Genomic DNA, 72,089 nt, shown 5'->3' with positions numbered 1-72,089 from the left:
ATAATGACATTAGTTAATATGTGATAAGGTTTTGGTATTAATTTCTAATAATTTCCTAGTAAAGAACGGGTGATCCATTCTGTCAGATGCAACTAAAAGAAATATCTGTTTTCATCTATTCTCCTCTTGCCATTTCTTTTATTATCTTGCCCTTTCCATGTCCTAAAGCCATTTTTTAGAGTAGGTCTTATCTTAAATAAAGGGCTTTCATTTTAAAAAATTATTACATATAGCAAAATTACATGACAACATATAGACTTATCAAATATAACATTTTATCATATTTGCTTTAGATTAATAAATACAGATTCAATAAATCCAGCCATTCAATCATTTTAATTTTTTTAGCTTCTACTATATGCCAAGTGCTGTTCTTGCCACAAGAGGTACAAGAGAACAATGAAGCAATGTCCCTACTCCTGGGAATTTACATTCTAATGAGCATGAGGTAAACCGAAACACCAATAGAAAATATTCATATTATATACAAATCACATGGTATGTCAGTAGTTGAGACATACTGTGGAGAAATTTATGCAGGGATAGGAAGGAAGATAAGAGAAAAGGCAGTTTTAGATAAAGGTGGTCAAGGAAAGCGACTCTGATCTGGTGGCTTGAAACAGTTCTCCGTGAGGCACGAGGACAACCCTTGTGGAAAGGTGTGCCTAGAAGATTGAAGGGGAAGCCTCCAGGACTGCAGAAATGGAAATGCTTTTATTATTACTATGTGACTATACATCAAAAAAATATATATATATAGTATATTTTTAAGCTCTATATCATGTATATCATACTAGATAGATTATGTTGCATTTTCTCAACATTACATTATATAAGATTTATCCAGGTTATATACATTATTTCACTTATTTAAACTATGGTATATTATGCAATTGAACTAATAATACATTATATTAATAATATTAATAATAATATCAATACATTATGGTAGATGCTTATGCAGTCTCCTTTATAATAAAATGCATTTGTTCTATTTTAATTTTTTAAAAAGATCTTATTTATTTATTCATGAGATATACACAGAGAGAGCCAGAGACATAGGCAGAGGGAGAAGCAGGTTCCCTGCAGGGGAGCCTGATGCGGGACTTGATTTCAGGATCCCGGGATCACAACTTGAACTAAAGGCAGATGCTCAACCACTAAGCCACACAGGTGCCCAAAAATGCTTTTAGATATTAATGTATACATATTCCTGTGCACAGCTTCTGAAGTTTCCGTAGGCATTGTATCTGAAAAATAAACTATTGGTTTGAAGGATAGACATCTTTAGCCAGACACGATTGAATCGCTTTTGTATGTGTTCTATCAATTTACTCTTCCATTAGCCTCCATGAAAATTCATAACTATCCATATCACCATCAATGTGATTTTAATTTAGTCAGATATTTCTTTTGACGAATTGGAAATCATACTCATTGTGTTTCACTCTAAATTCTTCTGATTTCTATTGAGTTGGTCATTCTTTCATATGTTCATGAATATTCTATTGTCCTCTTGTGTAAATTCCCTGTTCATATCCTTCGCTGTTTTTTTTATTTGATTATTTATAGTTTTATTATTAATTTAGAAGAGCTTTTTCTCTTTCTTTCTCACTGGATATTAATTCTTGATTGGTTAGGTGTATTAACAAATGAATCCCTGAGTCCGGTTTCTCTTGTTTGTTACGTGGCTTAAACAATAAGGAAAACTTATTTTTCTATGAAGCACAAATTACAGAGTAGGTGTCTTAAGGGTTGGTCGGTTCAATGCCTTCAGTAATCATCAAGAATACAGCTTCTTTCTATCTTCAGGTCAGCCATGCTTAACATTTCTCTTTCACCCTTTTTTTTTTTTTTTTTGGTTCCTGTCCTTGTCGCTGGGTGGCTGCCATATAGGCATCACATCAAGGCATGGAAAAAGCTACTAGAAAAAGTGCCTGTGTGATCTTTTAAAAGTAAGCAAATCTTTCTGAGGAACACCCATCACATTCATGCAGCATTGGTTAAGGAGTTACCCCAAACCAATCATAAGCAAAGAGAATGCTAAAAATCAATAACTGACTTAGCCCTTTCACACTCCTGAACTGGGAATGGTGTCCCCTTCTTTGAGAGATAAGCCTCTGAATCCCATCAGACTTCTTTTAGCAGGGAAGATCAGAATAGATGTCTAGTTTGTCTACAATGCAAAGTGAATGCTATGGTTATGATAGTAGTTTGTAGCTATTGTAAATAGAATCTCTGGCTACCTGCATTTTCTTTTTTTCTTTTTATTTTTTTTTTAAGATTTTATTTATTTATTTATTCATGAGAGAAAGAGAGAGAGAGAGAGAGAGAGAGAGAGAGAGGCAGAGACACAGGCGTGAGGGAGGAGCAGGCCCCATGCGGGGAGCCTGATGTGGGACTCCATCTTGGGTCCCCAGGATCACGCCCTGGGCCGAAGGCGGCGCTAAACTGCTGAGCCACCCGGGCTGCCCTGGCTACCTGCATTTTCTAAATGTTTATTACTGATTTACAGTCAGTGATGCCAATAATTATATGATTTTTTTTTGTTAGCAACCTTGCTGAATTCCCTTAATAGCTCAAATAACATAACAGTAGGTTTGCTTGGAATTTTAATGAATATTGTCATATATTAAGGACAATTGTATTTTCTTTTTCATTGCTTATTCCTTCTTATTTCTCTTCCTTCTTGTATTGGCTAGGACTTCTGATATAATGGTAAATAATAGTAGAGATAGAATCTTTGTCTTGATTCTAATTTTAACAGTAACTAATTTTCTGAATAGCCTCATATACTAGAACTATCTGTGCATTTGGATATTTCTAAGGGAGGTATCCAGCCCCAAAGATATCAAATTTGTAACAGTTATGCATGATAGAAATGAATTATGTTGTGAGGGCTTGAGATTCCCATTGAAAGAAGTTTCCAAGTAATGGCTTGCCAACTTCTTGTTAAGTATAGTAACAATAAATCAACATTATCTAAAAAATAGGACCCTGGATTATAGCCAAACCATTAGATATTCCCTTGACACCCTTCCCCCCCATATGAGTAAGCAGGGATCCATTTCTTGACACATTCATCCATTTTCTTCACACAACAAACTTAAAAAAAAAAAAAAGACTAACTCTGGGATAGGCTTAGGGAACTCATACTATAAACAAATTTAGAACTTGTCTCTGCCCTCTTAAAAACTAGATTTATGTCAAAGAAAAATATATACATATATTAATTAGTTCCAGAATTACATAGTAAGAGCTACAAAGAGCCATACAAAATGCTAGGAAATGAATGCTGAAAAATTCACCTACATGTAAAATTTAAGAAAAAAGAGGATGCGATTCTATAGATGGATACCTTATAGAGAGTATGCAGTGGAAGTGCACAATAGCAGCAGAGTCAAATGTCACAAAATTGGGCAGACATGGAAAATGACATTCGTGTTCTTTAGTGAAAGCTCAGGTTCTCTTAGTCCATTCAGGTTCTGAGGAAGGCTTCTGTTTGTCTTGTTAAATCCAACAGCTATTGCTGTATTTTACTGTTGTTTGGTTACTGTGGTCGCTTTGCCACGTTCAAGTTCCCAAGTTGGTTGATGCTTCCGGGACAATGTCTGGGGAAAAGGAAACAAGACTGGTAGGTGGGGGAAGACCGGGGCGGAGGGATGTGTATGCGTGAGAAGAGATATTATATTCTTCTTCCTTTTGGATCCTGGTACATGGGAGTTTGTCACAAACTGCTAATAGCCTTGAGACCTAATGCTTCAGTGGTAGAGTGTGTCTTTGCCAGTGTCAACTAAGGAAAGTGGTGGAGCTGAAATAAAGCAAAAGTATTAACTTGGGATCTCAGAATTGTAACTTGGGGAGCACAGATTTGAGTAGAACCCCAAATTGTGTCCTCTAGGGAACAAAAGTCAAGGATTTTAAAAAACAAAAAAAGAATGCTTGTGTGTGTTGTTTACAAAGAATTTTAGATGTTGGTGGCAGAAAACTAAACTTGGCTGAATATAACTGGCTACTTAGGCTATCACCAAGCAGTTTCTTAATGCAGCAAAGTTGCAGGTGTTCAGGGAGAGTCTTTGGAATAGTTGCAGTGTGGCCCAGTTCAAAGTTCATGGTTCCATCTGGTTAGGACGTGACCCCCGACCCCGTTCCATTTTTAAACTCTTGACCATAAGTGACTCCTTTCCATTTCACCTTTCATACTAAGTAACTGGTAAAGAAGTCCCCTTACTAGTCTACTCTAGCCTAAAACATTAACTCCAATTTAAAATTATTTCATTCTGACAGAAAAAAAAAAAATCAGCTTTGAATCCTGATGAAGTGTAATGCAACCACCAGTGATCCAGTCTCTTACAAAATACACAGTATTCACAATGTGCCCCCATTCACAATTCCCCACAAAGAGGAGAAGAGATCAACCTTGTATTTATAATTGAAACCCAGCAAGGGCTGGGTTTTTCATCTTGTGAATCCAAGTCTATCTGGACCCAAAGATAAAACTTTACATAGATCATACGAATGGCACACACAGATTACATTCCAGAATTGTCATTAAAAGGCTTTTACCAAGTTGGAGATCCTCAGTGTCATCCAAAGGTTGACGCTACCCTGTGACTTCTTCAAGAATTAAATTACAGTCTGAGAATTTCAATAAACCAACATTCAATTAGTACCATTGTTTGTTTTTCCTTAGTCTTGTCAAAAGGAAGATTAATGTGAAGGTTTTTTCCTGTGCTCAATATAGCTTCCCATATAGAAATGTGGTAGCTGGATCAAAATTCCATTTAGATGTGGAGAAACTCACTAGTGTGTGATGAACTTTCACCTTTCCTCCAGTTTCCCTTGCCTTTAATTCCACCACCCCCCCCCCCCCCCCCGAGCAGGTAACCACTTACAGTGTTTAACCCTCCCCATTCACCCTCCCCTCTCCTGTGATGCTGAATACTATAATCCTGGGTCTCACTGCATAGGTGGAAACAAAAAGAGTTTGCAAAGGTGCAAGTTAAGAGAAAACACCTGTAGGGTCATTTTATAAATGGAATCACTAAGAAGCAGTGCTTCTTGCTGGGAAATAGCACAGAACCTTTAAATCACAGAAATTAGAGACAGGAGACCCGTCAGGTCACCTTGTCCACCTCCTATAGCAGCTTTATGTGTTTTGTGTGAAATGACATGAACAGTGAAGCATTTCTAGCAGCCCTGGGGAGACCCCACTCTTCGGTAATGTATCTTCCTGTTGAGAAAATGTCACTGAGAGCAGTTCAGCTTTTCTTTTGCCTAATATCACATTGTTCTGGTTTGCTATAGCCTTTAAAAATGCAATCGCACTTACTTTTGCTCCTGCATCTTTAAAACCTACAGCCTTGTAATACTACATTATTACTGTCTTCCTTTGTAATTATTTCAGCCAAGCTATACAAATTTGCCTCTTAAATACTAACTTATAAATCAGTCCCCATTGCTAAATCTGTTGCTTTTCTGAAGGATTATTCATTGCACTCCTATTCACTCGGATTCAGGAACTGTTTCTCATAGTTTCGTGGTAAATGTGTGTTTATAGAATCCAGAAGTTTTGCTCAATTTTTATTGAAATGAAGATGATGTTCAAGCCAGTGACTGGACCTCACATTTCAATTAAGATTCAGAGAAATTTGCTGCCAGCAACTAAAGTCATGATTTATTTTTCTCCAAGACATCATCAAATTTAGTATCCCACAGATTTTAAATACTTCTTAGTTTATCAGGCTATCCAGGCATGTATCTGAATAAACATTGTCATTTAATACCTCTTGCTCTGGGCAAGACCCAAGGATAGCTATGTGACTGACACTTTCTTGAACGAATTATTCCTTCTATAAGTATTTTTAAATGTCATATATTACACTACCTTCTATGAGATAAAACTTCACATTCTGCAGTTACAAAGCCCCCACTTCTTCTAGTTTAGAAAATGGAGACATAATCTCCACTCAAGGTGTTTGGGTGGATAAAAAGTCAGTTGACCTTCATTCTTAGATACCCCATCATGGAAGGGGTAGAGGCTTTTGTAAATTATTTCTGCTTTTTCCACCAGCACCAACACCAATACCATCATGTTGGCCTCAAGTGGTACTTAGTTCACTGGGGAATAGCCTGACCCAAGCTTGGATGTGCAGTCTTTCTCACAATGCTCCAGGGCAAGGCTACAACATTTAAACAAGATGGTACTAAAGAATTTGGAGGCAACTATAGAGGCATAGATACAGAGAATCCAGCATGCAGATTATAACTTGAGTTCTTGGAACTGTAGATCTCATTGCATGTTAGTTTTCAGCTGATCTCCATTTGGAGATTAATTGAGGTGCCCAAAATGTGGGCATTATGATGGCTCAAACTTAAAACTCTTCCAATCCTGAGAAGGATGATGTTGAGAGAAAGAGTTACTTATCTGGAGTTAACTTCTGGAGACTTGACTGGCAGCAGGAGCTGGATTCTTGCCCATATGTGACAGTTGAGTAGTGATAACAAACATATGACTTCTTTCAGAGGGGATCCGAATACTTTTGGACCAATGAAACAAAGACTCCAATGAACTGGTCTCAAGTTGCTACAAAAGGAAAGAGGGAGAGGGGAGGGATTGCCAGAACAGGGGAAGGGAGAGAAGATCAAGAGAGAGAGGGCTGGTAGATCTAGAGAGATACGGAAGGAGACAAAGAATTAGTGTGTTGGATTCTTACTATGCAAATACATGCTTGATATACATTATCTTATTTACTCATACTGAAACAATTTCGAGGTAGGTAAGTAGAAAACAGGTCTGTCTAACTCTCTGGCTCATACCCTTCCAACTTCCCAGTGCTGCACTATTTTTCAATGACGTGAGATTAATGAGACAATAATGTTGGTAAAGTGTTCCAATTTCCTTTGAGAAAAAAAGCCATAAAATTTTATTGTTATTGTTACTCTTATTATTGAAGTCAGTGAATGCTTTACTAGTGCCATTGATGTAACTAAAATTACTCTCATTTATTTCATTTAGAGGAATAAAGTCTAAAAATAAGAACAAGCATATTTATTGGGATTTAGATTCAGCCAGTTATCTAGTTCAACTGAAACTTTTGCCAATCAGGATCCTAAGGACTAAATCTGTGACTATGATCATAGAGGATCTTAGGGGAAGTTGAAAACTATAACCCAGTAGATGCTCTTTCTAATGCTGCCTCTCCCAAGAAGTAAGAAAGGAGGTGAAGGCTGAGTAATATTCCATTGTGTATATATATCCCATCTTCTCTATCCATTCATCTGTTGAAGGACATTGTGGCTCCTTCCACAGTTTGGCTATTGTGGACAGTGCTGCTATGAACATGGGGGTGCAGGTGTCCTGGTGTTTCACTACATCAGTATCTTTGGGGCAAATTTCCAGTAGTGCAATCGCTGGGTCATAGGGTAGCTCTATTTTTAACTTCTTGAGGAACCTCCATACTGTTTTCCAGAGTGGCTGTACCAGTTCACATTCCCACCAACAGTGCAAAAGGGTTCCCCTTTCTCCACATCCTCTCCAACGTTTGTTATTTCCTATCATGTTAGTTTTCGCCATTTTCACTGGTGGGCTTTTGATCTGTATTTTCCTGATGGCAAGTAATGTGGAGCATTTTTTCATGTGCTTGTTGGCCATGTGTATGTCTTCTTTGGAGACAAATACCTACCATTTGCTTCAATGTGGGTGGAACTGGAGGGTATTATGCTGAGTGAAATAAGTCAATCAGAGAAGGACAATCACATGGTTTCACTCATACATGGAATATAAGAAATAGTGAAAGGGACTATAAGGGAAAGGAGAGGAATTGAGTGGGAAAAATTAGAGAGGGAGACAAACCATGAGAGACTCCTAACTCTGGGAAACAAACAAAGGGTTGCGGAAGGGGAGGTGGGTGGGGGAATGGGGTATCTGGGTGACAGGAACTGAGGAGGGCACTTGATGGGATGAGCACTGGGTGTTATAATATATGTTGGCAAATTGAATTAAATTTTAAAAATAAAAAAAATACCCCAGTAGGGACAATAAAAACAAGAAAGAAAGAGGGTGAATTCAGGTGAAAGTCCCCAAAACATTCAGTCTTCTAACTCTAATTGTTAAAGAATGAATGCAGTAATACATCCTCTCCGTGTTTGTAGAAATAACAATGGGCTCAATTCAGATAATTGACTTTGCCAAGAGGGCATTTTTCCCCTTTTCTATGAAAAAGAGTTAATTGTACTAGTTATGAAAAACAAAATTATGTAAAGGACAGGAAGGCATTGTAAAGGGACGTGGTGTTAGGCACACATTCAATTGCGCACTAGAACACTGGCAAGGCTATTTTACTTTTGCCATTTTTAAAAGTCTCTATCCTAGGAAATAATTCAGTTTTCTTCCAAAAAGTTGCATATCTGCTCAATAATCACCAGCTAGAACTGTAATTTAAGACTGGACTAATGAGAATTTGATCTGAGTTTTTAGTGTGGCTCTTATGTATAGTCATCATTTGCCTAGCTTGGGGTTTATTATGTTCAGATTTTTTCAACATTCTCTCTCTCTCCCTCTCTCCCTCTCTCCCTCTCATTTATTTGTATTTGTATTTTTTTTTTAAGATTTCATTTAGTTATTCATGAGAGACACACACAGAGAGAAAGGCAGAGACACAGGCAGAGGGAGAAGCAGGCTCCATGCAAGGAGCCCAACGCAGGACTCGATCCCAGAACCCCAGGATCACACCCTGGGCTGAAGACAGGTGCTAAACCACTGAGCCACCCAGGGATCCCCTGTTTTTTTATTTTTTAAAGGTTTTATTTATTTATTCATGAGAGACACAGAGAGAGAGGCAGAGACTTAGGCAGAGGGAGAAGCAGGCTCCTTGCAGGGAGTCCAGAATCACGCCTTGAGCCAAAGGCAGACTCTCAACCACTGAGCCACCCAGGCGTCCCTCTCTCTGGTTTAATTAGAAGAACTCTGTACTTTGATCCTGGGTCCTGACTGGACCTTAAGCCACAAGGAATGGCCATGTGATCACCCTCTTGTTTTCAGAAAAGTGAGGTCTGGAGAAAACAAGTCCTTCCCTCACCCCTGCCCACCAAAAAGTCCCATAATTACTTAGCAGTACTTGAGATTTAATCTAGGTCCCCTTCCACTGTGCCATCCCTTCATTTCATTGATGATAAGTTTAGATAAACAAACCTTCTATTTTGCCTTGAATTGATCTCATCTTTTCCCTAAAAGAACAATATAAAAAGGAGATAGGAAATTCTCTGCTGGCTGTGGCTAAGGCTAGGGAAGGTGGAAAGCACCATAGCCTCACCTATTCCTTTCTGAGTCCTTGAACGTGCTACAACTGTTGCGTTGCAAAACTAAGCCTATGCATTGCATTGAGGCCAGCAACTATTATGTAGCCATACATATATTCGGGAATGAAAAACTCATCGGTTAATATAGATTCCACCATAGCGTATTATTCTTCATTGTAATCTTTAAGGCATTTCTCTATCAGCATCTTCCAAAATTCTCTTTTCCTTTCTCAATCTTGCTACAGAAAGTGCCCAGCTCTGAGAACTGGGGGAAAAGGAAGAGGGGACATAGAGGTAATGGCAAGGAAGAGAGGAAGAGAGATTCCAGCCAAGGAGTTGTCAGCATGTGTGGAAAGCCTACATCGGTAGGGTTTCTTTGGGCTAAAAATTAGTTTATTGGACTCACAATACCTACCTGTTATTTTTTGGTACTTCCTCACACAAAAAAATTTGTCCCCATCATTACCTCCTTCTTCTCCATACTCCACCTTCCCAGGAATCTTGTTTTCTTTAACCAACTCCTTTCCAAATTGAAAGAAAGAGAAAGGAAATCTTTTTGTTTTATATTTTGAGCAGCTTATTACTTTTACATAGGGGAGCATTTTAATTTTCCAGGCTAAAACTAGTACAACATTTAAGAAAGAGTAGATGCTAAAAATATCCATTGAGTGGATTGATTGGATTTGGTGATGAGTTTAATAGTCATTTTTTTTTAGTATCTACAACTGATCAGGCTTTGTGGAAGGGGGTGACAACCCCTGTGATTAAAAAACTGACTGTAGTCTAATAGAAGAGATGAAGAGGTAAATAGACTTGGATGTCAGAAGCACTTGGCCTATTTATCAAACATTTATTTCAGGATGGCAGGAGCATTGAGGGAGGTGGCAGGAGACAGTACAGGGAGGGACCAGAGTGTGAAAAGTCTTGTATGTTATACTAGGGAGTTTGGGTTTTATTCTCTGGGTACTAGGTAACAAGTGGAGAGGCCTTCAACTGAGAAGTAACATGATCCTTCTTTTTCTTTTGAAGAAAGGAAACCTAAAAATGATATGTAAGGGTCATGGCAGACAGTCTATTTAGTGAGCCTTTTCAATAGCCCAAGTGAGATATGATGAGGGCTCCCGGAGGCAGTGGAGATGGGGGACAGAGGTTCTTTATGCACTAGACTTTGATGACTGGGAGGGGAGGTGTATAGGACTGAGGTTGCTCTGGTGGTAAGTCACTAAATTATTGTGAGAACACAGGATGCAGGTGGGATTTATATTCAACGTGCCTTTCATGGATTGTCTTTCATGTAGCAGGAGCTGCCTAGGAACCTGATATAAGATGACTGAGAAATAGTTCCTACCATAAGGGATCTCAGTGTTTAGTGGGCAGGGACATAGGATTAAAAAGTGAATTATGTTGTGGTAAATGTAATAATGACTAGTAATGGCCAAACTTTAGAGTGACTACTATGTGCTAGACATTTGTGTTAGTCCCTTCAGGTTATTATAATAAAATACCATAGACCTGGGTAGGTCTAACAACAGAAATTTATTTCACACAGTTCTGGAGGCTAGCAAGTCCAAGATAAAAACACTGGTAGATTCCATATTTGGTGAGGTCATGCTTTCTGGTTTGCAGATAGTTGTCTTCTCATTGTATCTTCACATGGTGGAGAGGAGAGAGAGAGAGAGAGAGAGAGAGAGAGAGAGAGAAAATATGCTCTCTAATGTCTTCTTAAAAAGGCATTAATTCCATTCATGAAGTATCCACCCTCATGATCTAATTATCTCCCAGATGCCCATATCCTAATACTATCACTTTGGGGATTTTAGATTTCAACATGTGAATGTTGAAGAATACAAACATTCAATCCATCACAATAGTCTTCTAAATATTTTATATGAACAACTTCTTACACCTTTATAACAATCTTAAAAAGATTAAACAATCTTAAAAAGGTGCCCTAATTATCCCCAAGTGAAGCACAGAGAGGTTAGACAACTTGTCCAAAGTCATAAACTGGTAATGTTAGAGCCAATATGTAATCCTAAGAAGTGTGGCCCCAGACTCCATGTTATTGAACATAAAATATACTTCCTCTCTGATGGAGGTACATGCAGGAGACTGTGTGTGAATACAGGTGTGTTAAGAATTTTGTTTTGGTTGTGCAATATTAAAGGTTTTTTTTTCCCCAGGAGACAATTGAAAATTTAAATTTGAAGCTGGAAAAGAGACAAAAGCTGAAGACATAATTAAAATTTGCATAAAATTAAAGCAGTGGGAGTGTTTCTCCAGGAGAGAATATTTAGTGCAAGATTAGAAGGCCCTGTTCTGGAAGCCCTAACACACAGGAATGTACAAAGGATAGGCCAACAAATGAAAGAGTAGATAGAAATGGCCACAGAATTATTAGATGTTGGGAAAATGCAATACAAATATCAGGATAGAGTTTCTAGAAAGACAGAGTAAGGGTGAACAATGTCAAGTGCTATGGGCAAGTTATGTAGGACTGAAATTTAACAATTGGTTGGATGTAGCAATTGGAAGATTAGTGATGGTTTTGGTAAGAACAACTGTCTGATAGTGAAAATAGCTATACTATAAGAGGTTGAAAACAAAGGTCATGCAAAGAGTGATTGATAATTTATTTAAGAAGGTAGTTTTTTTTATTTTTTTAAATATATTTTTAATTTTTTTATTTATTTATGATAGTCAGAGAGAGAGAGAGAGAGGCAGAGACACAGGCAGAGGGAGAAGCAGGCTCCATGCACCGGGAGCCCGATGTGGGATTCGATCCCGGGTCTCCAGGATCGCGCCCTGGGCCAAAGGCAGGCGCCAAACCGCTGCGCCACCCAGGGATCCCCTTAAGAAGGTAGTTTATCAAAAAAAGAAATTTCTAGTCTAGTAATGCATTCAATCATCAGACATAATTTGAGAAATAGTTTTAAGAAGGGGCAGAACAGAACAGAGCATTGCGGCTACTTTCTTCCAGAGGAACAAATTAGCTTGTGGATTGAGGGTGTTCAATCACAGTGGCCATTATTTGTACTTCACCTGTGTCAGATGGGAACTTAGCAATGTATCTATCCGTACTACACTTTTATTCATTAACTCATTCATTTACTTATTCAAGAAACATTAGAAAACGCTTGCTAAGTGTCTCACACGCAGACTACATGGAAATGTAAGTGCTGGTATGGGGGATGAAAGAGGAAAAGAGTGTCATGAGGGAAGGCTGACATGGGAAACCAGCCAGGCATAGGGATCAACATTATAAGGCCAGAGAGAGCAAAAGGACATTGCCTATTCATTAAATTGTGTCAAGAGCAGTGAGGATAGAATTTATGAGGGTTGGGGAGACACAGTGTTATTATTGGCAGAAGGTAGGAAAGGCAAAATCATGGCTTGACAAAAAGGAGCTAGACTGGATCAGATTTTATTTTAAAAACCTTTAAAACTGTCTATCCACATGATGACATTTTAAGATCAGTACTTGTGATACTAAGATTGCGTCTTATGTTTCTCTCTCTAAAAATATTTATAACCATCATATTTATGAATATGGGATATCTTTTTCATACAAAGTCATTTTATTAGCAAGTTTTAGTGTTTTCAAGTTGGTATTTCAATATTTTATATCATGTATTATTTTTTTTGTAACAGTTGCCCATTGTGTATGAAGAAGCATTGTTTCCCGTACAAAGATGCTGATAGAGATGATTCAAGGAATAACGGATTTTTCCTTGGATCTTGATCCAGGTTGTGTGATAGAACCACCTGTGAAACAAATGTACTAATGCATTGGAGAAACAGCTTAAACTAGTGTGAATATGGCCAGGGAGGAGAGTTTTAAAAAATGGAGGAAAAAAAATGCCATAAAGAGGAAAAGTGGAATGAATGGATGTCAGGGAAAGGCTAGAAAAAGAAGAGGGAGAAGAGGCCAACAGGAAGTTCTGGAAGATGAAATGCAGAATGAGAACCTCTGTTATAATTGGCTTCAAAAATGGGAAAAATTAGAGAGGGTGACAAAACATGAGAAACTCCGAACTCTGGGAAACGAACAGGGGTAGTAGAAGGGGAGGTGGGCGGGGAGATGGGGTGACTGAGTGATGGCCACCAAGGGGGGCACTTTACAGGATGAGCACTGGGTGTTATACTATATGTTGGCAAATCGAACTCCATATATATATGTATATATAAACAAAAACAAAAAATGACATATTTGAATAAACATGAAGTACTTATCTTGTTTCTGGTTTTCCTATTGTGGCAAATGGTATGTGAAGTGTTAATTTGTTGTAGATTAAAACTTGAGACACCAAACAACATTGTTTTATTTGCCTGTAATAACCCTTGCCCCCTAAAGACCGACTGGTGTTCATCATCTGCTCTTGGACAAATAGCGTAAAGCAGCATAAAACCAACAGAATTTTCAGCTTCTAATGTAAAGTGTATGTATTTATGTGATTGAGATATGACAGTTCCCTGCTAAATACAGAGGACAAGAGAGACAGATATGTTGTTTAATGGGGGGGGGGCTCATCTTAGAAGCTGCCTACCACAGCACCCAACTCCATTCGAAGATGAGAAGGAAGGTGTTTCAAAGTGTAATCCAAGCTTCGTGAGAACCCCTCACACAGCATGTGCCCTAGTGATTTGGGAGACATGGAGGATGGGTACTTGACTTTTGGGCTGGTTAGCTTATTAGTAACTAAGAAAAGAGGCCACATTGGGGCCAGCCTCAACTGTACCAATGGTGGAATAATGTAAGGGGAAGACACCTTGAGAGGACCCCCAATTCAAGAGGGCTTTCCACCAGCAATAAGGGGAACACCCCAGAAAGAGCTTATGGGTGGATTTCCAGATGTAGAAGCCAAAGGGGAAGGTGCTTCACCTTGTAAGCTGCCAGTCAGTGGAAAAAAGCATTTCAACTCCATGAAATTGTAACCAGAGGTACCCACTGAGGATAGGTATTTCTGAGAAATCCATGAAAACACCTAGGAGAGAAAAGCCGGAAGACCAAATTAAAATTTTACCAGTCTCTTAGGATGTTTTCTGATCCCTAACCTCTCTGCCCAACCCCAATTTACACATTCTGAAGAGGCCAGAAACTAGAGGCAATAGGAGAGAAATAGTAAACCAGTGCATTCCACCTAAGACAGACTCAAGCTAGAAAGTTAAGGTGTTTTTAATTGGAAGAAAGTGGAGAGTTTTAATACTGGATGTTGCTGGTAGTGTTAATATTTATGTATTATTCAATTGCCAGTATTAAAGGGAATAATTAGAGAAAACAAAATTGCTTTGCTTGGTATCCTAACACATTTACCTCATCTAAGAAGTCAGCATTGTCTTATTATAAATCATTCTCTTTTTAGATCTATTATTATGTCTGAAGGCTAAAAAGAGTGGTACAATGATAAGATTCTTCAAATTATAAAAACAGAGATTGGAATTTGATATCAGATCTTTTTATTAGATACAATGCCTCTCTGAGCCTTAATTTCCTTATATATGTAAACAAATCAATTTCCCAGTTTATTTCACTGAACTTTAAAAATTCCTAGTCTTTAGATTATGTTTTATTTTAATATACCAAAACCTGTTAGAAAAAAAAATACTCTCCGTGATGCTATTTTAGACCATAAGAATCTACAGTGTAGTTATCAGGTCTCATTTTCTATGCTCACCCTCTGGTTCTTGAATATATGCGCTTCATCCATGAATCTACTGTATTTGTCTTTTGTGAGATTGGACCATATTTCTTCAATGTGCCCTGTTTCTGCAATCTGCATCTTTTATTTCTTTGAGCTTGTTCCTAATTTTTTAAAATCCATAGCAACCTAGCCATTTACCAGGGACAACAATTTTATATGTATAATCTGACTGATCTCTAATTCCTGGCATCCATTTCTTCTCTACCCCCATCTCTCCTTCTCTCTCTATCCTTCCTGACTCTTGACCCATTCAATATTCAACATTACCTCAAAAGGAAAATGAAAGTATCACTTGAAAAGATTCATTTCTAAAAAAATGAAAATAAAAAATAAAAAAATTTCTTCAATTTCCCTCAATCTCTTCCTTTTTTCCCCCCTCAATCTCTTCCTTTTTTTTTTTAAGATTTTATTTATTTATGCATGAGAGACACACAGAGAGAGAGAGAGAGAGAGAGAGAGAGAGAGAGAGAGGCAGAGACACAGGCAGAGGGAGGAGCAGGCTCCATGCAGGGAGTCTGATGTGGGATTCGAGGATCATTGAGCCAAAGGCAGATGCTCAACCACTAAGCCACCCAGACAATCCCTTCAATCTCCTCCTTACCTACTTCTCTTCACCAAATTGTCCTCATTCTCCTTCAAAGTGATTTTGCAATCTACTTTTTCACCTAACCGTGCTAGTTCTTTATATCTTAACTAAATTATTACCATAAATTGGAATGTACATTCTCATCTCTAGGTTTTCACACTCAGATGTGTATAGCTCTGACATTTCTGAAATATGTGTCCAGTCCTGTCATTTTCTGTTTTAAAACTTTCATATTTCTCCACATTATATATAGGATAGTCTCTAACTTCTTACTTAGCATGACATTTGAGGCTGTTTGCAACATGACCACAACTTGCCTTAGCAATTTCATCTCTTATATTTTTCTACACCCTGGTCAGACATGCCATGCCATGCATCTCCACATCTGTTGGCTTCTACATATGCTATTCCTTCCACCCAGATCTCAGATTGCCTTTTCTTTTCTTATCCAGTTATCAAATTCCTCTTCCTCACCTTCTGCGCAAATATCAAATATCAAATACCCTCCTCTGTGAAGCTTTTCATATAATGTTAAGTAAAGTTAATCACCCACCTCTGTGCTTCAGTATACCTTCCAACTCCCCAATTCCCTTTGGTTGGTAGTCTTTGTGTTTTGTCAGACATCATCAGGGACTGAGGACTTTTAAAGTAAGTTTGCTTGTCCTTTTAGACACCTATGGGTAAAGAAAATGCTCTGGTTTAATTAAAATAGCTAATGTATTTTTAGGGTTTACTATGCATGAGGCACTGAAGACATTACTTACATTTTTCTTATTTAATTCCAACAACCGTACACTGTGATTTCCTGAAGGAAGACACTTGGTTTATACATTGTAGGCTCCCTGGTGTCTGGAACAGTGAATGGTCCCTACAGATACTGAAGAGTTCTACTGACTGATGGAATGTTCGAGTGAATCTAATTAATTCAGCCCGGGTTGCTCAGTGGTTTAGCGCTGCCTTTGGCCCAGGGCCTGATCCTGGAGACCCAGGATCGAATCCCATGTCCGGCTCCCGGCACGGAGCCGGCTTCTCCCTCTGCCTGTGTCTCTGCCTCTCTCTGCATCTTTCTGTGTCTCTCATGAATAAACAAATAAAATCTTTAAATAAAGATAGAGCCCACCTCACATTATTAAAGATATTTAAAGTTTTCAGAGTTGAGTGCCACAGAAAGCAATTTCTTTTTGATTAATGGTAAAGTGGATCTCGGTGAAAAGTTATGATAATCAAGAGATAAAATTGCTTCGATACTGAAACTGCCAACAATTTTTTAGAGGGGCCAGTTTTGTCATTCTTCTTTAGCTCATGTGTGCCCCAATAGCATAGTGGAATAATTGAGAACACATCTCCAGAAGACCCAGAGCTGCATTATTAGTTCAAATAACAGCTCAGTCACTCAATAGCTATAATATCTAGGGCAAGTTACTTAACCTCCTTGTACCTCAGCTTACTCATTTGTGTAAGGGTAATGGAACCTCATAGGGTTGTTGTGAGGATTCAATAAATTAGAATGCTAAGGACTCAGAACCCTCTCTGTCATATGAAACCAGTTAATAAGTTTCGCTGTTGTTGTGAAGGGAGGAAATTCAAACAGGAAAAAAAGAGCAAATTGCTCTCATGACAATCCAAATCTCAGGGCCTGCTTTTACTTATTCAGATTTGTTTAAGTATTAATAAGTGAGAAAATCTACAAGGAGATACCATGAAAGGCAGGCGCATGCAGAACAGAATACAAAATGGGCCTTGTCTTCAAATGACAAACTATATAGATTCAACAACCTCTAATAACGTCAATGCTCAAAGCCAATGGATTTGGAATTGTTTATAAAACTTCCATGCAATTCTATCTGCTGACATGAAAATAGCATGCCATTAATTTTGATAGTATTCTAATCTCTTTCCTCTCCAATTCATAGCAGTTAATACAATGGAAAGTACATACACTCACTACCTGCTATGCATTGTTCCTTATTTAATTCATGTCTCCAGATTGAGGGCATTCAGCCAGGCCTCTGAATAATGACTCCAAAGGTATCTACAAAATATTTTTATACTAAAGTCAGAAGTTCTTTTACTTCAGAGCTAAAGATAGTTGTTGCTGCAAACTTCTAGCAAAGCAAGCTGGTAAGCAGACCATGTAGTCTATGCAGTGCCACCAATCTTGCAATTTAAACTTGGAAAGATCAATGTGTATCATGCATTCCCATTTGGACCTTCTATAATTTACTGTTTTACATTTGTGAGAAGAGTCCTACCTGGCAAAAAATACCACTATGACTATGTCATCGATAGTGTTGAGTCAGATTGGGCTGTTTGGTAATAGCTCTTAGAACCTGTCAAAACAGTGGCTTTCTCTCACTTGAGAATACACGAGTAGAATTTGGTACCTCGAGTCCAAGTCATAGGGTTTCACTGGTGTGATGTGTTCTTCTATGACAGGCCAGATCCTGAGAGCATTTTGCTTGAGAATGAACAAGAAATTTGGAACTATAAGGCTGGCCAGGGACCTATTTTTCACAGGATACAGCAGCTACATGGCCCACATCATACTTAAAATCTTGTTTGTTAAATCTGCTTTTTGCCTATATGTTATTTTCTACTCTCTACAACAGGAGCATCGTATTGTTATGGTATCTTAAGACAGTGTAATTATATGTAGTATAATTGTGCATTTCTGTGATTTTTAAACTTGGTTTCTTTGTAGAATAAGGGCATAGGGAAGCACAATACACTAAGGACATGTGAAATTCTCCTTCACCCTCAAAAATAAGATAATCACAAATCAGGTCTCCATAAAGATTCATTCAGCAGAAAAGGAGAGGTCTCGCATTTCGCCTTTAGCCACCGCTTGAGAATATGCTAAAAGCTTTTTCCCAGACTGTCATTTCTACAAATGCCAGGCTTACAGACATGCCATGCTCCAGAAATTCACTTTAACTTGCATAAAACTAAGAGCTTGTCACATGCTAAGTCATTGGAACTATTTTGTACTCCATTCTGCAGTAAAGAAAACAGCACATTGTCCCCAAGCCTCTTTTATTTTCCTCTCCACATCCCACCATCAAAACACACTGTTTTATAGTACTCAAAAAACGTTTTGAGTATTTTAGGTCCCTGATGATACATCATTTTTAGTCATTTTATTCTTGTTATTAGAGACTTTTTCTGTGTTGCTTCTTAATAACAGCTTCTTAATAGATATATAAGTCTGTCTCACTCCTGAGAAAGCATGAAATTCTTGTATTAATATTTATTTTGCAAAAGAAAGCAGGATGTCAAGGAAAGACTATGGCAGCATTACATGTAGCTAATGTGCAGAATCTTACGTATGTGCCATTGGCTTCCATGTGGGTTTGATGTTTCTCTTCCTATAAACCCTGGGGAACACAGGCTTAAAGTTTAGATATATCTTCTTTCTTCCTAGAGATGAAGATTAAATAAGGAATGATATTGATTCTATTTGTATTCTTAAGAATTTCAAGGCTTTATGCCCTTTGAGTGAACATAGTCACTGGAGGAAGAGATACTCTTGAGCTATAGGCATTTATGCAAGAGTGATTTTATTTGCCACAAAGCAAGAGACGGCCCATGTTTCCTTGGCATTGAGTCTCAATTCCTGCTTTGAATCTCTTTGGTATCTTTAGTGACTACCGAAGGACCATCTGCTAGCACATTTTCTATAACCACAGTCTGGCTCTTAGGAAAGAGTAAACAAATGGGACAGACATTGGTGGTAGAGGGCATTACAGACCTTAGACATGTTAAGAAGCCACTTTGAAGAAAGATTTTGGCTTGATGAATGAATATTCTAATCCAATAAACTGAATCTATAGTGAGTGCTGCAAAGGTTCAAAGGTAGAGAAGACATTATTTCAGGGGCAGTAGAGATGGCAGCAGTGACTTCGTTTAGTATCAACAGATCTTTTGAGTGTCTGGTTCCACTGTGACAGTGGTGGCTGCCATGTTGTTACTGGCATTCTCACCAGATGGTTCTGAGGCCTGATTTTGGTGGTGCTTCTGGCCATTCAGTTTTCTTTAGTTCTTTCAACCCAGGCCTGGAACTTCACCCATCTCATGGATTCTGGAGGCCAGCACATATGCTTAGAACACATTCATTTTGTGCTACAGGAATATTATAACAATTTGGAGGGGTTCTACTCAAATAATTTGTGGTGAAGGGCCAGGTTTTCTTATTCCAAATCTGTTAAGTTATTCCCGATCTTTGTGCTAAGTTAAAGGGAAAACATCTATAACTAGAGAAATGGAATAAGGAAATTGAATTCATAATTAAACACTTTTCAAAAAACAAAACAATAGGTCTAGAGGTCTCACCAGTTTATTCTGCTAAACATTTAAAGAATAAATTATAACAAATGATATTCCTTAGAATCTCTTGCAGAAAATAGAAGCAGAAGGAACATTTCCTAGCTCATTCTACGAGGCCAGCATTACACGTAACAATGATTCTCTGCTTAGACTACTGAAACTTCTTGTAGGCCTATTTGTGCACTTCTTTGTAAAATCCAGTTTTAGTAAGCATTCTGCTAACTCAGTTTAACGAGAACTCCCATCCTCAATATCAACTCTCCCTCCATAGTGGATCAGGTTCCTCATCCTCCAGCATCCTCTAGGTGATGTCTAGTCAACATGACCTGTCTAAAAATGTCTAAAGAATAAAAACTATATCATTTGACAAGAATAGTTTGACAAAATCTAATACCCATTTATGATAAAATTGTCAGCAAACTAGGAATAGAAGAGGAACTTTCTCAAATTGATAAAGGAAATCAATTAAAAAAAAAACAGAGCAAATATCATATTCAATGGTGAGAGACTAGACCTTTGCATCTAAGATCCGGAACAAAGCAAGGATGTCTTTCACCTTTCCTATTCGACATTGTACTGGAAGTCCTACCTAATGCAATAAGTCAAGAAAAAGAAGTAAAATGTATACATATTGGAAAAGGAGAAATAAAACTTTCTTTAATTACAGATGAATTTATGTAAAACTCTTAGAACTAATAAGCAATTATAGTGAGGTTGCAAGATATCAAATAAATATGTAAAATCCAATTGTTTCTCAATATACCAGCAATGAACATTTGGAATTTAAAATAGAATAAGATTACCAAACCATGAAAAAATATTTAGGCACAAGTCTAACATTTATGCACAATTGCTATATGTGGAAAACTACAAGACATTAATGAAAGAAGTGAAAGACTAAATCAATGGAAAGATATTCTATGCTCTTGGGTTAGAAGATTCAGTATTGTTAAGATGTTACTTTTTCTTAACTTGACACAGAGATTCGATTCAACTCTTTTTTCCTTCCTTCCTTCCTTCCTTCCTTCCTTCCTTCCTTCTTTTTCTTTTGGAGAGAGAAGAGGAAGACACAGAAGGAAAGGGAGAGAGAGAGAATCTTAAGCTGGCCCCATGCTCAATATAAGCCTCATGAGGCAGGGCTCAATCTCAAAACCCTGTGATCATGACTGATCCAAAATCAAGCGATGGATGCTTAACTGACTGAGCCACCCTGGTGCCCCTAGATTCAATTCAATTCTAGTTAAAATTCCATCGTAATTATTTTTAGATACCAACAAAATGATTTTAAAATGCATCTAGAAAGTCAAGAGACCTTGAATAGCAGATGTAATACATGGGAAGGAAAAAAATTGGAAGAGGACTTGCACTAATCAATTTCAAGACTTACTCTGACCTTACAATAAATTGGTTTTTGATAAGAGTGCAAAGATAGGTCAATGGAGAATGGCTAGCCTTTTCCATAAATGGTGCTGGATCAATTGGCCATCCATATGTAATTATATATGCCTTCATTATGTGGCCATTAGAGCGACTTTAGCTTATACCCATTTATTGAAGCTTTTGTTCTACCAAATGGATCCATGCAAGCATGTGATCGATTGATCGATGGAGCAGACCTGAAGTTATCATGATATTGTGGCTTTATTTCTATCTGACAAATTGTGTTTTTATCCACAGATTTTAATGTGCTTTGATGCATCCTTATACTAAACCTGTGAGGTGAAATGCATGTCATCACGGTCTCCCTGTTCTTGTTTTTAGTGGTGTAATTGCTTTTCTTTCCCACAAGAGTTTAAAAGAGAATAGGAGAGAATGAAATGAGCCCATCTTTAGATCATCACCTTGTTCTGGTAGTGATCCAGGTGGCATCAGATTTATTTTCATTTAGAGATAACCAAACACGGTGAGGACATACACATTGTTGTCCTTTTTTTGGATCTGACCCAGATACTTCCTTTTCTTCCTGTTTGTAAGCCCCAGTGGTCAGGAGGACCTATTATTGACCCAACATGCACTGTTACACAGTTGCCAAGAGTGGCCTGATGAGGAGACATATTTTCCACATGTTTTTGACAGAACGTGGTAGTACAGAATGTGTGAGTCTTCCTGCTCTAAAAACAAAATTCCTTTTTTATGATTCTCTCTTTTTTTCTCTTTGTGTTGAATGACTTTTCACTATTTTGTGTTTTTTTTTTTTTTTTTTTTTGGCTTTTCACTATTTTGATTGGTCTTTCTATCTTTCCCCTTTTCCAAGTCACATTTTTGACTTAGAGCTTCCTCCACTGGGGAGTGAGCCATTGCTGTGTGACAGAAACAAAGACTCTGAAACCAGCCCAGACATTTTCCTTTGAGAGAGGAAGTCCTCAAAGACGTTGTGTTGCTACAGATCCTGTTTCTTAAAACTACTTCATTAGGGGCAGCCTGGGTAGCTCGGCGGTTTAACGACACCTTTGGCCCAGGGTGTGATCCTGGAGTCCTGGGATCGAGTCCCCACGTCAGGCTCCATGCATGGAGCACTGCTTTTCCCTCTGCCTCTCTCTGTGTCTCTCATGAATAAATAAATAAAATCTTTTTTTTTAAACCCTACTTATTAGAGAAGAAGATCTAATTTTCCATTTGGGAATGTATACCCTCAGACCATTTCAATGAATTGTAATTTTTTTATTGAGGTACAATCGACATATAATATTCTATTAGCTTCAGGTGTACAACATTAAGATTTTGATGTTTGTGTACATTACAAACATCATCATCACAATAAGTCTAGTTACCATCCACCACCATACATGGTTGAAATTTTTTTTCAGGTGACAAAAACCTTTAAGATGTACTCTCTTAGAGCTTTCCTATAGACAATAAGTATTATTACCTATAGTCACCATGTTGTACATCACATCCCCATGATTTATTTATTTTATAACTGTAGGTTTGTACCTTTTGACCCTCTTCACTCATTTTGCTCACTTCCCACCCACTCTCTCCTTTGGCAACCACCAGTCTGTTTTCTACATTTATGAGCTTGGCTTTTTTGTTTATTTGGTTGGTTGGTTGGTTGGTTGGTTGGTTGGTTGGTTTGATTTGGTTTGGTTTGGTTTCTGATTATATTGGTCACAGGTATATATTATTGTGATATGGAGGTTATTCACCTTGAAGACCAACATCATGGTCATGTCTACAATTGTTTCAGCTCATCATACATGGAAACAGAGGAAGAAGCAACTACACAATCAAATTCAGTGCAATGCCCATAATGCTGTCCTCCTACTTCATGCCTTTGAAGCTCCCTCCATTTGACAGTGGAGGGAACCTGAAGTTTACTCAATAGAACTTTAACCTAAGACTTTTACCCTTGTTATGAGTTATTTCTATTATGTGTGAATGTGGGATCTGATAATAAGCTTTAAAGGGTAGAGGAAAGATGGTGTAGGAAGGCTTAAGGGCCTGAGGTAGGTAGAGGTAGCAGTGCTAGAAGTGAGGGAGGAGGTAATGAAAAGAAAGCTGGGGACCTAAATACCTTTTGTTTATTTTAAAACATGCGATTTGGGCACCTGGGTGGCTCAGCAATTGATTGTCTGCCTTTGGCCCAGGTCATGATCCTGGGGTACTGGAACTGAGTCCCACATAAGATTTCCAACAGGGAGTCTGCTTCTCCCTCTGCCTATGTCTCTGAATCTCTCTCTGTGTCTCATGAATAAATAAATAAAATCTTTAAAAATAAATAAAACTTTATGTGAGTTTATACTTTTCCTGAAATTGTCTTTGTTACCTGGCAAACCTTTATCCTTTCTCACATACACCGTAAAAAGTCTCGAGGCTATAACAGCAAGATCTGTTTCTAAAAGCACAGATTATTTCTTTAAAAGGAAGGGGAAAAAAGACTATTTCAGTTGTAAGTGGTCTGAAAATCTTAAATGTATTCAAAACTACCAATAATTAAACCTGAGTATAACCTTCAACTTTAACTGTCATCAGTTTTGGTGTATTTGGGGCTACCTCAGTGATCTGATATGATTATTCAATATTTTCTCTTTATTCTCTTTGGATGCAAAAAGCATCTTAGCCCTTTGCCCCCCTCTGACCTTAGTTCCCTCCACAAATAAAACTACATCTGGAAAGTGAATTTCTCTAAAATAAAGAGTTGTCATCACTGCTACAGTCACATAAATAGTAAAATGAAAAATTTAATCAATTGTCCATTTAACTCAGTCAAGTGCACCTTGACCTTAAAATTATTAGAGTAATGACCATGAAAAAAAAAATGACCATGGTTCTTTTCCAAGAAGAGATAAATTCTAGGCCTATTATAAAACTGTCATGCTCATTATTCAGATTTACTATTTCTTGCCAAAACATTTTAGTTCTGGATTTAAAAAAACACACCAAACCATGTGATAAATTAAACTTGGTGATTTAAAATGGAAATGTTTCTATGATAGTTTGCCTAACAGAAAGATAAAATTTGGTTAATGTAAGAGAAAGGTCCACGGTCATGTTTTTGGAAGCCAGATACCTACTTAGCTGGTGTTTTTTTCTTCTTTTTGGATCTACCAAAAAGTAACTTCAAGAGAGTGTTCTAAGAGAGTTTGCTTCTGTGTATTTGTCTTAGGAACACTATTACTTTCAAAAGCTGATTGTCTTATAAATATTAAACTAAACCGTTTACTGATTTTTGAAAATTTTTAGAAAGGATTCAAAATGATTTACAAAACTTTTCAGTTTTAGTGATTGTAAAAAATGGTAATGCCAAGATTATCCCCCTTTGCTGCCACCTGTTGTTCTACCAAAGGAATGACCCACTTCTAATATTTTTCCTTTTACATAAATTGCTCATCAAAATCATTATTTCTAAAATTAAGATCAGATTATCTTTATGATACTTTTTTTCTATGGGGAACCTTTTTGTCTCTAACAGTTGGGAAAACAGGTTTTCAAGTACTCACGCATGACCATATAGAGAATTAGATTTTCCTCCTGGCACATGCAGTAGACATTTGAGAAGGATGAATACACAAAAACAAAGAAAGCCTCTGATTCCTAAACAAGCTCATAATACCTAAAAGAGCTTGTAAACTAATCTTTGTAAAGTGAAAGCATTTAACTTAATGACAACACTCCTAGCCCTGGAAACAAAATTTAAATTCAAGATTCCTCCTACCCTGCAAGTGCTGTGTAGTGGGCACCCTTCTGATACGACACTGTATGTCAATTATACTTTACTAATAAATGTAAGAAAAAAAATACTGGAAGTCAGACATGAACGTAACATGGTTCCAGACTTTGAGAATTTCATAATTTAAAAGAGAAGACAAATTACTTTGAAAGGAAGTCCCTTGTTCGTATTGATACAGACTGTATTGGGAGGGAAATTGATTTATCAGGAAATCCAGATAAGAGACTATGGCATCAGTCCTGCTATGGGCTAACATCCGTAAAAAGGAGAGTGCTGGGGCCCTGGGTGGCTCGGTGGTTGAGCATCTGCCTTTGGTTCAGGTCATGATCCTAGGGTCCTGGGATCAAGTCCCATCAGGCTCCCTGTGGGGAGCCTGCTTCTCCCTCTATCTATGTCTCTGTCTCTCTCTTTGTATCTCTCATGAATAAATAAATAAAATCTTTAAAAAAATAAAGGAGAGTGCAGCTGATAGAGAAGACACAGTGAAAGAGATAATGTGAAGATTGAGACTTGGTGACTCAAAGAATTGGGAGAAAAGAGACTGTTCCAAGTTCAGAGTGAGAGAAGCTGGAAGAGGGTGTTGGCTGGCAGAAATAAGAGATTCTTTAGCTGTATTTCACTGACCAGGAGGTCCATACAACTACTGCTGCTCTCTGAAATGTGAACCCAAACAGGCTACAATAATAAATAGAAATCATATGACAAACAGTTGAGCAGCTCCAAAATAGCATGACAAAGATATCTCAACTTAAGCTCTTATATATTCTGTCTATATTAGGTTATTTTTGTCTCTAGCTAAGATGATATTAACTTCTCTTTTAACTAAGTTAAAATTTTAATGCATGATAGATGAGAAACAGGAAATTAGGACAGGGAACAGGGTCGGTGAAATAATTTCTGGAGGCAGACACACTGCAGATGTAAGAGTCTGACAGGTTTCTAAATATCTTAGACTTCAAGTTTTTAAAATTTCACCTGACTCCATGTTTTAATATCATTCTTTTGTCTTTCTCAGAATCTTTGGGCATTCACCTTAGCCTCAGACTGACACTTAAATCAGGAGAGTTCAGTTTGTAAATATCCTGATGTGAGTAGCAAGGAGTCTCCTGGGAAGGGCCCTGGGTGGACCCTGCTTCCAACTCAGGGTAGTAGCCCACTGCATGACAACCAATTGTGTTTTAACAGCACTAACAGCAACAAAAGTTATGCATTTATATAGCACTATGTATATGCCAAGCCCTGTTCTAAGTACTTTACATACATTAATGTATTGAATCTTCCCCATTACCCTGTGTAGTAAGTGCTTTCTCCTATGTCTGTTTTATAGATAAGAAATGGAGCAAAGAGATCATTCAGTTAATGAGCAGTGGAACTATGATGCACATCCAGAAAATCTGGGGCTGAGCCTGTACTCTTCCCACTCACTATACAGCCAGTGAAGAGCCTTTCCAAAAGGAGTAGAATTATTTTAGTTTCAAAGTATTCAAAGCTTGCAAGCAGTAGTCATGTAAAGCTAAAGGTATTATGTTGGGGCTGGTGCTTTGCGTTTTAAGCCATCCTCTTTCATTATGGTAGAAACAGTCTACACCATGAGCTATTTTCTCACAGTTGAATTTACAGGTATATATAATAATTGTATTAATTCAGCTAATTAATCTCTCTCCTAGGAAATGGGCTACACATCTCTAAACTGGTACAATGTGTTATCCTTGCCAAATGACTTTTCTCATAATTTTCAGGCATAATGAGGTGTTTTATTGAGCACTCTCTGCTCCCCAATTTCTGATTAACTTGTTACATTACTTGCGATGGATTTCTCACACATATCCTAAATAATTTTTTAATATATCCTAAATATTAAATTACTCTTCATATATATGGAGTACGATAAAATAGGAATATAATTGACATGAAATGAATGAAAATCAGAACATAATAGTATACACCATAAGTAAATTCATTTTTCCTTTTTGTCCCTGCTAGATTATATACATTACAAAACTGATAACGGCTAGTTTTAAAGACAAAACAATAACTGGATTTATTTTAAAAGTAATCATTAATTCTTTGACTTCTACTTATCTGAAGTATTGAGTGTTAATAGCCCAGTCTGTGAAAGACAAGGAGAAAAGACTGAAAATAAAAATGCAATAATGAAAACAAAAGCACAAAATCTAGCCAAACCAATATCAAAAAAGGTAAAACCTCCCAATATATTCATCCCAACATTAGTGTTATATCTTCTCAATTAAAATTGTATATGACTTAAATCAGAGGGAGAAAAAAGAAATACATACGCACATGCATGCACATAAATACCCACACTTGCCTATCAGGAATATTCTTGATAGATTGCTTAGTAAAAAGAACAAGTCACTAGTATGTGCAGAATGATTCTAATTCAGTAGAAATAAGCAAACCATTATGTATGTTCATATGCTTGTATGCATTCACATTTGTGTAAGCAAGAGTAAAGATGAGAAAAAATACATCCGGGGCTGTTAACATTTGTTATCACAAGGAGTGGCATTGGAGAAAGGGAATAGGGACATGGAACAGGGGCAATCATTAGCTTTTTCTTTGTATATCTTTGTTTTACATTGTTTTATTTGCTACAGCGAGAATAGTTTGCTTTTCAAAAAAAAATATATATATATATATATATATATATAATATAAAGGAAGGTTTAAAATGGGAAAATATCACATAGAAACAAACACACAGCCTAATAGGTAGGTCTTTTCATACTTTCTTCGGTTCCTAGAAGCTGATGAGCACATAGGTAGGATTTATTTTGTATAAAAACTGAATCATACTATATACTTTAACTTCAACTTGATTTTTCCACTGAACAATGCAACGTGTGTATCTGTCTCACCGGGAGGACAGACATAGCTCAAACACAGTCTTTCAAATAGTCACATAATATTCTGTAGTTCTTCCATTGATAAACATATGGTAGGTTTATACTACTGAAGTCAATGCTGCAATGCAGCTCCTATATACATGCATTTATTTCTGTGGGATAAATCCCAAAGTGGCTTCCCAGGCTTAAGTCATAGTATTTTTAATTTTAATCAATTTTGCCAGATTAATTCTCAAAGATTGTAACAATTAATATTCTACCAACACTGGAGGTTATTATTATTTATTATTATTATTTTAATTGTAGGCCAATTTAATGTCTTAAAAGTGGTATCTCACTGTAGTTATAATTTGCATATTTCTGACTCCTTGTGTGAGTAAACATCTTTTTATTTGCTCATTTTCCATTTTAATTCCTCTTTTGTAAATAGTTTGTTGAATTGCTTCAGTTATTCTATTTGATTACTTGTCTTTTTCTTGAATAAGATTGGGAATAAATTAAGTAAAATATATTTCCTTATTCTTGCAAACTTTTTTCTAAATCATTGGTATTTAACTTCATGTCATTTTCTTTTAAAAAAATTTTTTTTATTTAAATATTCATGAGAGAGGCAGAGACATAGGCAGAGGGAGAAGAAGGCTCCCTGTGAGGAGCCTGATGTGGGGCTTAATCCCAGGACCCTGGGATCACCACCTCAGCCAAGGGTGGACGCTCACCCACTGAGCCACCCAGGAGCCCCTTTATGTCATTTTCTGACAGGTGAAGTGATTTGATTTTGATGCCCAGGTTTGTTCTTTGACTATTTTGAGGATTCTGAAGTCTTTGACTTCAGAGAAGATGGCTCACATGCTACGTTTGCATAAAAATTTTCCTGGATTTGATTGTAATATTTCAGTTTAAAAGTCATTTAAGTCATTTATTCATTTGCAAATAAAGACAATTCAGCTTGCTCTTGCATATTGATAGTAATTATTTATATTTATTGTGTTGAAGCTTTGTCTTGGAAGTCTAAAATAATTTTGAATTAGCAATAAAGAATATATTCTTTCTCTTTTCTTATGATCTATTGGAAATGATTACAATATTTCACTATGTATAGTATTTGCTCTTGATTTTGGACAGCCTTTAACATATTTAAGCAATTTTTTTTTTAGGGTGATAAGTTGCATTAATTTTTATTTTAGGCTGTCTCCAAACATGGCTTTTTTTTTTTAATTAATTTTTATTGGTGTTCAATTTACCAACATACAGAAAAACACCCAGTGCTCATCCCGTCAAGTGTCCACCTCAGTGCCCGTCACCCATTCCCCTCCAACACCCGCCCTCCTCCCCCCTTCCACCACCCCTAGTTCGTTTCCCCGAGTTAGGAGTCTTTATGTTCTGTCTCCCTTCCTGATATTTCCCACACATTTCTTCTCCCTTCCTTTATATTCCCTTTCACTATTATTTATATTCCCCAAATGAATGAGAACATACACTGCTTGTCCTTCTCCGATTGACTTATTTCACTCAGCATAATACCCTCCAGTTCCATCCACGTTGAAGCAAATGGTGGGTATTTGTCGTTTCTAATTGCTGAGTAATATTCCATTGTATACATAAACCACATCTTCTTTATCCATTCACCTTTCGATGGACATCGAGGCTCCTTCCACAGTTTGGCTATTGTGGCGATGTTTCTAGCAGCAATGGCCACAATAAGCAATTTATTTTTAAAGAGTTTTTATTAGGAATGAGTTTGCCTTTTATCATATGCTTTCAGCATCTACTGCTATAATCATATATTTTTCCCTCTTTAATTAATGGTGCAGTGAGGGAACATTCCTCAACATCTTAAAAGCCATCTACGAAAAGCCCACAGCAAATATCATTCTCAGTGGGGAAGCACTGGGAGCCTTTCCCCTAAGATCAGGAACAAGACAGGGATGTCCACTCTCACCACTGCTATTAAACATAGTCCTGGAAGTCCTCGCCTCAGCAATCAGACAACAAAAAGACATTAAAGGCATTCAAATTGGCAAAGAAGAAGTCAAACTCTCCCTCTTCACCGATGACATGATACTCTACATAGAAAACCCAAAAGCCTCCACCCCAAGATTGTTAGAACTCATACAGCAATTCAGCAGTGTGGCAGGATACAAAATCAATGCCCAGAAATCAGTGGCATTTCTCTACACTAACAATGAGACTGAAGAAAGAGAAATCAAGGAGTCAATCCCATTTACAATTGCACCCAAAAGCATAAGGTACCTGGAATAAACCTAACCAAGAGGTAAAGGATCTATACCCTAAAAACTATAGAACACTTCTGAAAGAAATTAAGGAAGACACAAAGAGATGGAAAAACATTCCATGCTCATGGATTGGCAGAATTAATATTGTGAAAATGTCAATGTTACCCAGGGCAATTTACACGTTTAATGCAATCCCTATCAAAATACCATGGACTTTCTTCAGAGAGTTAGAACAAATTATTTTAAGATTTGTGTGGAATCAGAAAAGACCCCGAATAGCCAGGGGAATTTTAAAAAAGAAAACCATATCTGGGGGCATCACAATGCCAGATTTCAGGTTGTACTACAAAGCTGTGGTCATCAAGACAGTGTGGTACTGGCACAAAAACAGACACATAGATCAATGGAGCAGAATAGAGAACCCAGAAGTGGACCCTGAACTTTATGGTCAACTAATATTCGATAAAGGAGGAAAGACTATCCATTGGAAGAAGGACAGTCTCTTCAATAAATGGTGCTGGGAAAATTGGACATCCACATGCAGAAGAATGAAACTAGACCACTCTCTTTCACCATACACAAAGATAAACTCAAAATGGATGAAAGATCTAAATGTGAGACAAGATTCCATCAAAATCCTAGAGGAGAACATTTAAAGAATTTCTACTCTTAAACCACACCAATGATTTTAGTAGAAAACTCAGTTATGAATCTCTTAATATGCTAGTGGATTTGATTAGCTTATATTTAGTGTCATGCGCTATTATTCATTAGTAAAATTGGCCTACAGTTTTTGGTTTTACATTATTTTTGTCAAAATGTGGTATCAAGATTTTCCCAACTTTATAAAATGAATTAGAGAAATTTTTATTCATTTTCAAATCCTGTAATATTTTAAATAACATAGCAATGACAAGATCTTTAAATATCAGGTAGAAGCCAGCTTTTAAGTCCAGACTTGTTGCTTTTTAAATTAGTAGATATTTGATTTTTTTTTTTATGGTTTTGGTCTACTGAGATTTTTTCCTTTGTCAATTTGGGAGTGTAGCCTCATTTCCTCTGTGCTTCCCCATGCCCTCTACAACAGTCACTAACTATATGTGACTATTTAAATTGAATAAAATTGAAAAAAACGTAGTTTTCCAACTTTATAAGCACTTTTGAGGTGTTCCACAGCCACATGTAGCTAGTGGCTACCACGTGGATAGTGCAGAGAGGTTTTCATTGCTGCATTAGTGTTAGGAGTGCTACTCTAGCTACTGCAATAGGTTGCTATGAAGTCAGGTGTTCTACTGTAATTCTTTTAATTGCTGCCTTACTTACAGTTATATTTCTCAATATTGCTTTCCTAAGATTGTTTATTTCCTTATTCAAGTTGTTTATCAATTTAGTCTCCAAAGAACTAGATTTTGCTTTTATTATTCTTTTAATATTTCGTTTCCTACTATATTTCTCACTACTTATAATATTTATTATGATTAATTCCTTATTACTTTATTTTTCCTTCCATTTTCTTAGATTAAACCATTCAATTATTTTTCAACATTTTTTCACATTTACTTTGGTCATGTAACATTGGTTTTATCTCTTAAATTTTACTTAACTTACTATTTTTTCACTACTTTTTATCTTTTGCTCTTGCTTTTCCTTTTTTTACTTTTTGTCTTGGCAAATTTCTCTGTTCCCTTTTATCCTGATTAATTGTAGACTTTGATTCCAATTTAATGATCTTCCAGTCTTTAACAATCAAAATTATAAACATATTTTTCTCATACTTTAGGAGTGATAAATAATAACCATACTCTCTTCTTAGGTATTTTACTTGCTGTTTTTTTCTATACTTCACACAGACATAAAACCTTTAGAAAATATTTTGTTTCCTACTTTCTTCCATCCTTGTTTTAAATCTTAAGTTAAAATTATTCAGAATTTTTAGTCTCATGTTATTGTGAAACTGTCTCTTAAATTATGTCTTTTCCGGTAACTCTTTTTTTCTCAGTCTTCTTGAGAAATAATTGAGATATATAACTATATAAGCTTAAGGAGTCCAGCATGATAATTTGATAATTCTTTTTAAAGACATTTTACAAAATCCTGATCATTCTGCCATCATCAGTTGAGACCTAACTCTTATTGAAAGGTAATTTGAGAAGTTCTTTTTTCTTCCTTTTGTAATTTTCTTTCTGAAAGTTTTAAGATTTTTGTCTCCTTGCAAACAGAAATATTGTCAGAATCTGTCTAGATGTCAGTGTGTGTGTGTTTCTTTGTGTGTGTGTTCATTAATACTGCTTATGGCATGATAAACTAGCTCTGAATAGTTCACAATTCAGGGTAGCTTCCTTTCTTTTTTATTTTTATTTTTTAAAAATTTATTTATTATTGAGAGAGAAAAAGAACACAAGAGGGGGTAGGTGCAAAGTGAGAGGGAGAGACAGATCTCAAGCAGACTCTGTGCTGTGTGCAGAGCCAGATGTGGGGCTCGGTCCCTGAGATCACAACCTGAGCCTAAACCAAGAGTTAGAGGCTTAACCAACTGAGCCACCCCGATGCCCAAGGGTATATTTCTCTTTTAAAAGAGCTTTGTCTAATAATTTATTTCCCATCTCTACTCCACTGTCCTTTGGGCACTCCTATTATATTAGATCTTCTGGGTCTGTTCTGTATAACTCATGTCCTCTCACTCATAAATTCCAGCTCTGTGGAACTCATTCTTTTGGTAATATGTCTCTTTTAGTCCTTGAGAACCCTAAATGGCAAATTAGCATGCATCTTTCTATTTTGTTTTTTTTTTCATTTAACTTTTTTAAAAGCAGAAACCGTATTCATCAGTTCTAGAATTTTAAAAATTTTTTTTATTTCTTTTTTTAAGATTTTTTTAAAAATTGGAGTTCAATTTGCCAACATATAGCATATCATCCAGTGCTCATCCCATCAAGTGCCCCCCTCAGTGCCTGTCACCCAGTCACCTCAACCCCTTGCCCACCTCCCCTTCCATACCCCTTATTCATTTCCCAGAGTTCGGTGTCTCTCATGTTCTGTCTCCCTCTCTGATATTTTCACTCATTTTCTCTCCTTTCCCCTTTATTCCCTTTCACTATTTTTTTATTTCCCAAACATGCAGCCAAGAATACTCTATCCAGCAAGGCTCTCATTCAGAATATAAGGAGAGATAAAGAGCTTCCAAGATAGGCAGAAACTGAGAGAGATTTTTTTTTTTTTGGAGCTTTAATTCTATCTCCTGAGGATTCTCATTAAGTTTTGTCTGAAGATTTTTTTCATCCCTTGTATTAGTTCTATTCCGTGGAAGCTACCAGTTTTTGTTTTTTTCAACATGATTTTCCTTCCTTAGGTAAATGAGTGCCTATAGAAATTTTATTTCTTGTTATTGTTTACTTGTATATGCCTTTCCCCTTAGTGTTGTGGGGCTGCTGGCATTTTTATAGGGAAGGAAAATGGAGCTGTTTCTTTATTGGGGCAAGGGATATGAATGTTGTGCCTCTGCTGTCCCTGGGAGGGGTCTGACCCAGCCTCTCGGGGCATGCATGCTCCAATTCTTTTCTTCCCAATGGCTGGCCTAAAGGCTCTGTCACTTTGGCATAGTGTTCCTCCAATTTGCTGTTGTCCATGGGTTGGGGTTTACAAAGACCCACAGGCAGCAAGTGGTCAGAAACATCCTTCTGAAGCCCTGAAGAATCCTGCCAGCATGTCACTATGAAATTCTGGAGAGGGAGCTAGAGAGAAAAGAAGCCAATTATAGAAGTGTTTTGAAATGTGGATTCTATTTGGAAAACAGATAACCTGCAATGTTGAGTAAAAATATTTAACTGTAAGTGTTGTCATAAAGATTTAGCTCCAAGTCATAAAGATTTCAAAATTTTTGGAACACATAAAAGTATTTTTTCTTATACTCTAAGCAATTCAACCCTCAACTTGTAAAAACTTTGTTTCCTGATATACAAAATAAGTCTGACAAATTCTTTTTTTAAAAGGGTTAGGAAGTACATTCTATGATTATGTAAGAACATTCATAATTTCAATTATTTGCTAGGCCCTCATGCAGATCTACATTGGATGCAGAACATATATTTACCATTTGGAACCCCAGAATAAGTCATTTAACATCAACAAAGCTCAGTGTTTCTCATCTAAAATATACATAGTATGAATAGAATATTTGACAATTAACTGAGCTGACCCATGATCTATGTAACATATTCTGGCAAAACAACCTCAGAAATTTTTGCCACAGCTAATTTTTTGTAAAGATTTTATTTATTCACGAGACACACACAGAGAGAGGCAGAGACATAGGCAGAGAGAGAAGCAGGCTCCCTGCAGAGAGCCTAATGCTAGACTTGATCCCATACCCGGAATCATGACTGAGCCGAAGGCAGATGCTCAACCGCTGAGCTACCCAGGCATCCCTGCCACAGCTAAATTAAAAACCACAAGTTCCCATGGTCCTTTGAAGTTTTGTTTTGTGAATAATGAAAACCTAGGATGCTAAATTTGTGAATACCAAGAGTCCATGCAATACTGTTGGTCTTTTTTTTTTTTTTAAGAGAATGCAGAATGAGAGAGAGAGAGAGAGAAAAAATCTTATGCAGGCTCCATGCCCAGTGTGGAGCCCGACATGGGGCTCAATCTCCCTACCCTGAGATCACAACCTGCAAGATCAAGAGTCAGATGCTTAACCATCTGAGCACCAGGCGCCCCCATGTTGGTCTTATTTTGAATTTTCAGCATGTGAAGCATATGTGTGCATAAATATGCATACAGCAGACCATGTGAGAATGTGATACTAAGCATCAGATCTTATCAATAGGACTTTCCATAAGGTCAGTGTTGAACCATGAAAACATTATAGAAACCCTACAGAGTAAAGACTCAGATTTAGGGAGCACCAATTCAAACTTTCTCCTATAGAAAAAACACTATTAGATGGAGGCTACCAGAGGGAGATAGAAGCAAGGGTAAGGTTTAAAGAAATTACTGATTGGTATCTATAAAGCCAGAATGTTTTCCATCAGATTTTTTTTTTTTTCTGAGATTCTCTTTCTATTAGCAGTTGCTCTCTGCCTTTGGATGATTTATTGGAACTACTTAAATTTCCTACTAGCTGTCACAGCTGAGCAGACTAATAGGCCTTTGGGAGGTTAACCATGTCCCATTACATTTATTGCTTTTGTATCCAATTAGAATAGATCTGGAACAGTTATTTGCATAGATTGCAGCAGGTGACAATCAAGTACCTAAAGAGGTGTGTGCAGGGGGGTGGGGCGGGGAATGAGTGAGGTGAAAGTTTGGACCTCTGTTGAATATCTTGCCAGAGATTTAGAAAACAATCTACTTCATCCCTTACTGACCTTTACAAGCACATATTTTGATTTTTCACAAAGAGCGCGAGTGATGCTCATTGCTCATCTCTGCATTACTGCCTTTTCAATGGAAGGCTGAGGCCTTCCTTTACTGGCCGTTAGCTTTTCTATCCTGTGGTGAATAAATGCTGCTGTGAAGCCTGCGACTCTTTGAAGTTCTAGCCACATCATATATTATCTGCTCAGCAGTAGCATCAAGAAATATGCCTTTCTCAGATCTCGCCTCCTAATGATATGCTGTGGCACACCCGGAGAAGTCACGACCCAGCCTCTGACCTCTGCAGCTAACACAGGTGGGTTTTCTCATCTCTGCATTGCTGCCTTTTGGGAAAAAAAAGAGGGGAGGAGGAAGGTTTGTTTGCTTTGTGAAAATCCATATTTTTGAAAAATCAATTTTATTAACAGCTTCCCATTATTACATTCATCAGCACACCAAGTCTATCTATCGTACCCAACCATTTAGAATCGGGGTGCTTTGTGTATTTGGTCTGCCTCCCTCACACACCACGCCTCACATACACTCCTATTTCTGAGAAATTAGATCTTTGTCCGTTGCCTGGCAACTTAATTTTATCCCGAAAGAAGCTCAAGTAATTGGACCAGGATATTTCTCAGCGGGGCTGCATTTATGTTTCTAAATATTACATGTTCATTGTCAATTCCTCTATACGTTGCCTGCACAACTATGCTGGATAAAAAGGAGAGATTTGGTGTGGAAGAGAATATTCCTTTGTTATTTTCTTACGTGTGGCTATCTTACACTTCTTTACCCTGCGACTCTTTCAGTCCCTGAATACCACCAATTAATCAGCAATTGTGTGTTGAACCTTCTTCAAGTCCTTCTAACAAAATATGACATAAGATTACCATTTTTTGGTAAATAAATAAGTATTGTGTATGTGGATTTTAGTCAGTACTGATTTATGTGGAAGTCAGTGCTGACAGCTTCTTGGTTTATAATTTTATTTATCTCTTCCTTTGATTCTGTCGGCAAAGCCTCATGACAATCAGCTGAAAAGTGAAAGTTCTTTTTGTTAATTACTTTGTTTACACAGGATTAAAATACTAGTTTACTTGTTTTGTCACAGTTAAAGGTTGTAAATTTAATCAAGAATTTGGTGTTGTGGCAGTAGCAATGAACAATGAAGTTAACTGTTATGATTAAGGTGAAACATTTAAAAATAAATGTGTAGATCTATCCGGTTTGCTATAATGACTGAAAGACGATGGCATTTTCTTGAAACTCATGAAAAAATTATATCATCCTTTTTTACAGTGAAGACAGCTTAGGATGTCAGACATTGCAATAGAAGGCAGTGACATTGTAGTTCGATCCTGGATTTCACTCCCTGCTCTGTCATAAGGCTGTGTGACTGCAGATTTTTAAAGAAACTCTTTTGGTTTTCACTGTATGATCAGTTTAAAGAAAATCTATTTTATTAGACCTCCATTATTATTTATACATATTGACTTATTGAGTCCATCTTTTATGACTAATAATTTGAAATCAAAAGGATTTTGTATCTAGGAAGGAGAAGAACAGTTATGAGTTATAAGGTGGAGTGCATGTGCTCCAATGAGCAGATGGATCTGGAAGTGATGTCTGTATCTCACTCTGAGTTGCCTGGACAATATGCTCGCCAGGAGGTGTGGGTTGGGGGAGTTCCCTCCTCCAGGCTGGAAAAGCTGCATCTGAACTGAGCTCCCCACAGAATTGGAGGAAAGACTATTTCCCATGGACTCCAAGTTCTTCTATTGCTGGACAGATGGCTTTTCAAGCCAACTTCTCTGGCTATGAATCCTAGACTATGTGGGGCTTAATTCTTTGGTGATCCACTGTTTATCCTGTAAGAAGGAAGAACAACAAAAAAGAGGGATTCTTTTACTCAAGACATACTATGTCTCCAGCAGTGGGTCCCACTCCCCTCTCTGTGGGTTGATAGAAGAAGAGAGCCTGAGGCTTTCACTCAGGACCTTGGCATATAATCTTCCCTAATACAGCTCATTATTTAATCCATACCATGTGACATACTGGGATTCACTTTCTTGCCCAACAGTTGTCTTCCATCTATTTCCTTCCTCTCTTACCCTCCCCACCCTTTCCATTCTGTGTTTAGCCCTTGGGCAGTTAAGGAAGTTTGTGTTACTGGAGAAGAAGAAAATTTCCAGTCCTTGCAGGAGACTTTATAACCAGGAATCCAAACTGGTTAATTTCTGTGTTGCTATAGACTATCAAGGTCAGATTTTTAAAATTTTTCTCCCCATCTTCCTCTTCCAAACTTACTTTTCCTTTTCTCCATAGAGACAATTGACAAAAAGTACTCATATGCTCTGGCAGAAATATATGAGACATATTTTCCTCTATACTTTCTCCTTATCATCAGCTAAAAATCCTAGAAATTATATATAAAAGAAACAGAAAATTATTAAAAGTGGAGAGAAAAAAAGCAGACCAGCTAGAAATTCCAGGACCTGAGAAATGGCATGATGGGAGTTTCCTGGGTTTTCTTTTTGCCATATATATCCTGAACTGGGTGCTGGAGAAGCCAACAACCCATTTACACTAACAAGAACAAACAGAAAAAAACACCAGGGGGAAAATCTTTCTTTTTCTAAGCTAAAGGACCAGGGAAGAGAAAAGGCAAATAATAATAATAATAATAATAATAATAATAATAATAATAATTAAACCATAATTACATTGTTCCAACCAAAGTCCACACAAAGATTTATGGCCTTACTTCAGCTTACAGCAGCAAAGACTGAGTGCGGAGCCTAGACTTCTCCCCTCGCTCTGTGGAACAAGACTGTCCCTTTGCCAGGTTGGTGCCAAAAAATACCAGTAGGAAGCTATAATTTCATTCCTACCTGGCAGTAAAGAGTTCTCCTGATCCCAGTGTTGGTGGAGATTCTGGACTTCCATTCCCGCATGGCAGTGATGAGACATCCTTCTCTCTACTTGCTGGGATGATGTCAGAGGAAATCTTGAAAAAAATTGGGATTTCACCAATGTCCAATGATTATGAAGTCGCATGACACAACATCCGTGAAGACAATATAAGGAGGAGTAACAAGCCTCCCTACCTCTCCTACCTCCGAGGTGGTAACTGTGGAGGCCTAGTGGGTGATGTGGGTCCAATAAGTGAATGATCAAGAAAGAATTCTTGAGGTGTTTTTAGTACAAAAATGTGTTTTTATTATAGCACGGGGACAGGGCTCATGGGCAGAAAAAGCTGCACTGAGACGGAGGAGAAATAAATTGATTTTATACTATTTTGTTACTGGTGGTTACGGATAGTGTAAGGCTCCAAAGAATTTGTGCATGTTAAAAGTAAGGTCTCCAAGACCTTGGAGGGCTAGCTATTGTCAAGATAATGTTACCCTTTATTACCTAGTAAAACATTAGTCACGAGACCCTTTAGGAATCTTATGTCCTCTTTACCTCAGATGTGCATCACTGAGCCACATGTTATAAGATGATGGATTTCTTTTGCCTTTTTTCTCATTACCAGTGAGGAATCTGAATTTTAACCCCTGCCCAGCAGTAACAATGTACCCCTCTCCTTCCCCCAGGTGTCACTGGAGGCCAAGTGGGGAGCTTGGAACTCCTCTTCCTTCTAGCAGTCATGCCATCATGCCAAAGGCCCCTGTTTTCTCATTGGGGTGTCAGGAAAGGTCTACTAAAACAGCAGACTTAAATAAGATTCAGAGCCTTATAACACACTACTTTAAATGTTTGGGATTTTTGAAAATCAGTCATTATACCAAGAACCAGGACTATCTCAATTTGAAGAAGAAAAATCCATCAAGATATGCCAACATCAAGATAAAACAGATATTGTTATCAGACAAGGGTTTAAAATCAGCCATCATAAGTAAACTTATCAAAAAATTATGAAGATTCTTGAAACCAATGAAAAGAAAGTCTCAGCAAACAAATGGGATATATGAAGAACCAAATGGAAATTTCAGGGCTTAGAAATATGATAACCAATGACCATCCCAAAACAAACCAAACACTAGCTGCTGGACTCAACAGCAAAATGAAGAGAAGCAGAGGAAAAGATCAGTTAAATTGAAGTTAGAACAATAGAAATCACCCAATAGCAAAAGAAAAAGAAAATAGAGTGAAACAAATCTTTCTGTGGTTATTTTTATCAGTTTCTGAATTAATATTAGGAATGAACATATTCAGCAACTAACAGAATCCCCCTCCTGAGTAACTAGTGAGGGCTCTTTAAAAAAAAAAAAAAAAATATATATATATATATATATATGTATTTTATTTAGATTCAATTTAGTTGACATATATTGTATTACTATTTCAGGGGTAGAATTTAATGATTCATCAGTTTCATGTAACACCCAGTTCTCACTATATCAAGCGCCCTTCTTAATACCCATTCCCACCATTACTCCATCCCCCCACCCAGCTCCCCTCCAGCTCTGTCGCTTTGTTTCCTATAGTTAAGAGTCTCTTGTGGTGTGTCTTTCTTTCTGTTTTTATATTATTTTTCCTTCCTTTCCCCTATGTTCATCTGTTTTATTCTTAAATTGCACACATGAGTGAAATGTATGGCAATTGACTTTCTCTGATTGACTTATTTTGCTTAGCACAATACTCTCTAGTTCCAACCACATCGTTGCAAATGGCAGGATTTCTTTTTTCTCTGCTTTTTTTTTTTTTTTTTTTGATGGCTGAGTCATAGTCTGTGTCCATTCATCTGTGGATGGACCTCAAGGCTCTTTCCATAGTTTGGTATTGTGAATATTGCTGCTATAAACATTGGGGTACAGGTGCCCCTTCAAATCACTCTTTTTGTGTATTGGACAACTACCTAGAAGTGCAATTACTGGGTCAGGGGTAGTTCTACTTTTAACTTTGTGAGAAACCTCCATACTAGTTTCCAAGTGGCTGTACCAGGTTGCATTCCGCCAACAAACAGTGTAAGAGGGTTCCACTTTCTTTGAATCCTCACCAACATCTCTTGTTTCCTGATTTGTTAATTTTAGCCATTCTGACCCAGGTGAGGTGGTATCTCATTGTAGTTTTGATTTGTATTTCCCTGATGCCTAATGATTGAGCATTTTTTCATGTTGCCATGTCTGTTGGCCATTTGTATGTCTTTGGAGAAAAGTCTGTTCATGTCTTCTGCCCATTTTTTTGACTGGATTCTTTGGTTTTTTGGGTGCTGGGTTTGATAAATTCTTTATAGATTTTGGATACTAGACCTTTATCTGATGTGTCATTTGTGAACATCTTCTTTCATTCTGCCATTCTGTAGTTTGTCTTTTATTTGCTGTTTCCTTTGCTCTGCAAAAGCTTTTTATCCTGATGAAGTCCCAATAATTCATTTTTGCTTTTGTTTCCATTGTCTTTGGAGACATGTCTAGCAAGAAGTTGCTGTGGCTAAGGTCAAAGAGGTTGCTACCTGTGTTCTCCTCTAGGATTTTGACGATTCCTGTCTCACATTTAGGTCTTTCATCAATTTTGAGTTTATTTTCATGTATGGTGTAAGAAAGTGGTCCAGTTTTATTCTTCGACATGTGGCTGACCAATTTTCCCAACACCATTTGTTAAAAAGACTCTTTTTTCCATTGGATATTCTTTCCTACTTTGTCGAAGATTAGTTGACCACAGAATTGAGGGCCCATTTCTGGGTTCTCTATTCTGTTCCATTTACCTATGTGTTTGTTTTGGTACCAGTACTTATTCTGACTTGCTGATTACAATTTTGTAATACAGCTTGAAGTTTGGGATTGTGATGCTTTCACCTTTATTGCTTTTTCAACATAATATTTGCTTTGGGGCTTTCATGTATGGCTTTCTTGATGTTGAGGTATGTTACCTCTATTCCTACATGGTGGAGGGTTTTTATCAAGAAAGGATGTTGTATTTTGTCAAATGCTTTTATTGCATCTATTGGAAGGATCATAGTATTCTTATCCTCTCTTTTATTAATGTGATATATCACATTGATTGATATATGGATGTTGAATGACCCCTGCAGCCTAAGAATAAATCCCACTTGGTCATGGTGAATAATCCTTTTGATACACTGTTGGATCGTATTAGCTAGTAACTTGGTGAGAATTTTTGCACTGATGTTCATCAGGGGTATTAGTCTATAATTCTTCTTTGTGATGAGGTCTTTGCCTGGTTTTGGGATCAAGGTAATGTTGGCCTCATAGCCCAAGATCAAGGCACAGCTGACCTGCTGCCTGGTGAGAGCTCTCTTCAACATGTTGACCTTCTTGCTGTGCCCTCACGTGGTGAAGAGATAAATAATCTCTCTCATCTTTTATTTTAAGAGCACTAATCCCATTCACAAGGGCTCTACTTTCATCACCTAACCATCTCCCAAAGGTCCCACCTCCTCGGACTTTGGAAGTTTTCCTTCCATTTCTATTTTTTGAAATAGTTTCAGAAGAACAGGTATTAATTTTTCTTTAAATGTTTGGTCGAGGGACACCTGGGTGGCTCAGTGGCTGAGCATCTGCTTTCAGCTCCGGGGTGTGATTCTGGAGTTCCGGGATCGAGTCCCACGTCAGGCTCCCTGCATGGAGCCTGCTTCTCCCTCTGTCTGTGTCTCTGCCTCTCTCTCTGTGTCTCTTATGCATAAATAAATAAAATCTTTAAAAAATAAAATAAATGTTTGGTACAATTTCCTGGGAAGCCATCCTGCCCTGGACTCTTGTTTGTTGGGAGATTTTTTTATTACTGCTTCAATTTCTTTGCTGGTTATGGTTTCTTTGTGCTGGCTATAGTTTTCTGTTCAGGTTTTCTATTTCTTTTTGCTTCAGTTTTGGTAGTTTATATGTTTCTAGAAATATACCCATTTCTTCCAGATTGCCTAATTTGTTGGCATATAATTGCTCATATATTCTCTTATGATTGTATTTCTACAGTGCTGGTCGTGACCTCTTTTCCTTCATTCCTGATATTATTTGGGTCCTTTCTCTTTCTTTTTGATAAGTCTGGCTAGGGTTTTATCAATTTTATTAATTCTTTTAAGGAACTAGCTCCTAGTTTCATTATTGAGTTCTACTGTTGTGTTTTTTTAAATTATTATTTCTATATCATTGATTTCTGCTCTAATCTTTATTTCTTCTCTTCTACTGGATTTAGGGTTTATTTGCTATTCTTTTCCAACCTCCTCTAGGTATAAGGTTAGATTGTGTATCTGAGACTTTTCTTGCTCTTGAGGAAGTATATATAGCTATATACTTCCCTCTTAGGACTGCCTTTGCTGCATCGCAAAGGTTTTGAACTGTCATGTTTTCATTTTCATTTGTTTCCATTCAGTTTTAAAATTCTACTTTAATTTCCTGGTTGACCCTTTCATTCTTTAATAGAATGTTCTTTAACCTCCATGTATTTGTGGTCCTTCCAATTTTCTTCTTGTGGTTGACTTCAAGTGTCATAGTACTGTGATCAGAAATATACATGGTATGACCTCAATCTTTTTTGTACCAGTTAAGACCTGATTTGTGACCCAGTATGTGACCTTTTCTGGGGAATGTTCCATGGGCACTCAAGAAGTATATATATTCTGCTGCTTAGGATGAAAGTCCCCAAATATATCTGTTAAGTCCATTTGGTCTGAGGTGTCATTCAAAATCCTTGTTTCCTTGTTAATCTTCTGCTTAGATAATTTCACTATTGCTGTGAGTGGGGTATTAAAGTCCCTTACTACTCTTGTATTATTATCAGTGAGTTTCTTTAATTTTGTTATTGATTATTCTATATAATTGGCTGCTCCCAAGTTAGGGGCATAAATATTTATAATTGTTAGATCTTGTTGGGTAGATTCCTTTATTGTGATATAATGCCCTTCTTCATCTCTTATTGGAGTCTTTGGTTTGAAATCTAGTTTGATGGCTACTCCAGCTATCTTTTGTTGCCCATTAGTATAATAGATGGTTCTCTACCCCCTCACTTTCATTCTGGCATTTCATTATGGGTCTAAAATGAGTCTTTTGTAAGCAGCATATTGATGGGTCTTATTATTTTATTTTATTTTTTTTTACCCATTCTGACACTTATTGTCTTTTGATTGGAGCACTTAGCCATTTACATTCAGAGTAATTAGTGAAAGATATGAACTCATTGACATTGTAAAGTGCGATTGTAAAGTCGTTGTTCCTATAGTTTGTCTTTGTTATTTCTGGGCTCTTTCTCCATTCAGAGAATCCCCATTAATATTTCTTGTAGGGCTGGTTTGCGTTCACAAAGTCCTTTAGTTTTTGTTTGTCCTGGGAACTCTCTATCTCTCTTTTTATTTTGAATGATAGCCTTGCTGGATTAAGTATTCTTGGATGCATATTTTTCCCATTTAGCACATTGAATATATCATGCCAGTCCTTTCTGGCCTGCCAGGTCTCTGCAGACAGGTCTGCTGCCAGTCTTATGTGTCTACTCTTGTTGGTTAAGGACCTCTTGTCCTGAGTGCTTTCAGGATTTTCTCTTTATCTTTGTAACTTGGAAGCTTACCTATAATATCTTGAGGTGTTATTTTTTGTCTATTTTTGTTAATTTTGAGGGGGGTTCTCTGTGCCTCCTGGATTTGAGTGCCCATTTACTTCCCTAGATTAGGGAAGTTCTCAGCTATAAATTGTTCAAATAAACCTTTTACTTTTCCCTACCTCCTCATCTTCTGAGATTCCTATAATATAAATATTATTTCACTTTATGGAATTGTTGAGTTCCCTCAGTCTACCTTCCTGATCAAATAGGGTGTTCCCCCCCCCCTCTTCTTTTCAGCTTCTTTATTTTCCATCACTTTATTTTGTATAGCACTGATTCACTCATACTTCATCCATCTTCATTTTTATGGCCTCCACTCGGGGTCTGCATCTCGGTTATAGCATTTTTAATTTTGGTCTGACCAGATTTTAGTTCTTTTATCTTCACAGTAAGAGATTCTCTAGTGTCTTCTATGCTTTTTTTCAAGCCCAGCTACTATTCTTGTAATCGTTTTAAATTCTAGTTCAGACTAGAATTTAATTTAATTTAATCCATCTGCATTGATTAAATCTCTGGGTTTTTTACCCCACTGTTCTTTCTTTTGGAGTGAATTCCTCCATCTCGCCATTTTGGATGGAAAAAAAAACAAAGAAAGAAAACAGAAATAAGAATAAGAAAAAATAAAAATGGAAAATGAAAAAAAAGAAAAAATAATATAAGATAAAATAAAATACATACAGGAAGCTAGATCTTAGATGTGCTTTGGTCTTGTTATGAGAAGGTTGTTAGAAAAAAAGTAGAAAGAAAGAAAAGAAAAAGAAGAGAAACAAAATTTAAAAATATATAAAATATAAAAAAAATTAAAAATGCTCTTTCTGTATCCAGAAAACAAAACAAGAAAAAAAAAAGAGACAAAAACAAAGATGAAAACAAAGACAGAAACAAGTAACAAAGAACTCCAGAGGACACTAGATGGTCTCCCCTAAAGTTGAAGCTTTGTGGCACTCTATGATCAGCCAACTTGGTGTGGGCAAAGGGTTTGTGCTGGTCTTCTGAGGGAGAGACCTGCTGCTGTGTTTCTCAGCTGGAACTGCCCTAGTGGAGATGCACCTGCAGGGCATGGGCTGAGGGTGGGGGGCCAGGGTGGCAGGGCTTGGTATAGTGGCTCTGTTCAGCTTACTAAGGTGGATCAAGCTGTTGTGTACAGGGAGATCATGGTTTTGCCCTCTCATCTCTGGAGTGAGAAAGGCATGCCATCCTCTTTAGGGAGCCCTCACAGATGAGTAAACGATGACCCCTCTTGTGTTCCTGGTTTGCATGAGCTACCCCTCTTCACCCTATGTCATAGCTGTCCACCTGCCAAATGGCATAGCACTCCTGTGTTTTATCTCAGATAGTGTTTCAAAATGCCACACTTCAGGGGCCCCTAAAGAGCAGACCCTTGGGGAGGGTTTCCCCACGTTGTGGCCAGTGCTGGCTCCTCGCAAAAGGCAGTGTGGCGCAAATGCACAATGGTTCAGAGTTTATGGGGAATGGCAATACTCAGCGGCTTCCAGCAAAGCCAAGGTTTGCTGCCCTCAGGCAGCCTTTGGTCCTCTATTGTGGGCCAGTCCTTTGCTCCAGGGGAGGCCGTGTGGACCCCCTTCCCAAGGCACTTCAAGCAGGGGAACAGCTTCTCCTGGTGTGACCCTGGGGAGCCTCTGGTCACCAGCTTCTGGGGCTCAGCTCTGCTCCCCCAGTGGGCACCACCTAGCTCCCCAGGCAAGAACCTGGCTGAGGCGCCAACCAACCAACCTCCAATACCTCAGGATTTGCACTGCCCTGTCTACAGAAAAACTGGTGGTAATGTAACTATTTCCCCCCTCACTTCAGTGGTTTTGAGCAATAGTTTTCTTGTGCATTTTCCTGCATGTTTTCACTCCTCCTTCTCATTCTCTTTTTTTCCCTTGCCTTTTCTCTCTCTCCTCCTTCTTTCTCTCTACTCCCTCTTCAGTCAGGGCTCGCTCCCCTGGGGAGTGCCCATTGCTCTTTTCTCCCGTGGATAAACTGCAGGAACACCTGGGTGGCTGAGTGGTTGAAGGTCTGCCTTGGGCTCAGGCTCAGGGGGTGATCCTGGGGTCGGGAGATCGAGTCCCCCATCAAGCTCCTGGCAAGATCCTGCTTCTCCCTCTGCCTGTGTCTTTCATGAATAAATAAAACAAAAACAAAAACCCTCTCTGCAGTTCCTGCCTTCCGCTGATCCTTTATAGCTGTGTAGCTTCCTTCTCCAAGACTTCTAATCAATTTTGTGGGTAATCAGGATGATCCTATCTTTATCTAGCTGTGTTCCAGTGAGGAGGCAAGTCGCTCCACTCCTCTGCCATCTTTCCTGGGATTTTCTTAATTGTACTTGTCAGTTGAAGCAAAAATTATAAGATCATCTGATGCGGTTTGCAATACATATACTGCAGTTATTTAAGACGCTTTTCAATGGTGGAGGGCATAAGGATGTAAACGAAAATAAATTTTCTAAATTTACTCATACTGGTAAAATGTCAGTGCTGATAATACTGTGGCCAAATGGCTGGCAAGGATGTCAGGAAACTGAATCTCTCATGTATTCCTTATGGAAATGTAAAATGAGGAAATGAAATGGTAAAATGAGGGAGATCTTTGTGGTATTGAAATAGGCATTTTGATTGTGGTGGTTGTACAAACTGTCACAAGTATTAAATAGCATAGAGTCACATACATATTGTCCTAGCGTCAGTTTCCTGGGTTTGATGTTGTGCGACAAGTATTGAGAGAAAACCGGGTGAAGGATACTTGGGACTCCTTGTACTATCTTTGCAACTTCTTGGGAATCTGAAATTATTTTAAAATCAAAAGTTAGAAAATAAACTTAAAAAAGAAAAAAAAGTAAAAATGTCATGATCTTCTGTTGGAAGATCATATATTATATTTTGGGCATAAAATGAGTAGTTAAAACCTAAATAACACTATGTCTGGCCACCTTTCTTTCCACTCACACTATATTATATGCTGCATGTGGTGGCAGTGATGAGAATACCAGAAGAGGTAAATTGAGTCCTTGTCCCAGCTAATGGAAATTGGAGAAGGTGACACGAAGAAACAAATAAGCAAGTAGAACACAAAGTAAGAGCCTCAGGATAACTATGAAATACTAGGGATCCCTGGGTGGTTCAGCAGTTGAGCGCCTGCCTTTGGCTCAGGGCGTGATCCTGGAGTCCCACATCAGGCTCCCCGCAGGGAGCCTGCTTCTCCCTCTGCCTGTGTCTTTGCCTCTCTTTGTGTGTCTCATGAATAAATAAATAAAGTCTTAAAAAATTTTAAAAAATAACAAAAAAACTGTGAAATAATCTTTAAGTCTTTCTCCTACAAATTCACCTCAATTCATTAAAAAACAAACAACCCCCCCCCCATATCCCTCAGTATTGAAAGTAAATCTTCCTCTTCCCTTAATTAAGTTAACCTCTACTGAGTTATTTTTATGCGCTTGGTAGTATACTCAATATCTCACACTTATAACCTCGTTCATTTTTCGCATATCTATAAAGGAAGTACTATTACTGAGGTACAGAAGAGGCAAGAAATTCTCTGAGTGGTTGCACTCACACAGTTGAAGGGGTGGGGGTTAGAGTTAGGATTTGAACCCAGGTGATCTGACTCCTGAAAACATGTTCTTAATCGTTGTCCTAAATTTCATGATATATTGGGGGTAGCACTCCTTATTTCATCTGTTTGTGAGGGTACATGGATGGCTTTGAATCTCACTTGGTCGCCTCAGGCTTTACATTTTGTGCTAGTTAACAGGGATGCATTTATTATACAACTATCTCTAACTGGAAGGTGCTTCAGATGCCATCTACTTAAATCCCTTTTGTCTACCCTATTAGAGGACATTAGGCAGTCAATACAGCTATGTAATTGCTTTTCAGTGACACTTTAAAGAGTTAGGTTTATTGTAGAGGAAGAGCGTGGCAACTGAGTACCCCACTGTCATGAATCACTCGGGGTCAGAATTAGGCTGCACTAGATATCAAAGGGTATCTATCAATTTAGGCCAGCGACATCCATAATTGCTATTTGCAGCTTATATCCCAAACTGAGGCAGCAAATTGTACTGATCCTATTCCATGTGGTATAATATCAAACATGACTGAGTCCTTCTCTCTGCTCTTACCTGTTTATTTTTCTCCCAACAGAGTCATTATGAAGAACAATTTTGCACCCTTGGGCTGAGGAAAAAGAACAATAATGGGCTATTTCTGCTGGATTCATTATCTCCCTACGGAAATTCAACACGTCTAGTCTCGTTCCTATATCATTCTATATTCCTTATTTTACTTCTTTCCCAAGTTTCCTCTCTTGAGTGGGAGAGAGGAATGAATGTCAGGCAAAAAGGGAGTCAGAGTGAAGAAGATGTAATAGCTTACAGACAGAGATGCAGAGGTGAAACAAAAGGAAGAGAAAAACAGGGGAGAGGAAAAACATCTTTGAGAGATTCTGAGCCATGGTGCTGCAACATAAATCTCCAGTGAGTCAAATGTAGTAAAGGCATTTACACTCGTGAAGAATCTTACTTCTTTCTGAAAAGGGAAATGAAGAGCAAGAGCTCCTTGGAGAGGCATCATGGTCAGGAAGATGGGAATAATGACCTAGGTTGCTCCTTTTATCTGCTTGTCAGTTTCACCCAGGCTTACAATAATGCCTGCATAACCAATTTTGACTTCAAGAAAAACTTTCTAAAGTTGAGTAAAGGAAACACCCACAAGTACTCTTCAAAAGTGAAATAATAGAAGCAAAGAAGAAAGGAAAGATGGGAAGGAAAAAAAGAGCAACAAGCCAATCATTAGTTAGAATACCTGTCTTCTTTTAAAATATTGGTAAGTCATGAAAATAATTTTATTGTTCTTAGAAATTTGAAAACAGAATATACTCTGTCTCATGTTATGACTCAGGAATGAGAATATTTTATTACATATTATCAATTTTCAGGAAAAAGAATCTGGAGTATACCAAACAAAAATTAGCTAGTTTTGTTTGCTTTTGGAGAGAGTAATACTCACATGTAATTTATTCATCTTAAAAATCAGTTATTAGGACATTAAACCATTATGAAATAAAACATAAAAACTTAATTTCCTTTTGCTTTTAAATTAATCACAGTAACCCCCAGTGGTTAAGCGTATGAGCTCGTAGTTATACAGAGCTGTGTTCATGATCTCTGTGATGAATGGCCAGTTACTTCCTTTCTCTGTGCCTTTACTGTTTATCTATAAATTGGGAATAATGACAGAATCTGTCTCAAAGGGCTTTTGTGAGGATTAAATCACTAGAGCACTAAACTGCTAGAGTCTAGCAGAGCATCTAAATATTGTAAACCCTCAACATACACTGGCATCATTATTACTATTTTAAAGGAAATACAGAAAGTTGAATTATGGGCATCAAAAGTAAGATCAACAAGCAAACCATCATAATACATAATTATGGGCATCAAAATAATACATAATTATGGGCATCAAAAGTAAGATCAACGAGCAAACCATCATAATACAAAATCACTTAAAATCATAAAATCATTTTTAGAAACCCCAAATAATGAAAACTATTTTAGCAAGACCTAAAATATTCTTTCTTCTAAAAGATTTATTTATTTTAGAGAGAGAGAACATTTGAACACGAGTGGGAGAAGGGAGTGATTACTGGATCTCAAGTGGACTCTGAGCTAAGCTCAGAGCCTGACAAAGGGTTCCATCTCACGACCCTGAGATCATGACCTGAGCTGAAACCAAGAGTTGGACACTTAACCAACTGAGCCCCCTCAAATCCTCAATATTACTTATTTCTAAATGTGAAAATTTTAGGAGCCTCAGAGGAGTTGTAATGAAATCCTGATAAAACCAAGCAGTGGACTTTGGTTGGTCTCCATCATTGACTGAATAATGCTTCCTGAAATTTACCAGATAAAAAATGAATCTGAGCCTAGCTTCATGCTAGGCGAGCTAAGTTAACTTAGAATTGAGGTTATGGAAAACAAATTGAATAATTGATAGACTCAATCATTTATAAAGCACCACACCAGATCTTTGTAGAGATTTGCTTAATTTCCCACAGCTGAAGTTTTTGGAGAATGGCTCTCAGAAAAGAAGACAAATTTGATCAAGCTGTGCATAAAGAATATATTTTTGTTTAGTCTGAGTTTTTTTATTGTTATTCAGTCTAGTCCCACGTACATGCTTCTGGTACATAGTCTAAGTTGTAATAACAGCAGACATGTGCTTCTCATCTACATCAGTTAGGATTCAACCAGAGAAACAGAACCATTAGAAGATACATATGGAGAAAGTTTTTGCAGTAAGTTAGCTTATGGGGAAAGTCTAGACAATACCAGGGCCCACTGGGCAAGCCACTAAGAGAAACAGACTGGGATTCTCGGGCATAGCCTGAAGCCATTGTCCCTGAGCAGAATTTCTTCTCTCAGGAAAACCTCAGGTCTGCTTTTAAATCCTTTCAACTGACTGGATCAGGTCCAGCCAGATTATCTAGAATAATCTCCCTTAATTAAATATAGACTGTAATTACATCTACAAAATACCTCCACACCAACACCTAGGTGTTTTTGAATACCTGGGGCTGAAGCCTAGTCAAGTTGACACATCAAAAACACTACCACTTTAGGGTGCCTGGGAGGCTCAATTGGTTAAGCAACTGACTTGATTTCAGCTCAGGTCATGATCTCAGGGTCGTGAGATTGAACCTTGTGCCAGGCTCCACAGTGGGCATGGAGCTTATTTAAGATTCTCTCTCTACCCCTTTACTTTGGCACCCCCCCCCCAAAGTAAAACAAAACAAAAACAAAACTTCCTTACATCTATATGCCTCTCCTTAATCGGTACTTAAGATCCAAATAAAGCCAATAACAAAGTCATGCTTCTACCTAACAGGATATGACTATTCTACTTAAAAATGAAAAGATACTTAACCATTTTTTTTTCCTCAGAAGAGAATATAAAGTCCTGGGTGATACTGACTCTTATCCCTTGCCATCCTTTAACTTCCTATTATATAAAGTTAACTAGTATAATACATCTCCTGTTGGATGTTGAGTTAATAAGAGAAAGAAGAAACAAACATTTTTGGTTAATATGTATGCAAGCTTATTAAAAATAAAAGAAGGAATACTTATAGCTTTACAATCCTTCTTTCCACAACTGGTCTGGTGATTATAGTTAGTATTTATAACTACCTTTTTCCACTATCCATTCCATATTCCCTTTGCCCTCAGTAAGCATCTCAGTTGTTCATGGTTTTTTGTCTGCTGGGGGTGACTTAAACTTTCATGTCTGAAGTTTCAGGCCATTAGCAGACCTGCCTGAAATGGGTTGTAGTTTTTCATTTAATCACAGGACATAAAGTACAAGAAATATAAGGATCTCCGGTATTCAAGACATCCCCTTCCTTCCTTCCAGTTAGCAACCCAATTTCTCCCAAAAATCAAAGATCAATAACCAGGGAACATCTTGAGGAATCCAAAGTAGATGGTTAGCACTCCCAGCATTCACTACAGTGTAATTATTATTGTGTCTCTTGACTGAAGTATTTCTCTTTGAAACTAAGATCTCCAGTCCATCAGAGCTTATAGTTGAGGGGAGAAGAAGGAAAATTTTTGCTGGTGGATAACTAGGGGTAATAATGAGTGGAGTTACTCCCATTTCTATCCTTTAATTTCTGGACTTATGACTCTGGGTATGGGAGAGACAGCACCATATATACTGGACACTAATTCAGGGCATACACACCCTCTTGGAGAACCTTGCCCCAGCCTTGCAAGATACTGCCATCCAACTGGCACTGTAACTGAATCTTTATAACACCATTCCACCATTCTATCAGGCCAGCTACTTCAAGATGGTGGGGAGCACATCAAGGCTAGTGAATCCAATGAGTATGAGTCATCGCCACATTTAAATGTTGTGAAGTAAGCTGCTTAACGAAAAGCAGTGCTGTGTGGAATACTATGAGAGTGGATAAGACATTCTATAAGTCCACAGATGACAGTTTGCATATGGCATGCAGAGAAGACAAATCTATGTCCAAGGTAAGTATCTATATCAGTAAAAGTAAAGCACCTTCCATGATGAAAGCAGTCCACTGTAATCAACCTGCTATCAGGTAAATGGTTGATCATCTTGGGGAATGGTTGCATATTGGGGATATAGCATTGGCCTCTGCAGCGTACCCTCTGAAGACAGAATGGGTACTCAGGACTGGAGGTAGCCAGGCTGATTCTGGTGAATGGAAGTCCGTGTTGGTGAGCCCATGCATAATCTCCATTCTTGCCACTGAGGACACTGGGCAGTGATAGTGAAGACTGAGAAAGAAAAAGGTAACTGCTATCCATGCAGTGGTTCATTCCGTATGCTTAATTATTTAAATTTTTCTCTGCTAAGGTTATCCTTTGGTGAGTATTCAAATGAGACTCAAATATCTTCATCTGTTTTGCCCATTCATAGAGGTCCATCCACATACCTCTTCCTTAGATCTCCTTGTTAATTTTTCCAATTATGTTCCTTCCAAGCCCTGCTGGTTTCAGCCTATTAAAATATATAAATTCATACCTCTATCCATTTCCCTTCCAAAGAAAATAAACCACCAGGTGAAGGTGAAGGTGAATCTTCAGTGAGAAGATTTTCCTTCAACAGTGTCTTTCACGAATGTACCTGAAAAGTGAAACTACACTACCATATTGGCCAGGAGTTAATAAGGTTCAATTTGTTTGGTCTATGTGAATGGATTAGAGAAGATTCACTCCAATTAATCTAAACAATGCCCTACAAGTACATTTACTTCCTATACCTTATGCAGAAGTCTTCATTAGCCCTTCCCAAACCTGACAGCTTGCTCGCCTTTCCCTCCTTCTAGATTTTCTTTCATGATCATCAGCAACAAAATTCCATTTGGTTATCAAATCTGGACACTCAGGGATAATCTGTAAGCCCGTCCTCTCCTTTAATCATATTGTCCTGCAAAACCCACCCTGTGTTACTCATTTGAACAATTACCATTTTTTAGCCTAAATTTGCATCCACACACTTATGCTGTCTTTCACCACTGCTTCAATTTAGTTTATAATCTCAATGTTTTTCTCCCCAGAACTATTGTAATGTCCTTTTAATTGGGTCCCACCTTAGTTTTGCTTTTCGCTAATCTATCATCCAGTGGCTGTCAAAGTGATCCTGAGTTACTTACACTGTGTTACTCCATATTTTAACTCCTTCAGTGAATTCTTATATTAAAAAACAAAACAAAAACAAACTTCTTGGAATAACATGCAAATCTGAACTCATCTGAAGACTGACTTGCAGAGTTTACATGAAGAAAATGAAAAACAAAACAAAACTAAAATGGCTCAATTACAAATCAGCACTTATCATCTCCTTCAGTTTCATATTCTAGTGTTCTTTCTTTTTTTTTTTAAAACTGGTACTCACTTTAAATCAGTCTACAGTAGGATCCTGATGTATAGGGGCATTCAAGTTTCCATACATTTAAATGTGCTATTTCTATTACACAATATATTTTTTCTTCCATGTCCTGAGGTGATACCATATTATTCTTTAGTCTCAGGTGAATTATCAGTTCCATTATAAGTTATAAAGTTTTTTCCCAATCACTCCTAGCAGATTTTATCACATCTTCCTGTAGAAAATAATGGGGTTGATTTTATTATTGTACCTCACCATTTGTTTGTATATATATTTTTATTGGAGTTCAATTTGCCAACATATAGCATAACACCCAGTGCTCAACCTGTCAAGTGCCCGTCACCCAGTCACCCCAACGCCCCACCCACCTCCCTTTCCACCACCCCTTGTTCATTTCCCAGAGTTAGGAGTCTCTCATGTTCTGTCTCCCTCTCTGATATTTCCCACTCACTTTCTCTCCTTTCCCCTTTATTCCCTTTCACTATTCTTATATTCCCCAAATTAATGAGACCATATAATGTTTGTCCTTCTCCAATTGACTCACTTCACTCAGCATAATACCCTCACCTTTTTCATAATTTTATATTTCATGGCTGTTGCTACTACAGTGAAGTGAAATGGTTCTTTTTATTATATCCTGTAAGCCTAACACAGTGCCTGACTTATATGTGCTCCATAAATGTTTGGTGAGTGAAGGAATAATTGAATGAATGAATGAATGAATGAAGTCAGATAGAATAGCAATAAATACGCAATTCAAGAAACTGATAATAGGGTCACAGTCATGGTTTATGAAGACAATATATAAATATATCTGTTTCTTTTCAAAAAAAATTAGAAGAAAGTAGCATAATAATTCCAGGGGAACTGAGATATAAAGCAAAGTGTCAAATTAGTGGCTGCCTCTAAACACTTCAATTTCTTGGTCTAATCATGTGATTATTTTTATTTTTCCATTTTTAACATCTTTTTAGTTGTAATATCTGGTATTGTTGATAGGTGGAATATGAAACATAATCATAAAATGAATACTTCCAAACCCACCACACAACATTAGAACTACAGCACTATTAAATAATTTTTCAAAATATATTTTTTAAACTTGGGAAACATAAAGCTATTGTAGGATATGCATGGTATTGCATCCCCCCCCCCACACACACACACACTTTAAAGATAGATGTGCCCATGTCACTTATTTTGACCAGTAAAATGTGAACAAAAGTGAATCATGATTCCTCATGGTTCTTTTTACCCACCATGATGCTCATAGAAACATCTGTATATTGAGATGGATCCTCTGTCAACCCAGGTCCACAAATGACTACCATGAGCAAATACTTCTTGTTGACCTCCTTTGTATATGTAGTGAGAGAGTAACAATAAATTCTCATTTAAGTCATGAAATTTGGGGATGTTTTTGTTGCTATGTTTAATCTAACCTATCCTGAGTAATTTGTAATATGTGGACATAATGAAGATTTTTTTAAATCTATGTGATATTAAAAACACCCCATCCATGTTGTTAAGAGTTTTGCAAAAGAATTATTTCAGTAGTCTTCTGTTGATGTGGCATTATTTTTAAGAAGTTCTCAATTGAAAATGAGTGAAAATATCAGTGAGGGTGACAAAACATGAGAGACACCTAACTCTGGGAAATGAACAAGGGGTAGTGGAAAGGGAGGTGGGTGGGGGGTTGAGGTGACTGGGTGATGGGCACTGAGGGGGGCAATTGGCGAGATGAGCACTGGGTGTTATGCTAAATGTTGGCAAATTGAACTCCAATAAAATTTTTTTTTAAAAAAGTTCTCAAAAAAAATTAAAAAATAAAAAGAAGTTCTCTAATTGTGGGATATTTAGATGTTTTCACATTTTGATATTTTATGTTATTCTCCTACAAACTCCCTTAAACTTAAGTCTATGTATCACCATTTATTTAAGATAAAGGAAAAGAAATAGAATAGGTTGAAGCTTTGACACAGTTTGCTATTTTTTCCAGGAAAAATACTTGTAAATTTAAAATTTCTCCATGTGTGCCTGAGCACACATATAGTCTCTTGTTTTTATAATATGTAAATTTGAATTACTAGTAATAGTAAATATCTTTTCCATATACATGGTGATTCTATTTTTATAAATTTGATAATTCACACACAATCTATTTTTCTTTTGGATTTATAAAACTAATATATTAAACATTTTCTGTCATATATTTTTTAAGATTTTATTTATTTGAGAGAGAGAGAGAGAGAGAATGAGTAAAGGGAGAGGAACAGAGGGAGGAGCAGACCCCCCATCCCAGCTGACCAGGGAGACTGTTGCAGGGCTCCATCCCAGGACCCAGGATTATGACCTGAGCTGAAGGCAGGCACTTAACTCACTCAGCCACCCTGGTATCTAGTTTTAAGAAGTGAAGTGAATGTATTTTTCCCCCAAGTAGTTAACTAATTTCTACTTACACAAAAACTATAATGTTACACTATATTTTGAAATATTTCCTGGTTACATGTGCATATATGTGTGTATATATAATAAATTCATATATATGTATTCACACACCCATATATATATATTTTATATGATATATATTTTAGATTATATATATATATTTATATATATTTTTTAGATGATATATGTTATAGATATCTCCTGGTTAACCTTGTTTATCTTTTAAGCATCCTTTCAGCTTTCTTTCTATGGGCTTTATGTTTTATTGCAATAGATAGAATCTCCAAAAATGTTAAAAAAAAAAAAAGAAGCAACAATGTCAGACATCATATTCTGGTACCTGACTTAAAAAAAAAATTCACTTTTTAACCAGATAGTTTTTAGGACCTGGTAGTGTTTTGAGGACCTGTGTTTGAGAGTCTAGCAGATGTGCCCCCTTTTTGTGATGGGAATTAAAGTAGTGAACAAGACAGACTCCTTCTTCTGTAAAGCATCATTTCTACTTAGGGAAAGATAATCAACAAGTTGACAAAGGAATTGACAAGATAATTGCAGCCAGTGATTGGAGGCGTGAAGAAATGTAAGGAGCCTGGCACCGAGAGGTAGAGCATGCCCCACCAAGGAGCAGTACTGTTGTTTCAGTGGTCAGGAAAGGACTTCCTGAAGAGGCAGCTTCTTTGAGGGGATAAGAAAAAATGCTGGTCAGCAATTATCTGGAAGAACAGGAATGAAGGAACAGTAAATTCAGCAGCCCTGAGGCTCATGGGATCAGAAAAGCAAGAGGATGATGGCTGTGTCTGTAATTTAACGGATAAGGGCTGGGGAAAGGGGCGCCATAGTAGAAGAGGTGGAAAGTTTGGCTGAAGTAGGCTTGTGTAAGCTTCTTAGGGCAAGAAAAATATTTTTAATTTTGTTTAGAGCAGAAGTCAAGTTCTTTGATGTGGTTTACTTTTTAAAAAAACAAAATCACTCTGGCTGTTGGATGAAAAATGGATAAAGAAGGATAACAGGGAAGCCAGGAAGTCACTTACCCATCTGTTGGAATGCCTTGTACAAGACGATGGTACTCTGGACAAGCAAGCTAGTGATGGGCGTGGAAAACAGGTGGGATTCTCGGCAGATTTTGAAGATGGTGCTGTCATGACATACTGATTGTTTTGCTATCGGGGTCAGAGAAAAAGAAAAGTCAAGGACAATTGCTATCGGTTGACTCCTAGATGGATAAATGGATAACATACTGAGGTGGGGAATATTTGGGAAAGGATAGATCTGGTGCAGTGGAGGGTAGAAGTGAAGAGTTTTGGCTCTTTTGAGGTTAAGAATCTACTTGATATCCTAGAATAGTATGGAGTACACACTTGTGCACAGAATTCTGGACTTCAGGGGAATATTTGGAACTGGAGATAGAAGTACTTTTACTGCCTTTTGTGTCTTACCAGTAAGAGTGAGGATAGTTTATAGCTAAGTTATTAAGTTATTATTATATTTGCAGAAAAAATTGTTTTGGGCCATTTTTTTTCATTATACTGCTGAATATGAATATAAAATAAAAACTATAAATAAAATTATTTCTACATTTCTGAACTGTAGAATTTTTTTGAGAAAATAATTCCACTGGTTTAATTATAAGTATGAAATGAATGCACAAGCACAAAGCCATATGTCAAGTAACAAATAATAGAAAATTAAAGAAGTCAATCAAAATATGTGAGAGAGCTAAATTTCTGGTTCTTAAGTAAAATACAGCATTATTCAAATTAGTGAACTAACATAACCTTCACTGCTAATGATATATTGAATGTAAAGTTTTTGCTCAAGATTCTCTAGTACTTAAAAAAGTGTTTTTTTAACTAATTTTTAAAAAACATTTCCTAAGAAATTATCCTGTTAATTTCCCTCTCTTTTATTAAATAACTCTAGCAAAAAAGTATTAATCCTTAATGATGCCACATTTTGTCTTATCGCCTTTTAGGAAATTCTCAATAACTAAGCTGGTAAGAATATTACTCTTATTATTTTTAAATGTGAAATATTTTGAGCACATATATGTGTAGAAGATATATAATAGATCCTTAGGCATCCACTACATGGGTTGAAAAATCTGTTAATATATTTGTCTCAGATCTTTTTCACCCTAAGAAATAAAACTTTACCAGTACAATCTGTTTATATTTATATGTAACACATGATAAGTATACTCTTTAAAAATATGATTATTTAATTATCCCAGTACAGTGTATGTCTGCCACGTGTCAAATTTCTATATATTTATGCATCCGCTTCAGTACTTTATCCTTCTCCCATTAGTCAATTTGTTTATTCCTTTAAGAATATCATTCTCTTTAAAATATTAAAGCATTACATTCACTCTAGGACAAGTATTCCTTCATTCTTTTTCTTCTTCAAAATAATCTTGTCTGTTCTAGGTCTTTAACAGTTCCATATGAACTTTAGAACCAGCTTCAGTTCCATTTTGATTTAAATTAAAATCTTTAAAGAATAATTTGGGGAAATTGTCACTTTTTTGGTGCCAATACACTTCTTATTCACTAATAAAACATGCCCATTTTATGTTTTTAAGTGTCTTTAAAGATCTTTCACATTTCTGTTGGACTTCCTTGGGAGTTTTATATTCTGTTCTTATTGAGGCATGTGCTTTTTATTATATTTACTCCATTTTTACCTGTTTTTAAAAAAGATTTATTTATTTTAGAGAGAGAGAGTGAGAGGGTGGGTGGGGGAGAGGTAGAGGGAGAAGGAGAGAGAAACTCAAGCAGACTCTGTGCTGAGCCTTACACAGGGCTCGATTTCACGACCCTGAGATCATGACCTGAGCCAAAATTAAAAGTTGAATGTTTAATCAACTGAACCACCCAGGTGTCCCTCATTTTTACTTGTTTTGACTTTTGTATATTGGCATTGGGTCCAGCAACATTGCTGAACTCTCCTAGGTTAATAGTACATCTGCAAAGTCACTTGTATTTTCTATGTATACAATCATAGGATCTCTAAATAATGAAAAAGTTGCCTCTTTCTTTTCAGACCTTATCTAATATGCTCCATATTCTTGCTTTATGCATTGCCACAATTTGTAAAGGGAAACTTAAAAAAATGACAGGGTTGGAATGAGCTTACTAACAAGAAGCCTAAAAGGAGAGAAGGAAAGACGTGAGGACAAAACTTTAGACAATGCCTATTTTAGGGAGTCCAAGGATAAGCCAGAGAAGATAAAAAATGCTCAGGGTAGAAAAGAAATATGGACATTACAGTGTCCCAGAACTAGAAGATTTTCAAGAAGAAAGCTGCTGTAAGCAGTATCAAAAGTTGTAAAGAAGCCATCATTTCTGAGAAAAGTCCACTGGATTCTGTAATCTGTGGTGGTCATTGAGAAACTGATTTCAGAAGAATGTATAGGGTGAAGTTAGCTTCTAATAGGCGAAGTACTGAAAACAGGGATGACGTAAGGTGGGGAAAAACTATCCTTTCAAACTGTTCTGCGGAAAAGAAAGAAATGAAATGAAGCAATAGTTTAAGGGGTTATGTGGTTGAAGAGAAATTTTCTGGCTTTAAAAAATAGTGAAGACAGAATTTATTGTAGGCAGAAAGGAAAAAGCTATTGGTGATAGAATGACGGAAGAGCAGGATCAGGTTCCAAAAGAAGATTAAGATGGAATAAAAATATAAGACAAGGAGTCAAGTCTGAAAAAAAAAAGGAAGGATAACTTATCTCCCAAATGGTGGTATGAGAGCAGAAAGGGAGAGTAAAAATAAAGAAACGTTAAGAAGAATTAAAGAAACACATTTGAAAGGTGCAAGAATGATTTCTGGGATTACTGTGAGTAACTGAAAGAACTATTTTCAAGACCATTCTCTAACCTAACTCCATGATCTCATGCTCAAAAGAGGCTACAACAAAAAGCAAAACCTAACAAAACAACAAAACAAAAACAAACAAAAAACTCACCAATTGCAGCCACTCTTTTGGAGGTAAAGGTGACAATGACTCAACACTGGAGACTTAGTGGCAACTTTCACAGCTTTGACTTTGTGGACCTGTAGCTTGATATGGAATTCCCTCCCTACTGTTTCCCTTGTTCCCACCAAACAAAGACCTGAACAAACAGGAGCCAGCATGATAGATTGGATTGTGGCTTGCTTTGGTGTTCTCAGGGCCAGGCTATCTGTGGGGAAGGATGAGGGTTTGCCAGAAGGTTGCAGTGGGTTTAAACAAAGATTCTTCTAGGTCAACATCCAAGGTCCGAAGGCAAACCAATACCAGACTATGTATTTTAAGGAGTCGGGTAGAGCAGAATAATAGTATAGAACCAGGAAGGGAGGTATTCCACAAGGAATTCCCTGCATTGCTGGAACCTAGCTAAGGCATTTTAGAGGACATCTATCAACTTTTTGCATCTGTAAGGTGGAGCTGTTAGGAGAAGATAACTTTCTCCAACATCTCAGATCAAGGCCATTTCTGTGTTTGAAAGGTCCCAGGAGCTTGACAGCAGGAAGTGCTGGATAGAAGATGGCACAAGGTATAACCACCTGAGGGATTCCTAAATGTAGTGGAAAAAGAATATGAGAGGGCAAGAGGCCACATAAGGGAGTAGGAATAGATGGAGAAGAGTGTTCTTATGTTTCCTGTTTAACTCCAGGAAGCTGTGTCTTGGTGAAATATGGTTACATTTCAATAGAGATTGGAAAATGCAAGCTTAGAAGGTAGACTTGACCAGGATTTGTTACACTAGGAGGAAATAGGCAGATGTTAACTAGTGGAGGAAATTGAACTAATTGGGCCTGGGGCAGTTGTGGTATTAGGAGACTATTGTTTTTTCTACATGTCTTTTTTTTTTTAATTTATTTTTTATTGGTGTTCAATTTGCCAACATATAGAATAACACCCAGTGCTCATCCCATCTAGTGCCTCCCTCAGTGCCCGTCACCCAGTCACCCCCACCCCCCGCCCACCTCCCCTTCCACCACCCCTAGTTTGTTTCCCAGAGTTAGGAGTCTCTCATGTTCTGTCTCCCTTTCTGATATTTCCCACTAGGAGACTATTTTGTTTCTGAAAATCTAACTTATTGGCTAATTTGGAAAGTAAGGGAATTATTCTTTTTTTTCTTTTTTTTTACATTATATTAAAACAGGGTTTAGCTTATTCATTGTGGTTAATAATTATTACTGAACAATCCAGGGAAGTCATTTGATTTGAATTTTCAAATGTACTGACTAAATATTGGCATTGAATTATTGCTTTTATCTGTAGAGTCTCTCTATATGGCCTGAACGATCATAAGGCATGCCCCCAGACTATATCAGTTTTCAATGTAGATGATTGAATGCATTGGCTTTGGAATCAGCCAGATTTGATTTGAATACTAGCTTTGGAAGGTATTAGCTGTGTAACTTTTAGTGAGTCTACTTAACCTTTTGGAACTTTAATTTCCTCTTTGATTAATGTCTTCTAATAGTCACCTATGAAATAATGTTAAATGAGACAATGTATATAAAGTAGTTGAGGCACTGTAGAGATTCAATTTAAAAAAAAATTTATTTACTTATTTGAGACAGAGAGAGAGAGAGAGAGCGTGCACCAGTTGGGGGAGGTGAAAAGGGAGAGGGAGAAGCAGGCTCCTTGCTAAGCTGGGAGCCTGATTTGTGGCTTTAGGGCTGGATCCCAGGACCCTGGGATCATGACCTGAGTCTAAAGCAGATGCTTAACCAACTGAGCCACCCAGGCACCCCTAGATATTCAATTATTATTATTAATTCAATTATATAGAATTATTTATTTATTATTTAGAAAAAATAACATTTTTATTAATATTATTTTTACTACTGAATAGTACTCTTGCGAAAGTGTGTAAAATGTACATCGCTTAAAGTTAAATATGAAGAATGTCAAAGACTACACTATCTATGCTACATTGATTAATTGATCATATGCTTACTCTATGTTTTGAATTGTTCTCATTTTAGAACTAATTCAAACTGGAATTGAATTGAAATCTTGGTATCATAAATTAGGCAACATATCCAAGCCTCTGAAGAGACTACAACAGATTGCACAGCTCATCACATCTTGCCATTATAATACAGTAAGGAGAAGTATTAATGTGAAGTGTTGTATTAGAGATAGTAGTGCTCACCAACACTCCCATCTGCTTCTCAGCAATCTTGCAGTGAATCAAGCCCATGTCAGTAACTCTGGCACATGCCCTGTAGTGAGAACTGATTTCTGCATTAGAGTGTGGAAAAGCAGTTTGCAAAGTTCTATTTGTCTCTGTCCTTATCACAGTGACCAGGAACATTGTGGAGAGCTTTAGATCAACCTGGATGCCTCAATGACTGTGTGCCATGAGTTTCCCTGCAGACTCATGTTGCATACATCGCAAGACTAAGAAAGATCGTCTATGGTGTGAAGCCACTGAGATTTTGAGAGTGACCTGTTGGTGCAGGATACCTGGCTGATCCTATATATATTTATATATACATATATATTTTTTTCATGCAAAGATGCTTTTTATCTAACATTTAAAAATTAATAGTCTCGAAATATAGTATACACACGTTATTTTATTTACCTGCTTATCTCATGCTTTATATATATTATAATGGATTATATCATAATTTATATATAAATATACATGTAGTTATATATTTTATATAGATATGTTATATTTTTTCTGTGTATGCGAATTTATCATATATTTCTGCATAATTACATCACTATATGAATTAATTTTTAACATATGTAAATTATTATAGATATAGATATAAGATGTGTGTGTATAATGAGTGAGATAAGGAGCCACATAAAATAATCTGGGGTGCTGTATACTTTGAGACCATACATTTTTTTTTGAGACCATACATTTTTAATGAATAGAAAGATAGTATCTTGTATACAAAAACATTTTTTGTAAATTTATTCATTCAAAAACATTTATTGAGGACCTACTATTGTCTGATTGGGGAAACCATAGATAGGAACATAAAAATCAATGCTGTTATGGAGCTTATATTTTGAGAGAGGACACAGACAATGTAATTTTAAAGCAAATTATATACTAGTTAGAATTTAATTGGAAATTACATTGCATTTTGAAGATGGCCAGGAAGAAGCCTGAGGATGAGTAAGGGGAGTGCTAGGGGATTGAAGGGTGTCCTGTTACTCTAAATAGGGTGGACAAGACAGGATCACTATGATGATGACACTTGATAAAAGCCCAGAGGGAGGAGAAGGAGGTGAAGAAGAAGCAAAAAGAGACTTGAAGGATGATACTCATCAACAGAAGTGGTAAGAGATAGCCGGAATCTGGAAACACTCTGAAGGTAGAAATGGCATATAAGATCAGGAAACTCAGGATGCCTGGGTGGCTCAGTGTTGAATGTCTGCCTTTGGCTCAGATTGTGATCCCAGGGTCCTGGGATTAAGTCCCACATCGGGCTCCCCATGGGGAGCCTGCTTCTCCCTCTGCCGATGTTTCTGCCTCTCTGTGTGTGTCTCTCATGAATAAATAAATAAAATATTTAAAAAATAAGATCAGGAAACTGAAAAAGATCACCCAGGGAGTGGGATTAGATAGACTGGAGAAGTTTAAGGACAGCATGAAGATGTCCTGAAAAGGAGGAGCCACAAAGGAAACTAAGAAGGAGGAGCTGTTAGGTAGGAGGAAAGTGCAAGTGGATGGTGAGCTTGAAGCCAAGTGAAGAAAATATTTCCAGGAAAAAGGACTGGTTTACTATGTCACATGCCTTGGAGAAGTCAAATACAATGGTATTAAAAATCAGCCATTGCATTTAACATCATGAGAATTGGTGGCCATGACAAAAACAGTTTTAGGGGTAGAAAGTGCTAGAGACAGTGTGGACACAGTTCTCTGAGGGAAAGCAGACATGGGCCATAGCAGTTTGAGAAAGTAGGACAAAGAGATTTATTTTGTTTTGTTTTAAGGACAAAATAAGTATCCTGCAAGTACACTGATGAAAATGTTCCAGTAGAGAGGATGAGATTAAGAACAATATAGGGGAAAAGGCAGAGACTGTCCGGAGACATGTTCTTGGGCAGGCAGGAGGGGTGGGTTCTGGTGTTCCAGTGAAGGGAGAGATAAATGTTTGGAGCACAGACAGGTGATCTGTAATAAGAAGGAAGGGACAGTATATGGGTGCATAAACATATATTCTGAAGGAGAAACTCCTCCTTGATTGGGACATTCCACGTTCTAGAAGTATTCATACCAGTGTTCTTTTTAGTATGAGCTTTAGCAGTATTTGAAAATATAATTTGATTCATATAAATCAACAAAAAGGTGAATTTTAGATATACTGAAATTAACTACCATAACTAAGTAATCTTAAAAACATGTTGTGGAATTTTAGAGCTTGACATTGGAGTGTTGCCTTCTCTTGAGAAAAAAAAATTCAACGGGATAGCATTACTAATATTTTCTTGCATGACTAGCCATTATACACTGGAAAAGCAGTTCTAGCTAAGTGTTTGCTATATAAATCAGGGTTTCACAAACTACAGCCTGCTGGTCAAGTAGGCTTGCCATCTGTTTATGTAAATAAGAGTTTATTTTAACACAGCCATGTCCATTTATTTACTGATATTTATGGGTGCTTTCATACTACAAAAGCAAAAGTGAGTGTGATAGGGACCTTATTGCCACAAAGCCAGAAATATTAAGTATTGGTCCTTTACAAAATAAATCTGCAGGCCCATGATTAAAAACTGTTGGCTCAATTGAGGCTGGTCCTTGAAATTTTGGATGAAAATAATACATTTCTACAAAAATACAATTTTTAACTAAAAATAACTGTCATCAAATGTTTCTTATAACAAAACATTAAAATGATGTTATTGTAAACATCTTTTATTGTTTCATACAATTAAATTTTTTAACTTAAAGATTGCAGCATTTTGTTTGTTACTGATGGTACTAGTGGTAGCAGCGGAGTATGTGTGTGTGTGTGTTTACTTAAAACATTTTTTTGTTTTGTTTTGCTTTGTTTTGGTGATTTGGCACTGAGATGCCATAGCTGGAAGGAAAAGCCCTGGGTACAAAATGAAAATGTTATCCAGATGGTGTTGTAGGAAGGACGAATAGCACATTATTCTTTCTTTAGTTTTATTTTTAAAAATTTTAATAGATTTAGTTTTTTAGAGCAGTTTCAGGTTTACAGCAAAATTGAGTGGAAAAACAGATCACCTCCTATAACCCTTGTCCCTACACATGCGTAACCTCATGCGTACCTGTATCAGGTACACTAGTTACAATCGATGAACCTACATTCATATATCATTATGTTGATAGTTTACAAGAGGTTACACTCTTGATGATGTACGTTCTCTGGGTTTTAGCTAATGTATAATGTCATGTTTCCACCATTATAATATCATAAAGAATAGTTCACTGCCCTAAAATTCCTCATTGCTGTGCTTATCCATCCCTCCTTTCCCACATCCCCTGACAAACGCATCTTTTTTTGTCAGTAAGACATCTTAGTTGCTCCCAAGTTTTGAAATTATTATTATTTTTTTAAGATTTGAGAAACAATTTTTAATGTATTTTTCCACATCACCCCGTCCAGTTTCTTTTTTTTAATAAATTTATTTTTTATTGGTGTTCAATTTACCAACACACAGAATAACACCCAGTGTTCATCCCGTCAAGTGCCCCCCTCAGTGCCCATCACCCATTCACCCCCACACCCCACCCTCCTCCCCTTCCACCACCCCTAGTTCGTTTCCCAGAGTTAGGAGTCTTCATGTTCTGTCTCCCTTTCTGATATTTCCCACACATTTCTTCTCCCTTCCCTTATATTCCCTTTCACTATTATTTATATTCCCCAAATGAATGAGAACATACACTGTTTGTCCTTCTCCGATTGACTTACTTCACTCAGCATAATACCCTCCAGTTCCATCCACGTTGAAGCAAATGGTGGGTATTAATAAAGCTTGTATAAAAATCTACGTATAGAAGTAAGTTCTCAACTTCTTTGGGCAAATATCAATGAGCATTATTGGGTAATAAGAGTGTGTTTAACTTTGTCAGACTGCCAAACTATCTTCCAAAGTGGGTGTACTGTTTTGCATTCCCACCATCAATGAATGAAAATTCCTGTTGCTACTCATCCTGGTCAGCATTCGGTTTTGTCAGTGTTTCAGATTTAAGCCATTCTTAAAGGTGTGTAGTGGTATTTTATTGTTGCTTTAGCTTATAATTTTCTTTTTATTAAAAAAGATTTTATTCATTTATTTGATGGAGAGAGCATGAGAGAGAGTACACACAAGCAGGAGGAAGGGCAGAGGGGAAGGGAGAAGCAGACTCTCCACTGAACAGGGAGCCCCATTTGGGACTAGATCCCAGGACCCCGGGATCATGACCTGAGCCAAAGGCAGACGCTTAACTGACATAGCCACCCAGGTGCCCCTTAGCTTGTAACTTTCTAATGATATATTATATTGGACATCTTTGCATATTTATTTGGCTTTTGTATATTTTCTCTAGTAAGGTGTTTGTTCAGGTCTTTTGTCCACATTTTAATCAGACTGTTCACTTTCTTATTGTTGAGTGTTGAGTTTTTTGTGTGTTTTAGATAATAGTCTTTTATAAGATGAGTCTTTTGCAAATATTTTCTCTCAGTCTGCAGCTTGTCTTCTCACTTTCTTGACATTGTCTTTCACAGAACAGAATTTTTTAATTTTAATGGAATCCAGCTCATCAATTCTTTCTTTCATGGATTATGCTTTTAGTTCTTTATCTAAAAAAGTTATCACCACACTCAAGATCATCGAGATATTTTTCTTATGTTATTTTCTAGGAGTTTTATAACTTTGTATTTTAATTTAGGTCTAACATCTATTTTGACTTAATTTTGGTGAGAAATGTAAGCTCTATGTCTAGATTAATTTTTTTAAAAAATATTTATTTATTTATTCATGAGAGACACACAGAGAGAGGCAGGACACAGGCAGAGGGAGAAGCAGGCTCTCCTTTGGGAGCCTGATATGGGGCTGGATCCCCAGACCCCAGATCCAGGATCATGCCTTGAGCTGAGGCAGATGCTCAACCTCTGAGTCACCTAGGTGCCCCTAGATCCACTTTCTTGTATGTGGGTATCTAGTTGTTTCTGAACTGTTTATTGAAGACCATCTTTCCTCCATTGTATTGCATTGCTCCTTTTTCAAAGATCAACAGACTATATTTATGTGAGTCCCTTTCTGGGCTATTCTGTTACATTGAACATTTCTTTTTTTTTTAATTTTTATTTATTTATGATAGTCACAGAGAGAGAGAGAGAGAGGCAGAGACACAGGCAGAGAGAGAAGTAGGCTCCATGCACCGGGAGCCCGACGTGGGATTCGATCCTGGGTCTCCAGGATCGCGCCCTGGGCCAAAGGCAGGCGCCAAACCGCTGCACCACCCTGGGATCCCCCATTGAACATTTCTGACAATATCATAGTGTCTTAATGGTATACATTTATAGTATAGTAAGTATTGAGGTTGGGTAGTATCAGTTGTCCAACTTTATTCTTTAATATTGAATTGGCTATTCTGAGAATTTTGCCTCTCCATATAAATTTTAGAATCAGTTTGTCAGTATCAACAAAATAACTTGCTGGTATTTGGATTCGGATTGTGTCGAATGTATAGATCAAGTTGAAAGGAATGACATGACCACTTTTAGTCTTTCTACTTATGAACATGGAATATCTTTCTATCTATTTAGTTCTTTGATTTCTTTCATCAGAATTTTGTAGGTTTCTTCATATAGATCTTGTACATATTTTTGTCAGATTTATAACTAAGTATTTCATTTTTTGGTGCTAACGTAAATAGTAATGTGTTTAATTTCAAATTCTCTTTGTTCATTGCTGTTATATAAAAAAATGATTAACTTGGGCAGTCCCGGTGGCTCACCAGTTTAGCGCTGCCTTCAGCCTGGGGTGTGATCCTGGAGACCTGGGATCAAGTCCCGCATTGGGCTCCCTGCATGGAACTTGCTTCTCCATCTGCCTGTGTCTCTGTCTCTCTCTCTCTCTCTGTATCTGTCATGAATAAATAAATTAAATCTTAAAAAATAAAATGATTAACTCTTGTGATTGAACCTGTGTCTGGAAAACTTTCCTAAAATCACTTATTAGTTCCTGGAGTCTTTTTCTTTCTAATCTGTATACCTTTTATTTCATTTTCTTCTTTTATTATAAGAGCAAAGACTGATTAGCAGTATTAGCTTCTGAATCCTAGGAAAAAGTGTATTTTTGGCTCTAGTTATTCTTTGATATACTTTTGAAGGTCCAGCCATTCCATCTTAGAGGGAAAAGGCAGCCAGGAATCTGGGGCTAAGAAGATTCTTTTTGTCATAACAGGTTAGCCTAATTGGCTCCCAGAAAATGAAAATTAGGCCACACACCAAAGTACAAGGGATTTGTGTCTAAAGGAAGAATTTGGAAGAAGGTAATCTCCAGTGAATCATCGGCTATGGCATCAGCTATGGAAAATGGGATTCTTCAGGCTCAGAACCATCATACTTGTTTTAGAAAAACTAAACAAAACCGAGGAATTAGGCAATAAAGAAGTCAGTAAAGGATTAGTTTTTTACTGTTTCCCATTTGCCAGACACACCAACAGTATGAATTTTAATGTTATTCTTTTATGTTATTTTACTTATTTTGACAAACTAAAAACCATTTAAAATTTGCCAGTTATTCTGGTAGGTTGTGTAATTAATCATGTAGTATGCTAAAGATCTAATGTCAGGCATGTAGGACAATATTCTGGTTTCTTAATAGACCTGTGGAAGAATATGCCAAAGAATGTCAAAATCATCTTCCCAAAGTCCATTCTCAAAAATTGGGTAGAATCCAGTTTCTCTCAGAAGGCATTTAAGGTCATTATTCATATTTTTTACTCAAATCCATTTTTAAAGTTTTCTATAAGATTTATTCTCCTCGATCCATTTTGAATTAAATTATATTCTCTGACAATGCTGCCTTTTGAAGATAACAAGCTCCCCAAATTTATACATTGGTTGAAGCAGACCCACATCTTTATTTCTCAGATTTCAGCGATAACTCTTAATTAATTATTTAAAAGTTTGGTAAAGCAGTCTGTGTTCACTTTACCCAAGTCATTCAGAGTGTTATATATTTAGATGGTTTCCTCTTCTTTTTCTCTGATACTTAAGGATCTCAACAATATAGGGAAATAGAAACACACTTACTAATATTGAATAACATGTAAAATAGTTAATCTTCATTGGAGGGGGTCAATTTAGCATTTTTTTCTGAAATTTAACATGTACACATCATCCATTGACCCAGAGCTTGAACCCCTAATCAGTTATCTTACATAAATATTCATACATGTGTGCACCAAGAGACATAAGTACAAAAAAAAAAAACTCATTCTAACAATCTTGTTAAAGATAAGCGGCTGTGTTCTTCTACAGATGTACATGTTAAATTCCAGTAGGTAATGCTAAACTGACTCCCCCCAAAATGCTAATTCAAATGGATACATGCATCCCGATGTTTATAGCAGCATTGACTACAATAACCAAATTATGGAAGCAGCCTAAGTGTCCATTGACTGAAGAATGGATAAAGAAGGTGCGGTATATGTATACAGTGGAATGTTAGGCTTAAAAACAAATGAAATCTTGCCATTGCTATGCCAATTGCTATGCCAATTGCCATTGCTATGACATGGATGGAGCTAGAGAGTATAATGCTAAGTGAAATAAGTCAGTCAGAGAAAGACAAATACTGTATGGTTTCACTCATATGTGGAATTTAAGAAACAAAAGAACAAAGGGAAAGAGAGAAAGAGAGGAGCAAACTGAATGATAGACTCTTGACCATAAAGAACAATGTGATGGTTACCAGAGGGGCAGGGATTGTGGTGATGGGTTAAATAGGTGATAGGTATTAAGGAGAGCACTTGTGACGAGCACCAGGTGTTGTATGAAAGTGCTGAATCACTATATTGTACACCTGAAACTAATATTATATTGTATGTTAACTAACTGGAATTTAAATAAAATCTTAAAAATGTTAGGTAAAAAACAAGACAACTTATATAAGAATATATAAAATATATATAAGAATATATAAAATATAAAACAACAATTATATATATATATATATAATTTATGAAATCCTTGGGGACTGGGGCTGGGAGTCAGGGAGACATTTTATGTTTTAAAGTCTTATGTTTTAACTTTTTCCATATGCATGTATTATAAGAAACTATATTTCATTAAATCTCTGACACTGGTACTCCTTGATTCTACCAGAGAATATCAACAGAAGATTTCTAATTTTTTAATCAATGACATCAGGACTGCAATCTTCCCAACTGCACTTACTAGGCTCCATTGGTTGTCTGGTATATCTGAGGTATTTTAGTTGAAAATAAATTGTTGAAACACTCATATAAATTGTCAGTAACACCATGAAATTATAAATTGAAACTATATCAAGCAATTCTTAGAACAGTATGTCACAAATAGTTAAAAAAATACTCAGCCTTTTAATTTAAGTAATGTAAATGTACAACCATCAACAAAATGAAAAGGCCTTTCTGTAAATGACAGATCTTCTAAGCACAACATCTCCAAAGAAACAAGAGCTTTAAATGATACACTGAACCAGATAGATTTCACAGATATTTACAGAACTTTACATCCAAGTGCAACTGAATACACATTCTTCTCAAGTGCACATGGAACTTTCTCCAGATAGATTTCACAGATATTTACAGAACTTTACATCCAAATGCAACTGAATACACATTCTTCTCAAGTGCACATGGAACTTTCTCCAGAATAGACCACATACTGGGTCACAAATCAGGTCTTAACTGATACCAAAAGATTGGGATTGTCCCCTGCATATTTCTGGACCATGAAGCTTTGAAACTAGGACTCAGTCACAAGAAGAAATTCGGAAGAAACTCAAACACGTGGAGGTTAAAGACCATCCTGCTAAAAGACGAAAGGGTCAACCAGGAAATTAGAGAAGAATTAAAAAGATTCATGGAAACTAATGAGAATTAAGATATAACCATTCAAAATCTTTGGGATACAGCAAAAGCAGTCCTAAGAGGGATATACATCTCAATACAAGCAACCCTCAAAAAAACTGGAAAAAACCCAAATACAAAAGCAAATCTTGCACTGGAGGTTAGGAACTGGAGAAAGGAACAGCAAATAAGACCTACACTCAGCAGAAGAGAGTTAATAAAGATTCAAGCAGAACTCAATGAAATAGAGACCAGAAGAACTGTGGAACAGATCAACAAAACTATGAGTTGGTTCTTTGAAAGAATAAGATAGATAAACTACTAGCGGGCCTTATTAAAAACAAAAGAGAAAAGACTCAAATTAATAAAATCACAAACTAAAAGGGAAAGATCACCACCAATACCAAGGAAATACAAACGATTTAAAAAACCTATTATGAGCAGCTATACACCAATAAATTAGTCAATCTAGAAGAAATGGACGCATTTCTGGAAAACCACAAACTACCAAAACTGGAACAGGAAGAAATAGAAAACCTGAACAGGCAAATAACCTGGGAGGAAATTGAAGCAGTCATCAGAAACCTCCCAAGACACAAACCCCAGGGCCAGATGGCTTCCTAGGAGAATGCTATCAAACATTTAAAGAAGAAACCATACCTATTCTACTGAAGCTGTTTGGAAAGATAGGAAGAGATGGAGTACTTCCAAACTTGTTCTATGAGGCCAGCATCACCTTGATTCCAAAACCAGACAAAGACCCCACCAAAAAGGAGAATTATAGACCAGTATCCCTGATGAACACAGATACAAAAATTCTCAACAAGATACTAGCCAATAAGATCCCACAGTACATTAAGAAGATTATTCACCACGACCAAGTGGGATTTATCCCTGGGAAGCAAGGCTGGTTCAACACTCGTAAAGCAATCAATGTGATAGATCATATCAACAAGAGAAAAAACAAGAACCATATGATCCTCTCAATAGATGCAGAGAAAGCATTTGACAAAATACAGCATCCATTCCTGATCAAAACTCTTCAGAGTGTAGGGATAGAGGGAACATTCTTCAGCATCTTAAAAG

General features: G+C 37.1%; 1 long non-coding RNA gene across 1 annotated transcript; it reads left to right on the top strand.

Moving 5' to 3' along the window:
• The first annotated feature begins 35,501 nt into the window (after positions 1-35,501).
• Positions 35,502-62,663, top strand: LOC121498486. The gene is made up of 4 exons (XR_005989798.1): positions 35,502-35,852; positions 48,232-48,912; positions 51,926-52,130; positions 61,945-62,663. It is a non-coding gene; the product is annotated as an uncharacterized LOC121498486 (long non-coding RNA).
• Positions 62,664-72,089: the final 9,426 nt, after the last annotated feature.

This window comes from Vulpes lagopus, chromosome 9 (genome assembly GCF_018345385.1).
Source record: "Vulpes lagopus strain Blue_001 chromosome 9, ASM1834538v1, whole genome shotgun sequence".
Lineage (NCBI taxonomy): Eukaryota > Metazoa > Chordata > Mammalia > Carnivora > Canidae > Vulpes > Vulpes lagopus.
This window is presented reverse-complemented; position numbering and strand designations above follow the sequence as displayed.